Here is a 72,089-nt window from a genome sequence, read left to right as displayed (position 1 = left end):
CTCCGGGCATACACCAAAAATACAGTGCCGTAATCCGAAATGGTTAAATGTGATACATCAGATTGAATCAATTACTTATTTATTTAGAGATAAAGTCTCCTTAACTTTATTAAGGTATTTTTACATACAATAAAATGCACACATTTTAAGGGCATAGTTTGAGGGGCTTTGACAAATACATTGTGTAACTACCACCCCAATCAATTACTATTACCCTAGAAAGTTTCCCTAGGCCTATTAGTAGCCAGTTTCCCCTCCTCTCTCCCACAGGCAACTACCCATCTAATTTCTATCACCATTGGTTAGTTTTGCCTGTTATAGGACTTTCTATAAATGGAATTAGGCAACGTATTCTTTTGTGTCTGGCTTCCTTTGCTCAAAAGCTATGGATATTTTATGATGGAAAGCTGGCAAAATAGCAAAGATGACTGAATTTAATGGTGTTCTTTTGATGAATAGTATATATGTGTAAAAAAGAACTATATTATTCATAAAGATTATATATTTCATAAAATTTGTTCTTGCTTCATTTCAGCAAAGTCACTAATTACATGGTTATACTCAAGATTTTTCAAATAATTTTGTTTGATTGACAATAAGGTCCAAAATTAAATAAACTTTGTTGAATCACTGTATATTGTAGACTTTCTTTTTTACTTAATAATTTCAATTTGGAAAAACTTTCCAGTAGTAACTGGAATTGCCAATAAAATTCTAAAGGCAATATTTTAGATTTTAAAATGTATCATGAATTTTATATATTATGGTCAAATATTGTTATGGGAACACATAATACATTATATATTTCATAATAATTATATTTATGCATCAAAATAAATTTATAAAAATTAAAATATGTAATAAATTATAAAACTGAGAGCTTTTCCCCTAAGGTCAAGAACAAGAGAAGGATGTCCGCTCTTACCACTTCTATTCAACATAGTACTGGAAGTCCTAGCCACAGCAATTAGAAAACAAAAAGAAATAAAAGGCATTCAAATTGGTAAGGAAGAAATAAAACTTTGACTATTTGCAGATGACATAATACTATATTTATAAAACCCTAAAGACTCCACCAAAAAACAGCTAGAACTAATAAATAAATTCAGTAAAGTTGCAGGATATAAAATCAACATATAGAAATCTGTTGCATTTCTATATACTAATAATAAAGCAGCAGAAAGAGAAAATAAGAAAACAATCCCATTTACAATTTCACCAAAACTAATAAAATACCTAGGAATAAAGTTAACCAAAGAGGTGAAAGACCTGTACTCTTAAAACTATAAAACATTGATGAAAGAAATTCAAGAGACATGAAGAAATGGAAAGACATTCCATGCTCATGGGTTGGAAGAACAAATATTGTTAAAATGTCTACACTACCTAAAGCAATCTACAGATGTAATGTAATCCCTAACAAAACACCAACAGTATTTTTCACAGAGCTTGAATAAGCAACCCTAAAATTTGTATGGAACTACAAATGACCCTGAATAGTCAAAGCAATCATGAAAAAGAAAAAAAGCCAGAGACAGTTCTGGACTTTAAGTTACATTCAAAGCTGTAGTAATCAAAACAATATGGTACTGGCACCAAAAAAGACACATAGAATCAATAGAACAGAATAGAAAACCAGAAATAAACCCACAATGATATGGTCAATTGATCTTTGACAAAGCAGGAAAGATTTTCCAATGGGACAGCAGTCTCTTCAACAAATGGTATTGGGAAAACTGGGCAGCAACATGGGAAAAAAAAAGAAACTGGACCGCTTTCTTACACCATACACACAATAAATTCAAAATGGATTGAAGGCTTAAATGTGAGACCTGAAACCATAAAAATCCTTGAAGAGAGCACAGGAAATAATCTCTCTGACATCAGCAGTAGCAAAATTTTTCTAGATCTGTCTCCTGAAGCAAAGGAAATAAAAGCAAAAATAAACCATTGGGACTACATCAAAATAAATAGCTTTTGCATATCAAAGGAAACAATCAACAAAACTAAAAGGAAACCGACTGAATGGGAGGAGATATTTCCAAATGACATATTTGATAAAGGGTTAGTATCCAAAATATACAAAGAACTTATACAATTCAACAGCCAAAAAACAAATAATCTGATTTTAAAATGGGCAGAAAACATGCACAGACAATTCTCCAAAGAAGACATACAGGTGGCCAACAGACACATGAAGAGATGCTCAACATCACTCATCATCAAGAAAATGCAAATCAAAACCACAATGAGGTATCACCTCACACCTGTCAGAGTGGCTAGTATCAAAAACACAAAAAACAACAAGTGTTGGTAAGGATGTGCAGAAAAAGGAATCCTCATGCACTGTTGGTAGAAATACAAACTGGTGCAGCCACTGTGAAAAGTAGTATGGAGATTCCTCAAAAATTTAAAAATAGAACTACCCTTTAATCTTGTAATCACACTACTGGGCATTTACCTCTCCCCTCCCAAAAAAACCAATAATTCAAAGGGATACATTGGAACCCTATGTTTACAGCAGCATTACATACAATAGCCAAATAATGGAAGCAGCCCAAATGTCCACTGATAGATAAATGGGCAAAGAAGAGGTGGTGTATAAATTATATATACATATATATATATAGGAATATATATATAAAGGAATATACATATATATATGAATATTATTCAGTCATAAAAAGGAATGAAATCTTGTCATTTGCAACAACATGGATTGAGTTAGAGACCATAATGCTAAGTGAAATAAGGCAGTTAGAGAAAGATAAATACCATACAATTTCATTTACATGTGGAATTTAAGAAATTAAAAAAATGAGCGAAGGAAAAATAGAGAGAGAGAGAGAGAAAAACCAAGAAACAGACTCTCAACTATAGAGAACAAGCAGATGGTTCCCAGAGGGGAGGAGACTGGGGGGGGGGAATAGATAAATTTATAAAAATTAACATATGTAATAAATTATAACAAGAAATAACCCAAAATATTTTAATTTTATTATATAAATCATCAACAGTTATATTGTGATTTTCATTGTTCCTTAAAGAAATATTTAAGTCCATAAAGAATCAGTATCTTCCCTGATGAACATGGATGCAAAAATCTTCAACAAGATATTAGCCAACCGGATCCAACCATACATTAAAAAAATTATTCACCACAACCAAGTGGGATTTATACCTGGGATGCAGGGCTGGTTCAATATCTGCAAAACAATCAATGTGATTATTCACATCAATAAAAGAAAGGACAAGAACCACATGATCCTCTCAATAGACGCAGAGAAAACATTTGACAAAATACAGCATCCTTTCTTGATAAAAACCCTTAAGAAAGTAGGGATAGAAGGGTTATGTCTGGAGATCATAAAAGCCATATATGAACGAACCAACACTAATATCATCCTCAGTGGGGAAAAACTGAGAACTTTCCCCCTAAAGTCAGGAATAAGACAGGGATGTCCACTCTCACCACTGTTATTCAACATAGTATTGGAAGTCAGCCTCAGCAGAAAACACATAGGAATAAAAGGCATCCAAATCAGCCAGGAGGAGGTCAAACTTTCACTCTTCACAGACAACGTGATACTCTACATGGAAAACCCAAAAGATTCCACCAAAAATTTGCTAGAAGTGCCCCATGAATTCAGCAAAGTTGCAGGATATAAAAATCAATGCATAGAAATTGGTTGCATTCCTATATACCAATAACAAAGCAACAGAAAGAGAAATCAAGGAATCGATCTCATTTATAATTACACCAAAACACATAAAATACCTAGGAATAAATCTAAAAACTATAGAAAGCTTATGAAAGAAATTGAATACAATGTGTCTCCACTCGGAGTATATCAAAATAAAGAAAAAAAAAGAAACTGAAGAAGACACAAAAAAATGAAAAATATTCCAAGCTCCTGGATAGGAAGAACAAATATTGTTAAAATGTCAATACTACCCAAAGCAATCTACATATTCAATGCAATCCTTTTCAAAATACCACCAGCATTCTTCACAGTGCTAGAACAAACAATCCTAAAATTTGCATGGAACCAGAAAAGACCCTGAATAGCCAAAGCAATCTTGAAAAAGAAAACCAAAGCAGGAGTCATCACAATCCCGGACTTCAAGCTGTATTACAAAGTTGTAATCATGAAAACAGTATGGTACTGGCACAAAAACAGACACTCAGATCAATGGAACAGAATAGAGAACCCAGAGAGGGACCCACAGACGTATGGCCAACTAATCTTTGACAAAGCAGGAAAGAATAGCCAATGGAATAAAGACAGTCTCTTTAGCAAATCGTGCTGGGAAAACTGGACAGCAACATGCAGAAAAATTAACCTGGACCACTTTCTTACACCATACACAAAAATAAATTCAACGTGGATGAAAGACATAAATGTAAGACAGGAAGCCATCAAAATCCTCGAGGAGAAAGCAGGCAAAAACCTCTTTGACCTTGGCCACGGCAACTTCTTACTCAACACGTCTCCAGAGGCAAGGGAACAAAAGCAAAAATGAACTATTGAGACCTCATCAAAATAAAAAGCTTCTGCACAGCGAAGGAAACAATCAGCGAAACTAAAGGAAACCGACGGAATGGGAAAAGATATTTGCAAATGACCTATCAGATAAAGGGTTAGTATCCCTCTTATCAAACTCAACACCCAAACAAACAAACATACAAATAATCCAGTGAAGAAATGGGCAAAAGACATAAATAGACACTTCTCCAAAGAAGATATCCATATGGCCAACCGACATATGAAAACTCTCAACATCACTCATAATCAGGGAAATACAGATCAAAACCACAAGGAGATACCACCTCATACCTGTCAGAATGGCTAACATTAACAAGTCAGGCAACAACAGATGTTGGTGAGGATGTGGATAAAGAGGATCTCTTTTGCATCATTGGTGGGAATGCAAGCTGGTGCAGCCACTCTGGAAAACAGTATGGAGGTTCCTCAAAAAATTGAAAATAGAACTACTCTATGACCCAGCAATTGTACTACTAGGTATTTATCCAGGAGATAGAGGTGTGCTGTTTCAAAGAGGCACATGCACCCCAATGTTTACAGCAGCACTATCAACAATAGCCAAAGTATGGAAAAAGCCTAAATGTCCATCGACAGATGAATGGATAAAGAAGATATGGTACATATATAATAATGGAATATTACTTGGCAATCAAAAAGAATGAAATCTTGCCATTTGCAATTACGTGGATGGAACTAGAGGGTATTATGCTAAGTGAAATTAGTCAGAGAAAGACAAATATCATATGACTTCACTCATATGAGGACTTCAAGATGCAAAACAGATGAACATAAGGGAAGGGAAGCAAAAATAATATAAAAACAGGGAAGGGGACAAAACATAAGAGACTCTTAAATATGGAGAACAAACAGAGGGTTACTGGAGGTGTTGTGGGAGGGCGGATGGGCTAAATGGGTGAGGGGCATTAAGGAATCTACTCCTGAAACCGTTGTTGCACTATATGCTAACTAACTTGGATGTAAATTTTAAAAATTAGTTAGTTAATTAATTAATTAATTAAAAAAAATCAGTATCATGTTGGGGTGCCTGAGTGGCTCAGTCAGTTAAGGGTCCAACTCTTGATTTAGGCTCTGGTCATGACCTCAGGGTTGTGAGATTCAGTCCCATGTGGAGCTCTGCACTGGGTATAGAGCTTGCTTAAGATTCTCTCCCATGGGGTGCCTGGGTGGCTCAGTGGGTTGGACCTCCGACTTCAGCTCAGGTCATGATCTCGAGGTTCATGAGTTAGAGCCCCACATCAGGCTCTCTGCTGTCAGCACAGAGCCTGTTTCTGTCCCTCTCTCTCTCTCTGCCCCTCCCCTGCTCACTCTCTCTCTTTCTCTCAAAAATAATTAAAATATTTTTTAAAAAAAGATTCTCTCTCTCCCTCTGCTGCTCCCCACTCCTCTCTTTCTCTCTCTTTCTCAAAAAAAAAAAAAAAGAATCAGTATCATGCTCAAACATGTTATAACCAGACCCTATGTCCATATGTTTACATATAAACACATGTAAAAGTTGTATGAATTTTTTAATATTCAAAATATTTATTAACTGTCATGTGCAACTGTTACAAATACCAAGCTATTCTTGGGTTCCTCCTGGGCCACAAATTGGAACACAAAGAGAAACAAGCAAATGAACTCTGTTCCTCTGGGAAATGATGTCGCATTATGTACTCATGCTATTTGAGAGAAACAATTCCACAGGACCTGTTCATGTGTTTATCTCTTCTTCTACCCAAGAGCTCTGCCACTCGCAGGCTCCCCATACTCCAAAGCAGTGTCCAGCTCGGATCTGGGCAGCAGCACAAGCTGCAGAACCTCCGCCATGTAATGAGAATGGTCTACATTCATGATTGAGTGAGATGGTGGTTACACAGATGGGTACATTCACCTCTCCAAACTGTGCACTTAAATGGGTGCACTTTATTGTATGTATAACATGCAATTTTTTTGTATTTAGGATGTAAAGCAAGACATGTGAAGTGTTTTCCCGAGGCCTGACTGAGGTTAAGCACGAAAAGGAATGTTTGGTGTACAGGACATGCAGTGCCAGCGCTAAGCACGAGCTCTTGAGTGTCAAGTCAATCATGCATTCTTTACTAAACTCTGGGGGGTGGGCTGTGTGCATGCCAGGGAGGGAGGTGGTACTTAAGGCCTCTAAAATATGAGGCTCAAGGAAGAGACTCCTCTTGCACTGGTCCAGGGGAGGTATTGAATCCTTGATTCCTCCTTTTTCCTCACTCCCCACATACCCAATCATCAGCTGGTCCTGTGGATTCTGCCTCCAGAATGTATCTTAAATCTCTCCTCTCTCCCATCTCTGCTGCCCACATCCGGCCCATGCCACCATCATCTCTCTCTTGGGTTACAACAATCTTTTCTTTTTTAAGAAAAAAAGTTTATTTATTTACTTAGAGAGAGAGAGCAGGGGAGAGGCAGAGAGAGAGGGAGAGAGAGAATCCTAAGCAGGGTCTGTACTCATGCTGTCAGCACAGCACTCATGGTGATATCCAACATCACCAACCGTGAGATCATGACCTGAACAGAAATCAAGGGTTGGACGCTTAACCAACTGAGCCACCCAGGTGCCCCACACAACAATCTCTTCTTAACAGGCCTCTCTGCTTCCACTCTTGCCTTCCTTCTATCTGCTCCAGCAACCAGCAGAATATTAAACATAAATAGCATCAGAATTGCTATCTTGCTGAAAGCATTCAACTGCATTCCCTTTGCTCTTAAGATAAAAACCAGTAATTTTAGTGACATTTAAGGCTCTCCAGAACTGGTCCCTATGCAGCACTCTGGCTTCAAGCCGTCCTCCTGATTTATTCTCAATCAGCACTCTGTTTAGTGATTTGTGGGATTGCCCACAGATTTTTTTTTTTTTTTTTTTTTGGTCTCCCCCACCCACCCAAAGCAGGCTGGGACTGTTTTGTTCATCACACTGCTACCTGGCACAACAAAAGCATTTAACAAATACTGTTGGCCAAATAGATGAATGGACTTTTTAAAACTGGGGAGTGGCACAGACAAGTCTGGGTTTTTGAAACGTCTCTGAATGTAGTGTGGAAGGTTAGATAGACAGAAACAGGCTGGAGGGTGATAGCTGCCATCTGTGTACGGGCTTAAGATCTCACCGGACCAACTTCAACTTCCACTGTTAAGAGGTAATGACAAAAAAAAAAAAAAAAAGAAAAAGAAAAGGAAAGGAAAGTAAGATAAAAACAGAGAGGGAGGCAAACCATAAGAGACTCTTAAATACAGAGAACAAACAGGGTTGATGGAGGTGGGTTACACAGGTGATGGGCATTAAGGAGGGCACTTTTCAGGATGAGCACTGGGTGTCATATGTAAGAGATATTGAATCACTGGGTTCTCCTCCTGAAGCCAAGACTACACTGTATGTTAACTAACTTGAAAATAAAAGACAAAAAGAAAGAAAATGGGCAAAGATCTAATCAGTCTTTTCATAGATGAAGATGTATGGATGGCAAATAAACATATGAAAAGATGCTCAACATCCTTTGGCATTAAATAAATTAAAATTAAAACCACAATGAGACACAAGAAGAAGGAGAAGGAGAAGAAAAGAAGAAGAAGGAGAAGGAGAAGAAGAAGAAGAGGAGGAGGAGGAGGAAGAGGAAGAAGAAGAAGTTGGAGGAGGAGGAGGAAGAGGAGGAGGAGGGACTTAAAAGGCTGAGACAGGGAGGGAGAGGCCAAGAAGCAAAGGCATTCTGCTTTATACAATGGGGATCTATGTAAAATTTTAATAAGAAGTCTCCATTACTAAAAATGGATTTCAGAACCCATAGTATAACAGAAAGAACACACCAGGCTGGTAGTCAGGATCCCTGAATTCCAGTCCTGTTTCCTTCCCCATATGCTCTTTGGTAAGTCCCTTGCCTTTCCCAAACCTTATGAAGGGCAAGGATCTGAATGATTTCTGAGGTCAGTGCAGCACTAACAAGTAGAGTCTACACAAGCATGACAGAGCCCTTACAGGCCTGCTCTGGCTCGAGTCCTTGCTTCGTTTTACCTGTGACTCCTTAGAAGCTGAGAAGAGGATCAACAAACTAGAGATCAGGAAACTGAGAGGTCCCAGATCTGTATCATCGCATGCTTAGGGTCATGCTGGGCCCCTGGCCATTGCCAATCAGGAAAGGGAGGGAGCTGATGGGAACTGGCAAGGGCGCCATGGTTGGCTGTGACCCTGGAGCTAAAGGGGCCCAACAGTCAGAATAAGGATCCAAAGGGGTATGGCTCAATCTAGGGGCACAGTAGCCAACCAAAACATCAGGATTCAGACCACAGACAGTGCTATGGATCCTCAGGGAAAGGTTGCATCCAGCAGCCAGGAAGCGGCTCTTCTGTCTCCAGTTACATGGACTGGAATCAGGCAGGACCCTGGTCCAACAGGGACCTGGAGCAGATTTTAAAAACCCCAAATTGAGTTTTCTCCCAAAGACCAAGAAGTGTTCCCTGACCCCACCCAGGTAGAGTTAGTGTGGCTCTCTCTTTTGTGTTGCTCATTAAATGTTGTACTGCCATTGTCTGTGGACACTTCTGTCTCTACTTCTGTGCCAATCCATTTTGTATCACTGGTACTCACTGTGGAGTGGGGTAGGCAGTAGTTATTCATTGAATGGATGGATAAAGGGAAGGATGGATGAATGGACAGATGGAATAACACACTAACCCCATATGTGGAGGAAAGTCTCAGTAGGCAGATGGGTACTCAGGGAACTGCAGGAAACACCCAGCTTTCAGTTTATTGCTTTTGTTTATTCATTCAACAAACATTTTTGTTGAGCACCTATTATGTGCCACACTATGAGATGCGTGCTATAGGGTATATGAATCCTGGGTAAGGGCAAGGATTCTATAGCCTGACTACCCAGATTTGAATCCTATTGCTAGCACTTACTAGCAGCTTAATAGTAAGCAAGGTACTCACCCTGTGCCTCTGTCTCTTCATCTGTAAAATGAGGAAAATGATAGTACCTACTTTATAGGTTGTTAAAATATTAAATGCATTGATGATTTTAAAGCTTTTAGAGTTCCCTGCACATGTTTTTAGCTTTACTTTTGTATTCTCAGGTCATAGGCCAAATGGGGGAGGGAGGATGATCAACTGAACTCACAAGAATCTAGGCAGACTAGGTATTAGCAGAGGTACAGGCAAAGTTATTGAGGAAGAGGCTGGGGAGGCATTATGGAGCAGGCAGTCTTTGAGCTGAGGCTTGTGGGTTGAGTCTACGTTTGATTCAGCATGCTATGAGATGCACACGTTTTAGGGTGATAGTAGTCAAACATCCATTCTCATGTCCTGAAAATTTAGGGTCAATAGGGACCTGAAGGCCCCCTGGACTGTTTCCTTTAGTGGTCAAGACCCCTGATAACAGGTCCCAGTTCAAAGACATACAACTAGTTATTTATTAATAAATCACTCATTCATTCTACAAATATTCACTAAGAACTGTGTGCCAGGCATTAGGGTAGGTGGGGATCTAGGGATCAAAGTATGCATGACCTACCCCAAAGGAGTTCATATTCTCAAATAGTGATAGGCACAGAACAGGAATCCAGATCCCAGCCTTCCAGCCCAGGGCTCCTTCCAATTCCCATCAGAACCTTTCTCAGACTAGAACACTGAGTTCATCTTTTCCAAGAACAAACTCATGAGTTATTTTCCCCACACCATACATATTTATTTATAGACTGTAGGTTCCCTGGGACTGGGCTTTTAAAATCCAGCCTCTATTTTCCCCTCAGAGCCTGGAGCTATCTGAATGCTATGTTTATTTTTAAACAACAGCACTGCCATTGATGACTCACAAAGACTTTTATAATCTGCTCTGAAACCTACCATTGTATATATCTGTCCATGTTATACTGTCTCCCTTCCCAATTTATTAGCCTGAGCCTCATTCTGGCTACCTTCCACTTCCTCCTCCCCTACCCCTATGGATTATTCTCCAACTACACAAGGATTCGTTGATTTTTTTGGTCTGAGTGTCTATACTTCCTTAGTCCCACAACTTGCATGCTGAATCTGGCCCCAAACACTTTGAAAGGCTACTTTCTTATCTAGGACAGGGCCTGGGGCAGAGACAGATCACACCTTCCCTCTCTCATCATTCCCAGATATCTTGTATCCATTAGGTACCACAAGCCCAGCACTTGAAGCTGACAAGCTTCTCAAGGGTCCAGAAAAATGTTTAGGACCATTCTTCTCCCCCCACCCTTTTTTTATTTTATTTATTTTTTTTTTTTTTACAGAATCCAAAATATAAAAACTATGAAATGGAAAGCAATAAATATTTAACAAATGTCTACAAATGTAAATTTATATCATCTTTGTTAGCTTTTCAATTTAATTGTGACAGTGACTGCCACATATCCCATTCTTTCTTTAATAGATTGCCCAAAATTTAGCTAGGCAAAAGGTGACCCAGCAAAAGACTATATTTCCAAACCCTCTTAAAGCTAGATGTGGTCAGGTGAGTAAGTTCTGGACATGTAAGTACAAGTGATACTTACTACTTTTGGTTGTGCCAAAAGTAGTGATACTACTAGTAAGTACTTACTAGTAAGTACAAGTGATACTACTTTTGGTAGATGTGGGCTTATCTTCCTCTTCATAGTCATAGTACTTGAGACTCTTGTGAACCATACATTATGCTACTCATGGAAGATAGTTTGTCCATTTTAATTGCTGAGCAGCATTCCATTATATAAAAATACCACCGGGGCGCCTGGGTGGCGCAGTCGGTTAAGCATCCGACTTCAGCCAGGTCACGATCTCGCGGTCTGTGAGTTCGAGCCCCGCGTCAGGCTCTGGGCTGATGGCTCAGAGCCTGGAGCCTGTTTCCGATTCTGTGTCTCCCTCTCTCTCTGCCCCTCCCCCGTTCATGCTCTGTCTCTCTCTGTCCCAAAAATAAATAAACGTTGAAAAAAAAAATTAAAAAAAAAAAAACCACCAAATATCCATTCTCTTATTGATAGACACATGAACAACTTCTAGTTTGGGAGTATGATGAATAAAGTTGCAGTGAATGTAGTTATACAAATCTTTTTGTGGTATAAATGTTTTCATTTATAATGGGTAAATTCCTAGGAAAAAATTGGGTCATAGCATAGCTGTATATTTAGTTTCATAAGAAATGCCAGACTTTTACTAAAAGTGTTTATATCATTTTATACTGCCAACAACATTGTATGAAATTTCTGGTTGCTCTGCAACTATGTCAACACTTGATGTTTTCAGCGGTTTTCATTTTATCCATCCTAGTGAATGTGTAATATCATTTTGTTGTGGTTTTAACTTACATTTCCTGATGATTAGTAATGTCAAGCACAGGAAACAGTAAACAAAACAAAACAAAACAAAGAAATAATAAAGAGAACAAGCAGAAAGATAAAATGTCAGGCTTAACCTTTAATATATCAATAATTACATTAAATCTAAATGGGTTAAATATACCAATTAAAAGATAGAGATTGGTAGAGTACAGGGGTTAAAGCATGACCCAACTATATGCTGTCAATAAGAAATTCACTTTAAATATAATGATAAAGGCAGATTGAAAGTAAAAGGATGGAAAAAGATATATCATGCAAGATTAATCAAAGGAAAGCAGGAGTGACTACAATAATATCGGACAAAGTAAACTTCAGAGCAAAGAAAATTATCAGAGACAGAGCAGAACATTATAAAATGAAAAAAGGATCACTTTGCCAAGAAGACATAGCAATATTAAATGGATATACACCAAACAACAAAGCTACAAAATATGTGAGGCAAAAACTAATAGAACTTAAGTGAGAAATAGGTAAACACAATTATATTTGGAGATTTCAACACCCTTCTCTGAACAATTGGTAGAATAACTAGATAGAAAATCAGCAAGGATGTAGAACTCACCAACACCATCTACCAAAAGGTGTTAATTAAGATTTAAAGAATATTGCACCCAACAACAGCAGAATATACATTTTTTTTAAAATCTTTGTTTTTGAGAGAGAGACAGAGAGACAGAGTGTTAGCGGGGGAGGGGACAGAAAGAGGGAGACACAGAATCTGAAGAAGGCTCCAGGCTCTGAGCTGTCAGTACAGAGCCTGATGCAGGGGCTTGAACTCAGGAGCTGTGAGATCATGACCTGAGCTGAAGTCAGACACTCAACCAACTGAGCCACTCAGATGCCCCACAGAATATACATTTTTTAAGCTGCCCACAGAATGTATACCAAGATAGACCACATGCTAGGCCATTAAGAAACTTTTTTTTTTTAGGGGCACCTGGGTGGCTCAGCCGGTTGAGCATCTGGCTTCAGCTCAGGTCATGATCTCGCAGTTCATGGGTTCAAGCCCCACATCAGGCTCTGTGCTGACAGCTCAGAGCCTAGAGCCTGCTTCGGAATCTGTGTCTCCCTCTCTCTCTGCTCCTACCCGCTTGTGCTCTGTCTCTCTCTCTCTCCTTCAAAAATAAATAAAAACATTAAAAAAAATTTTTTTTTAAAGAAACTTTTTTAAGAATTCGAATCAAATAGTGTGTTCTCTGTCCCAGTGGACTCAAACTAGAAATCAGTAACAGAAAGATAACAGGAATACAGTATACTTAGAAATAATACATAACTCACAAAGGAAGTCTCAAAGGAAATAAGAAAGGATACATTAAACTGAATGAAAAAGATCATACAATATATCAAATTTTGTGGGATATAGCTAAAGTCACACTGAGAAGGAAAAATTTGTACACTACATCCATACACTGGAAAAGAGGAAAAATCTAATATCAATTCTCTGAGCTCCCACATGGAAATTATTTGGAAAAGAAAAACAAAATAAATCCAGAGCAAGCGGAAAGAGGGAAATAATAAAGAGCAGAAATCAATGAAATTAGAAACACAAAAACAATGGAAACAATGAAACAAAGAGCCAATTCTTTGGAAAAATAATAAAATTGACAAATTTCTAAAAAGACAAACAAAGAAGAGAGAGAGAACACAAATTACCAGTATCAGGAATGACAAAACAGACATCATTACAGACAACATAAGCATTAATAGGATAATAAGTGAGTACCACAAACAATTCTACATACATAATTTGAAAACTTAGATGAAATAGACCAATTCCTTAAAAAACATAAACTACTATAATTCACCCATATGAAATAGATAATTAAAAAAATTTTTTTTAAACTTTATTTATTTTTTTGAGACAGAGAGAGACAGAGCATGAACGGGGGAGGGTCAGAGAGAGGGAGACACAGAATCCAAAACAGTCTCCAGGCTCTGAGCTCTCAGCACAGAGCCCGAAGCGGGGCTTGGACTCACAGACCGTGAGATCATGACCTGAACTGAAGTCGGACGCTCAACCAACTGAGCCACCCAGGCGCCCCTGAAATAGATAATTTTAACAGACCAATAATTATTAATAAAATTGAATTTGTAATTTTAAAACTTCCCAAATCTCCAGACCCAGATGGTTTCACAGAGATTCTACCAAATGTTTAAAAAAAGAATGAAGACAATCTACACAATCCCTTCCAGAAAACAGAAAAGGAAAAATACTTCACAATTTATTTTATGAATCTAGTATTACCCTATACAAAACCAAAGAAGCACAAAAAGGGAAAACTTGAAACCAATATCTGTCATAAACTTAGATGCAAAAATCCTCAGCAAAATATTAGCAAACCAAATAGAATGATGTATAAAAAAAATTATTCACCATAACCAAGTGGGATTTATTCCAGCTATGCAAAGCTAGTCAACATCCAAAATTCAATCAATGATATCTACCACATTAACAGGTTAAAGAAGAAAAAAGCCACAAGATAATGTATCATTGCAAAAAAAAAAAAAAAGGCTTTAAACAGGATTCAACACCCTTCATGATAAAAAATAAAATAAAAATAAAAAAAATAAACCTCTTAGGAAAACATGAATAGAGGGAAACTTCCTCAACTTAATAAAGACCATCTACAACAAGCCTACAACTAACCGTTTATTTAACAGTGAAAGATAAATGCTTTTCCCCCAAACTGGAAAAAGGCAAGGAGGTCTGTTCTTACTACTCTTATTCAAAGGCAAAACAAATCAATTAAATGCATACCCATCAGAAAGGAAGAATATAGAACTGTCTATTTGCAGATGACAAAATTATCTACTTATCTACATAGAAAATCCTAAAGAATCTACCTACAATTCCTAGGGTTAATAAGTGAGTTCAGCAAGGTATCTTGCAGGATGCAAAATAAACATACAAAACTCAATTGCATTTCTATATATTTGCAATGAACACATGGACACAGAAATTAAAAATACAATACCATTTAGAATTACTCAAAAGAGAAATATTTAGGTATAAATCTAACAAAACATATACAGATTTGTATGCTGAAAAGTACAAAATGCTGATGAAAGAAGTCAAAGAAGATCTAAATAAATGGTGAGACATACCACATTCATAGACTGGAAGACCCAATATAGCAAATATGGCAATTCTTCCTGAATTGATATACACGTTCAATGCAATTCCATCAAGATTTTTCAGATATATACAAGGTTATTCTAAAGTTTAAAAAAATTTTTTTTAACGTTTATTTATGTTTTTTGGGACAGAGAGAGACAGAGCATGAACGGGGGAGGGGCAGAGAGAGAGGGAGACACAGAATCAGAAACAGGCTCCAGGCTCTGAGCCATCAGCCCAGAGCCCAACGCCGGGCTCGAACTCACAGACCGCGAGATCGTGACCTGGCTGAAGTCGGACGCTTAACCGACTGCGCCACCCAGGCGCCCCGGTTATTCTAAAGTTTATAGGGAAATGCAAAAAAACTAAAACAATTTAGAATAACTAAAACAATTTTGGAAAAAAGAAGAATAAAGTGGGAGGAATGAGAATATTTGATTTTAAAACTTATTATATAGTTACAGCAATCAATAATATATGGTATTGGTGTGGGGAAAGACACATAGTTCAATTAGTGTGGGGATCAATCATAGAATCCTGACATCAGCCCATACAAATGTGCCCAACTCTTTTTTGTGGGTTTTGTTTTGTTTTGTTTTGTTTTGGGTTTTTTTGCAATCTCTACACCCAACGTGGGGCTCAAATTCATGACCCCAAGATCAAGAGTTGCATGCTCTTCCAACTGAGCCAGCCAGGCGCCTCTGTGGGTTTTTTTTAACATAAAACAGTCTTTAGTATAATGACTGAAATAAACAAAACATGATTAAAATAATTTTTAAATTATTTATTTTTTAAATTCCAGTATAGTTAACATAGAGTGTTATAGTAGTTTCAGATGTACAATATAGTGATTCAACAATTCTATGCAATACTTGGTGCTCTTAGTCCCCTTGACCTTATTTCACACATCCTCCACCCCCAGCCCCACCTCCCTTCTGGTAACTATCAGTTTGTTCTCTATAGTTACAAGCCTGCTTTTTGGTTTGTCTGTTTTTTTCCTCATTCATTTCTTCACTCATTCACTCCACATATGAGTGAAACCATATGGTATCTGTCTTTCTCTGACTTATTTCACTTAGCATTATACCCTCTAGATCCATCCATGTTGTTGCAAATGACAAGAGTTCATTCTTATTTTTATGACTGAGTAATATTCCATTGTATATATAGATAGACCACATATTCTTTGTCCATTCATCAATCAATGGACATCTGGGTTGCTTACATATCTTGGTTATTGTAAATTATGCTGTGATGAACATAGGGGAGCATATATCTTTTCAAATTAGTATTTTCATTTTCTTTGGGTAAATACCAAGTAGTGGAATTACTGGACCATATGGCAATTTTATTAATTTTTTGATGAAACTCCATACTATTTTCCACAGTGGCTGCACCTGTTTGCATTCCCACCAACAGTGCATGAGGGTTCCTTTTTCTTCACATCCTCACCAACACTTGTTGTTTCTTGTTTTTGATTTTAGACATTCTGACAGGTGTGAGGTGATACCTCATTGTTGTTTTGATTTGCATTTCCCTGCTGATGAGTGATATTGAGCATGTTTTCATGTGTGTGATGGCCATCTGGATGTCTCCTTTGGAAAAACTTCTGTTCATGTCTTCTGCCCACATTTAATTGGATTATTTGTGGTTTTTTTGGTGTTGAGTTGTATTAGTTCTTTATATATTTTGGATATTTACCCCTTATTAGATATATAATTTGCAATTATCTTCTCCCATTCAGTGGGTTGTCTTTTTGTTTTGTTGGTGGTTTCCTTCACTTTGCAGAAACTTTTTATTTTGGTGTGGTCCCAATAGTTTATTTTCACTTTGGTTTCCCTTTCCAAAGGAGACATGTCTAGAAAAATGTTTCTACAGCTGATATCAAAGAGATTACTGTGTATTTTTTCTTCTAGGAATTTTATGGTTTCAGGTCTCACATTTATGTCTTAAATATATTTTATTTTTGTGTATAGTGTAAGAAAGTGGTCCAGTTTCATTCTTTTGCATGTAAATGTCCGGTTTTCCCAACACCATCTGTTGAAGAGATTATCTTTTTCCCATTGCATATTCTTGCCTCCTTTGTCATAGATTAATTGACTATATAACCAAGGGTTTACTTCTGGGTTTCCAATTCTGTTCTCTTGATCCATGTGTCTAATTTTTTGTTTTTTGCCATTACCATACTGTTTTTGACTACTACAGCTTTGTAGTATATCTTGAAATCTGGGATTGTGGTACCTCCAGTTTTTTTTTTCTTTTTCAAGATTGTTTTGGCTATTTTGGCTTTTGTGGTTTCAAACAAATTTTAGTATTATTTGTTCTAGTTCTGTGAAAAATGTTATTGGTATTTGATAGGGATTTATGCCAACTGGTTTTTGACAAAGATGTAAGCGCAATAAATGTTGGAAACAGCCCTTTGAACAAATGGTGCTGGAGCCTTGAATATCCATAGGCAAAACAAAATTTAAAAATAATGACCAAAGTTTCAAAACTTAGGAAAAACACAGGAGAAGGTGATCAGGATCTAGAGGTAGGCAAAGATTAGACCAAAACCACAATCCATGAAGTGAAAAGTAGATAAATTGGACCTCATCACAATTACAACCATCTGCTCTTCAAAAGACCTTATTAAGAGGATGAAATATAAGCCATAGAGTGGGAGAAGCTATTTACAAACCATTTACAAATCAAAAAGGACTAGTATTTAGAATATATAAAGAATTCTAAAAACTGAACAGTAAAAAAACACAATTAGGAAATAGGCAAAATACATGAACAGACATTTCATTGAATAGGATATTCAAGTTGAAAATAAACACATGTAAAGATGTTCATCATTAGCCATTAAGGAAATACAAATTAAAGTCACAAAAAAATACCACTACACACCCATCAGAATGTTTAAAATAAAAATAGTGACAATGTCAAATGCTGGCAAGGATACAGAGAAATTAGATCACTCACAGATATATTACTGGTGGGAATGTAAAATGGAACAACTAGTCTGGAAAGAAGTTTGGCAGTTTTTTGAAAAACTAAACATGCAAGTACATATGACAGCAATTTTACTCCTAGCCATTTATTCCAGATAAATGAAAACTTATACACACACACACACACACACACACACACACACACACACCTGTACACAAATGTTTGTAGCAGTTTTATTCAGAATATCTGAAAACTGGAAATAACCTAGCCATTCTTCAACAGGGGAATGGATAAACAAATTGTGGTACATCCCTACCATGATATAATACTCATCAATAAAAAGAAACGACCGGGGCGCCTGGGTGGCGCAGTCGGTTGGGCGTCCGACTTCAGCCAGGTCACGATCTCGCGGTCTGTGAGTTCGAGCCCCGCGTCGGGCTCTGGGCTGATGGCTCAGAGCCTGGAGCCTGTTTCCCATTCTGTGTCTCCCTCTCAATCTGCCCCTCCCCCATTCATGCTCTGTCTCTCTCTGTCCCAAAAATAAATAAACGTTGAAAAAAAAAATTTTTTTAAAAAGAAACGACCTATTGTTACATGCAACAACAATCAGAAAATTATGCTGAGAAAAAAAAAGAGGAAATTCCAAAAATTTATACATTGTATCATTCCATTTATATAACACAGATTTGTGTTTCACAGGAGTTAAATAGTGCAGATAAAAAAGCAGATCATGAGGGATCCTTGTGGTGATGGAAATATTCTATATCCTGACTGTCCAATGTCAATAACCTAATTATGACATTGGCAAGGCATTACCATTGGGTAAAGGGTCCACAAGATCTCTCTGTATTACTCCTCACAACTGCATGTGAGTCTACAATTTTCTTAAAATAAAAAATTAAATATATATAAAAATATTACCTTTGTGGTTTCTCTCTTGTCTGAACCCCAATTGATGCAATTCATCACACTGGGGAATTTCTCTTCTCTTCCTAGTTCACTCCAGTTTGCTGGGAGTTTTAGTCAGGGTATATGTTGATTTTTGCCAACTGCTTTTTTTGCATCTACTGAAAACAATTATATAGTTTTTCTCTTTTATGGTGAATTATACTGATTTTATAACGTTAAACCAACCTTGCATTCCTGGGACACATTACTTTATCATGATGTAATAATCCCTTTATACATTGCTGGATTCAATTTGCTAATATTTGCTTGGGATTTTAATGTCCATATTAGGAAATGTCTTTCAGATACCTAAGAGAGCAATGTTATTAGTTTCTAAAATTAAAAAGATACCTGGGAAAAAATAGTAAAATATTGAAATTTCACAAGGCTGGAGGGTGGTAAACAATAATTTGTTACATTATTGTCTACACTTTCCTGCTTTCTTATTTTTGTTTTTTTTTTTTTTTCTGTTGAACAGTCCTTGGCTGCAGCTTGTAAGATAGATTCAGATGATAGATTGAGGACATAAAAACTGGGTTCTTTATGCTATTAGGAATGCAGGGATGGGATAGCCTTATGAATCCTGTTTATCTAGCAATGGGCCTAACAGCACATAGTTGCTACTCAGTAAAAGTTTATTGAAGGAGTCCAAGTTTATTTAAATGGCAATCCAATACAGGGGCATCTTGGGTGGCTTAATTGGTTCAGCATCCGACTTCACTCAGGTCATGATCTCACAGTTCTTTTTTTTTTTTTTTTTATGTTTATTTATTTTTGAGAGAGAGAGAAAGACAGAGTATGAGCAGGGGAGGGGCAGAGAGAGAGGGATACACGGAACCCGAAACAGGCTCCAGGCTCTGAGCTGTCAGCACAGAGCCTGATGCAGGGCTTGAACTCACGAACTATAAGATCATGGACTGAGCTGCAATCGGACACTTAACCGACTGAGCCACCCAGGCTCTCCATGATCTCACAGTTCTTTAGTCCGAGTGCCGCGTCGGGCTCTGAGCTGACAGCTCAGAGCCTGGAGCCTGCTTCGGATTCTGTGTCTCCCTCTCTCTCTCTGCCCCTCACCCGCTCATGCTCTCTCTCTCAAAAATAAACATTTTAAAAAAATAATAAATAAAATAAATAACAATCCAGTACAACATAATGGATGCTGTGGTCCAGACCCACTCTCAGGATCTAGCCAGTCATTTCCCCAGCTTCTGGAAGTAGGCTGCTTATGGTTCATAATTCTTCTCTGGGAATTGCCTTCCACAGAAGGAATGAAACTTGCCAAAAGTTACAGGTAGCCTCTATCACTGGTCAATGATAGGATATAAACTACTGGCCCCTGTTCTTTAATTTGGAACAACTCTTAAAGGTCATCCTAGGCTCAGAGTATTCTTTGAGGTTGGCTGAGGCCTCTAAAGCGACTGTTTCAGTTTTTCTCCCTCTGCTATCCTGCTTCCATCACTCTCTCGCAGGCGGGGTCTTGACAGTAATCCCCACCTCCTCCCCGCCATAAAATTTCTGCACGTTCACCTGCTTTTCAGAGTCTCTTCATCGGGCATCTCCACCCAGGACACACACTAGCCTATTTTATATTTTTTTCCTAGCACTTATCAATGTGTGAAATAACCTTGTTTATTCGATGCTTTAATACTTGCTTATTTAAGACTGTAAATCAGGCAACTCCACCCAGGACAGACTTTTTTCCCCATACACTGTGCACCACTGTATCAGGCGCCTAGAGCAGGGCCTACAGAACACAAGCAGACCCTAAGTACTGGTTGTTGAAATAAATGAATGGAAGAAACACACCTGATGCTGGGTCTTGGGCTCACAATCTCTCTAGAGCTAGGGGAGCGGCAGCCGGGGAGGGGCCCCGAGTCCCCGCCCCTCCTGGCACGCCCCCCCTTCCCCGCCCGCCGGCCTAGACAGGGGGCGGGACCTCGCAGAAGGCGCTGCTGACGCGATGTTGCAGCCCGTGGTACGGCTGGTGCGGCTAAATCGGCTGCCCTACGCCGAGCTGCTGGCCCTGCAGGAGCGCTGGTTGCGACGGCTGCAGGCCGAACCAGGCAGTGAGGCCCTGTCGGCGGCTGAGGCGGGCGCGCTCCTGCTCTGCGAGCCCGCGGGGCCCGTATACACATCTGGGCTGCGCGGCGGCCTGACGCCGGAGGAAACTGCGCGGCTGCGGGCCTTGGGCGCCGAGGTACGCGCGACAGGCCGCGGTGGCCTGGCCACTTTCCATGGGCCGGGCCAGCTGCTCTGCCACTTGGTGCTAGATCTGCGACGCCTGGGCCTGCGCCTGCGCACCCACGTGGCTGCGCTGGAGTCGTGCGCGGTGCGCGTGTGCGAGCTCCAGGGCTTGCATGGAGCCCGCGCGCGGCCCCCACCCTACACCGGCGTCTGGCTGGGGGAGCGCAAAGTCTGCGCGATCGGTTAGTGCTATGGGCTGGGGCGGGGCTGGGGGCGGGGCTTGGCAGAACTGGACCAATGGAGGTGAGGGCAAGCGCGGGCTGGGAGGAAGTGGATCTGGCGCGGGCTTTAATAAATCAAAATTGCCCGCTGCGTTTGTTTTTAAGCCTTCCCACGGATCTCATTTTCGCAGCACTCAGGAGGGCCTTCAATGGTCATTTCCAATATTCATCTTTTTGAGAAGTGAATTGCCATGTTACTTCCAATGAATCACAATGTCGGGACAATAATGAAGCTTAGTAGTTTTCAAACTTTTTTTTTAAACAACTTACTCTGTTAAAAGACATTTTCTGGAATTTCCATAATTGCAGCAGCTGTGGAGCCACACACTCCTCTCCAGCTTTGTCCCCCCTCCCCCGATCTGTGCACAACCCCTTGAATGCTCAAAAACAAAGCTGGAAAACCAGTGATCCAGTCCAGTTCCTTCATTGTACCGAGGGGGATCTTGAAGCCCAGGGAGGAAAGGTATCTACTCTGAGACCCTTTGACTTGTCTTGCAGGAGTCCGCTGTGGAAGGCACATCACGTCCCACGGCCTGGCTCTGAACTGTTGTACAGACCTCGTGTGGTTTGAGCACATCGTCCCCTGCGGGCTGGTTGGGACAGGCGTCACCTCTCTGAGTGAGGAACTCCAACGGCACGTCAGTGTGGATGAAGTAATACCACCTTTCCTTGAGGCCTTTAGGGAGACCTACAAATGCACATTTATCTCAGAGGACAGCCCCAACTAAAGGATGTTCATGTTATCACAGCTGGGAGGTTGTGCTTGAAAAGCACCAAGCCTGACTTGGAGTCACTGAAACCCAGATTCTAGACCTGGCCCTGTCATTCACTCACCATGAGACTATGAACAAATTATGAGCCCTTAGCCTTGTTTCCATATGTGTCCTGGTTTATTTATATCTTCTCATCTACCTCAGATATAGTAGATTTGAAAACATTCTGAAAAGCAACACATGCTATATAAATGTAAGACATTAGCACTGGTATTGACAACATTTTCTCAACTTAGAGAAACTCAGACGTAATCAGTTCTCAAATATTTATTGCTTCCTAAATACTGTATTTAATTGGACAATTCTGAGATCCAGTTCCTTTGACTTTATAGGAATCATACCTCTGGATAGCCCAGGTGAAGGTAATGTGGTGGGGTGCTTTTTCATTCTCAAGAGATCTAGGTGCTTTCTGCAATGGAATGAAAAAAGGGAAGGGATCTTCAAAGAACAAAATGAGATTTTGCCTTCCTGGGTTGGATTCTCCAAGCCCCATAGCTATTTTTAGTTAGGTAACCTGAGCTAGACCAGAGCCAGGGAAAAGACCAGAGGAATATCTTACATTATACAAATGTCAAAGGTAGAAGTAAGTTTTCCTTAAGTGAGATCCCTAAATTTATAAAGCTGTGTAATTATTCACTGCTATGCAACAAATCACCCCAAAATGTAATGGCTTAAAACAATAAACATTGTCTCATATATATTCTGTGGGTCAGGAATTTGGGAGAAGCTTAGCTGGGTGGTTCTGGGTGGAGATCTCTTATGAGGTATAGTCAAGATGTCAGCTGGGGCAGCCATCATCTGAAGGCTTGACTGGGATTGGAGGATCACTTTCAAAGATGGTTCACTCTGATTCATTGGTACTGGTTGTTGACAGGGGGCCTGGGTTCTTCACCATGTGAGCTGCCCCATAGAGCTACTTTTTCTCCTGGAGCAAGTGATGCCTGAAAGAGACAAGGTGGAAGCCAAAATGTCTTATGACCCAGCCTTGGAAGTTACAGAGTCATTTCTACAGTCTCCTAATACGGGAACCCTACTCAGTGTGGAAGGGACTGCACAGGGTGATGGGAAGTAAAGATCTTTAGGACTACCTTAGAGACTGGCTACCACAGGCAGTTAGGGTGGAAAGATCCTTGAATGAGAAGACAGGTGATCCAGGTTGCTTTTTGAGCAAATCGTTTACCCTCTCTGCACTTCAGTTTGCCCTACACAAGCACTATTCAATAGAAATACAACGTGAGCCACATTGTAATTTTATGTTTTCTAGTAGCCACATTAAAAAGGAAAAATAAACAGGTGACATTAATAATACTTTAATTAACCTAATAGACCCCAGATATTGTCAGTATAAAAATGTTTTACATTCCTTTTATCCATACTATATCCAGATATTCAGTGTGTATTTTCTGCTTTATAGCACATCTCATTTTGGAGTCATCACACTTCGGCTCTTCAGTAGTCACATGTGGCTAGAGGCTACCACACGGTAAAGTTCAGCTTTAGGTAATATGGTATCTAAAGTCCTTTTTTGAGCTTCCAGTATCCTGTGGCCCTACTGCCTTGGAGAAGAAAGAGGAGTTCTCCCACTTCTGGAGCACATAGTTTATATCAGTTATTGAAGCTGGAAGAGAATTTGGAGGTATGTTCCTGTCTCCTCATTGTACAGAGATGAAACCAAGACTTTGGAAAAAACTTGCTCAAGACCACACAGTGAGTTAATCACAAAGCTAGGACTGGGTCCCAAATATAAGCCCATTTCTCATGCTCTTTTCCTGCTCTGCATACTGACTTAGAGCTCAGGGTAATATGCTTTCCGTCATGGACACTTGGTCAGTATTCGTGGATTGCTAGTTTGTCCACCTGTCATTAACCTATATTCTTTCTAGGCCTTTTATTTCCCTCCATGGAGCCAACAGTACTGTTGTAGGAATGTGGGAGGTGAGTAGTAGTTGATAATTACTTTGTAGTATTACTGCAAAGAAGGAAAACAATTATTCCCGGGAAAAGTGGAGTTAGGTTCTCATGGTTGGAAGGCTGTGCATAGTGTTGCTCCCCATCTAGTACTCGACTCCCCTCTCTAGCAACCCTAGCAACTGACCATAAAGCCTGATCTTGGCTGAGACTGGTAAAGAAACATTCACTCCATTTATTTTTGGTACCAGGTACTGTGTTAGCCCTCTTAAGTACATTCTCTCATTTAGCAACTGGATCACTGGGAATCGTTCTGCATGGTGTAGTGACTGAGTTACCTGGCCTTCCTGAGCCTCTGTTTCATTAGGCTCAAGGCTTGGCACAGAATAGGCAGCGGGAAATGTATGGTAATTATTAATGTTCACCAAATATTTCAGGCAGGGGGCACCTGGGTGACTCAGTTGAGCGTCCGACTTCAGCTCAGGTCATGATCTCACAGCTTGTGAGTTCGAGCCCTGCATTGGGCTCTGTGCTGACAGCTCAGAGCCTGGAGCCTGCTTCAGATTCTGTGTCTCCCTCTCTGTCTCCCCCTAACCCACTCGCATTCTGTCTCTGTCTCTCTCAAAAATAAAATAAACATTAAAAAATGTTTTTAAAAAACATTTCAGGCAGGATGGTACTTTGTGGCTCCCTTGTGGTTGGGTGGGGCCAAGTAACTTGTTCTGATCAATGAGTTATGAATGGAGGGGACATGCCACTTCTGAGCTGGAGCATTGAATTGCTGGTGTCAGACCCTTGGGGTTTCTCTTTCCCTCTGGAACGGTGACCAACAACATTCAGGATAGCGGCTGCTTCCGGAGGGACTGCAATGAGCAGAGGCCCCTGCTGCTGCTGGACAGGTGGTATGGTTAAGCCACTGAAATGCAGGCGTTGTTCATTACCACAGCATAATCTAGCCTATTCTGACTGATACAATACGTATATAGTAATTAGGAGTCTTGTATTTGCAAATGTAGAAACCCCACTCAAGTTCACTTATGCAAAAATAGATAGATAGATAAATGAATGAACGAATAAATAAATAAATAAATAAATAAATAAATAAATAAATAAATAAAGAGTGACAATGGAGGCATTATTGGAAAAGGTACTGGGGAGGGCCTCATAAAATGCAAGGGTAGGTCTGCCACTGGGCTCAAGAACAGAACTGGAGCACGTAGCCCTTTAGGAGCCCAGACAGTCTTTTCTCTCCTATTCCCTGCCAGGCTTTTTGGTGTCTGCTTCCTTCTATCTGGCTTCAGTCCAGCTTTCTCTGTTTCCCAGGCTGCATGGTGGAAGACGGCTGCTGCTGCTGCTGTCATCCATTAATATTGGAGTAGTCAAGGAAAACCCCCAGGTTTCTGGCTTGAGCAACAAGGTGGATGCTAGAGGTATTGCTGGGATGGGAAACACTGGGTGGGGACTGAGTTTAGAGAGGAAGATAACTCGTTCAGTTTTAGGTAAATCAAGTTTGAAACACTTTTGGGAGATGCAAGTGGAGAGGACCAAGAGGCAGTGGATTTGTGGATCTGGAGCATGGTGTGATGAGTTATGTTTTAGGTCTGGAGACAGAAGAGGAGGGCAGAAGACTGACAAATGTGAGGCATGGGCGAGGAGGGGCAGGCAAGGAGGCACAAAGGCAGCAGGCAGAGAAATAGTTGGGGGCCCAGAATGAAACAACAGGCAATCTCATTCACTCCTCTGGCAGCAGAGCAGTCTAGGTAGGATGATTTTTTATTTTTAATTTTTATTTTTTTTTAATTTTTGTTAATGTTTTATTTATTTTTGAGACAGGGAGAGACAGAGCATGAACAGGGGAGGGTCAGAGAGAGGGAGACACAGAATCTGAAACAGGCTCCAGGCTCTGAGCTGTCAGCACAGAGCCCGACGCGGGGCTCAAACTCATGGACCTCGAGATCATGACCTGAGCCGAAGTCGGCCGCTTAACCAAGTGAGCCACCCAGGCGCCCCTAGGTAGGATTATTTTAAGGGTGAGAAAACCAAGGCTCAGCAAGGCTAAGTGACTTGTTTGAGGCTATGCAGTTAGTAAGAAGCAGAGTCAGTCCCCGGCTCCCAGGCTGGGTCTCTCCACTCTTCCACAGTAGCCTCTGAAGGGTGAGCATGCCAGGCATCCTGGAAGAGCCAAGCCTTCAAGAACAGGTGGGCTGTGGGTCAGCAGAGCCAAGAGGATGCAGAGCAAAAGGTCAGAGTAGGATTGAGGCCAGGCCTGTGGGATCAGGCCAAGCCACTGCTGTGGGTTCCTGGCTCTTCTTCCTGCCTGGACAGAGCCCACCTCCGGTTTCCCACAGGGGCCCTTCCTCCAGGAAGGAAGCTGAGCGTATGAAGAAGGATATTTAGCACCTCCAGAAGGCCTCTTCTTGTTTGTGCAGAATCTTTTCCCCATAAAGAGATTGTTCAGGGTCTGGTAAGTGAGTGTTAAACATAAGGTTGTGACCAGCTGCTGTGTCTGGTTCAACATCTTGTTCCTCCAGTGATGCTGGCAAGAAACCAAATCAAACCAGCTCTTGGCACTGTGACCCAGTACACCTTACTTCTTGGGGAAAGCCTCTCTCTCAAAGCCCTATGGAAATCAGATCTTTGCAATCTCAGTCTGATTTTCCTTTTTGCCAAATTACAATTTGCCATACATGTAACCCTACCGTATTGTAACACCTATAAAACTGAAAAAGAAAACAATACTTGCACTCCCACCTGACAACACATCCCGTCCATTTGCGTGTCTCTAGTACTTTATCATGAACAGACATTTTATGTACTTGTATTTTATGTACTTGTAATTATGTACTTGTAATTATGTGGGTACAATTATGTACCAAATGTAACCAAGCATTACATACATTTTCCCACATTGCTACATAATCTTTATAGTTATATTTTTGAATGTCTTAATTTTGTTTTCATTTTGCTTAAAACTTAGAATTTAATGTTTTTTAAAATATAGGTAATGCATGCACATGGGACAAAATTTAAAAGGTACAAAATGGTAGCACTGAAATGTAAGTCTTGCTCTTATTCTTTTCCCCTGTAAACTCAGTTTCTTTCCTGGAGGCTCAAATGGTGGTAAATTCTTTTTTATATACTTCAGAGATATTTTATGCAATCTGTAAGTGTGCATGCTTATATATGTACATTCTTTTTCATATAGTAACATACTATAGACACAGTATTGCACTTTGCAGACTGTTTCAGATCAATATATAAAGAGGAACCTCATTTTTAAAAGTGACTACAGAGTATTCCATTCAGTGGATTTCCTATGACTTATTTAGCTAGGATCCTATTGAGGACGTTTAGGTTATTGCTAATCTTTTGCTTTTACAAACAAGGCTGCAGTGAAAATCCTTATAAAAGTGTGTGTGTGTGTGTGTGTGTGTGTGTGTGTGTGTGTGCACGCGCGCCTGTCTGTCCTTCTGTCTGTGTGTGTTACATCACACATGGTGAGTACATGGGTTGCATTTTTAGAAGTGATTTTCTGAATCAAAGGATATGTGTGTTTTTATTTTAATAGATATTGTCATATTGCCTTCCATAAAAGTTATACCAATTTATACTCCAATAATGTACAAGGGAGATGCCTGAATTTTAAATGTTCCAGCATTTTAGGGGCACCTGAGTGGCTCAGTCAGTTAAGCCTCCGACTCTTGACAGCAGCTCAGGTTGTGTTATCGCCGTGGTGAGATGAAGTCCTGCATCAGGCTCTGTGCTATCAAATTCTCTTTCTCTCTCTCTCTTTGCCCCTCCCCCACTTGCACTGTCTCTCTCTCAAAATAAATAAATAAATTGAAGGTTAAATGTTCTAGCATCTTAGGTTTTTTCTCCTTTTTGAAATTTTTTTGGTATAAAATCTTTTTAGCATACAACAACGAACCCCCACATACCCATCATGCCCCTAAAGCAGTCATCAACTCATGGCCAGTCTTAGTTTGTCTAAACTAGTACCTACTTCCTGCTTTCTCCCTGGATTATTGTGAAGCAAATCATAGATACCATATTATTTCACCCATAAATATTTCAGTATGTATTCCCCAAAGATAAGGACTCAAAAAAAAAAAAAAAAAAAAACCAAACACAAAAAACAAACAAACAAAAAAACAACCCACAATAGCATTATTACACAGGAAAAATACTTCAGTATCAACAAATATTCGATTAATACTCAGATTTCCCCAATTGTTTGCTTTTTTTTTTTTACACTTGGTTTGTTCAAATCAGGATTCAAACAAGGTCTGCACACTGCATTTGTCATGTCTCATAAGCGTCTCTTTAGTCTCTTTTCACCTATAGATTACTCCCACAACTTAAAAAAAATCTTTTTCTCCTGTGTTTCCTGAAGATTGAAAGGTGAAACCAGACATTTGATCTGATTCAGGTATGGTTTCTTTTGGGCAAGTTGGCTTCATGGGTGGTGGAGTGTTCTTAAGGCACACAGTATGTTTTTCCTTTTTTTGTGATGATCATTCCCTAGATCCATTAATTTGTTAGGAGTTTATAAAATGTAATACTCTGATTCTGTCCACTTACTAGCTGGAGTATGGTTATAGAACTCAACAAGATCAGTGGCATTAGTGTTGTTACTGGCATTTTATTAGTTTTTTAGTTCTTTTCATATTCACTAACAGTCTGTATTGAATACAAAATTATATATAAAAGATTTACTTTTTTTTAACGTTTTATTTATTTTTGAGACAGGGAGAGATACAGCATGAACAGGGGAGGGTCAGAGAGAGGGAGACACAGAATCTGAAATAGGCTCCAGGCTCTGAGCTGTCAGCACAGAGCCCGACGCGGGGCTCGAGCTCACGGACCGCGAGATCATGACCTGAGCTGAAGTCGGCCGCTTAACCAAGTGAGCCACCCAGGTGCCCCTAAAAGATTTACTTTTATGGTTGCATTAGTTTTTACCGAGTTTAAATCTGAACATATTTAGATTGCCAACACTGACTGCCTCAATAATTTTGGGGGGATCCATACATTATTCAAATTCAAGAGACACAGGTATAAGACTAAAGTGTTAATGTTTTTTGCAGTTTACCTAAATTGTGAGGTTTTCTAATCCAGAGACTGTTTGTTCGTGTTTGTACCTGAGTACCTGGCATGTAAAAGGAAGCAGGTTTAATGTCTATGTTACTGTGAAGAATTTCCTACAGCCTCCACATTTGGTTCTTTTGTTGATGGATATGGATATCAGGTCTGTGAAGCAGTCACAGTGGCCATGCTCACAGCTTCCAGCTCTTTCAGATATGGAGCAGGCAGCTTCCATTCCTGAGTAATTCTGATTGTGAGAAAGTTAGTCGTCACTCTAAACTGAAACTTACCTCTGACAGTGTCATAATTCTACCCCCTGCAAGGCCTCCTCTGAGAGTCCTTTCCTGGCCTCATTCTACATCCCCCTCAAAAGGCAGTAACCACAGCGTGTTATAGTTACTTGTTTCCATGTCTGACTGTGAGCTCTCCAGGCAGGGACTGTAGTTGCATCCTCTGTGGCCTCCTGGGGACCTGCCCAGGGCCTCATGCAGAAGAGGTGCCCAGAAATGGCCTGTTGAGTCAGCAAATGAATTCCATCCTGGGAATGGTCTCTTCTTCATGTTTTCTTTCCTGATTCTTCTGTTCTTCACAGAACATGGCTTCCAGACTCCACACCCCTGCCCTTATCTCATTAGGCTTTAATTGGCTAATGTGCCTTTAATCTGTGTTGCTTGGAATTGAAGATAACATGGCTGGTATGGTCTGGCCAGTGTGAGGTCTGTCAGCCTGTGCTGGGCCTTGAGGAGGATGGATCCGACTTGGTTCCTGTCTTCAGGGAGCTCATAGCTTTGTGGAGGAGACACACCTGTAAAAACAATTCACAATAAACTGTCACAAGTACCATGAGAGAAGTTTGCACAGGGTACTGTGGAAACATAAAAGAAGTGACAGATTTTATAAGGGAGGAGGGGGGCAGAAAAGGCTCAAGGTGACATTGAATTAGAATTCTAGGTTCTAAGTAAGAAAAAACCCAGCTCAAACTAGCTCAAATGAAGAGTATTTTAGAACTCAAAACTAAACAAGTCTGGGGCTAGCTTCAGGCACAGATTGATCCAGGAGGAGGTAGCATGTAAGGGGGGAGTTAGCCAGCCCCCGGAGGAAGGTGCTCCAGGCAGAGAGACTAGCACAGCAAAGGCCTAGAGAGGATAGAGAGCAGGTGGGTATTTGAGGAAATGCAGGTTGTCTTCCTGCCTCTTTCTAGGGTGAACAGCCTGCGTTCACAGCCTCCCCCATATTCCTTCATTCTCCTACTCCCTCCCTCTGCCCCCTGCGTGTAGAGCAGGATAAAGAGGAATGGGGCAGGCTCCCACCCATCAGACTGCTGCCACTGCCTGTACTCTCTCCCACTCGCCCTTCTAGGTGCTCACCACCCTTCTCCACTACCACAGGCCTCCTTGCTCTGGAGCTCCCATCTGCATTAGAGCAAAGGGAGACAGTGGTAGATGACTATAAGGAAGGGAAGGAGTAGGGGCAGAGAAGGATATTTATTTCCTCAGCTCTCTCCCTGCTGGGTCAGCATGGGTTGGGTACAGCCTCTACCAAAAGCCACAGCTCCAGCCTGCTGCCCTCTGCGGTTTCCTGTAACCCCTTCCTCCCCTGCTCTCTGAGCCTAGCCACTGTGTCTCTCTCTCCACCCTGGCTAGCCAGGGGGGTGGCACCATTGCTTGCTGGTTTCCTGAACCTTCCTCATACTCTCTTCAAATTACCCAGTTTCAGGGAGCCGTCTGTTTCCTACCAGAATGCTGACACCCAGCTCTCACCTGCAGCCAGAGGTGGGCTGGGGGCATGCTGGGCCCTGTGAAGTACTGGGTTCCTGTGAGGGGATAGCATTACTCAGGTCAACTCCATTCCACCACAGACGCCTCTCTCCAGCCTGACCCACAGGGATCCAAGGCTGTGCTAAGCATTTTACACGCTTTATGTCAACTTCACAGCAAATAACAAACCCACAAGGTTGAATTACTGACTGTTTTACAAAGAGGAAAGCTTTGCCCAAGTTCACAGTTAGTTAGAGGCAGTCCATAGTTTGAAGTCAAATCTGGACTCCAAAGGCCTGCACTCCTATGACCCCCACTCCACTTTCCTCATAGGTCAAGGGAAAGAACCAAATGAGACAGTTGGTGCTTTTGAGATGCTGAAAAGCCAACACACCTGGTTGGCCTGAGAACTGTGCTATGTCGCATCCCTCCCAAGAAGGCCAGGCTGAGTTTTTGATGGAGCACTGTAAGGTCAGAGCTGGCAGGGGACCCAGAGATCAGACAACCTCATCCCCTCCTATGCCCAGGAGGGAACAACCCCAAAAAGGACAAGTGGTTCCTCTTAGGTCCCACATTCCTGCAGGAATCAGAATTCGAATCCAGACTGTCTGCAGACATCCCGTAAACATATCAGCAAGAAGGATGCAGCATTCCCCTCAGAGAAGAGTTCAGAAGAGAGAAAAACAGTGGAGATTAGGATGGGGGGGTGGGGAGGAGCTGGTTTCTGGACTATAGGATTTCAGATTTGGGGAATGCAAGGCATGTCAGAGCCCATCTAGAAAATTTCCCCGATAGCAACTCTGAAAAGGAAACCCTGCTTGCACACCTCTCCAGTGATGGGAAGCGTATTCTGGCCAGAGGCAGCCTGTTTGTTGTTCCCAGTGAGCGGAGATCTGGGTCCTGTGACTCCCCCGTCCCTAAGCACAGTTCTGGGTCTTCTCTCTGGGATCCATAGAACATGTTCGCTCCCTCTGCCCCAGATGTGTGAGCTGTGCTCACAGCACACTTAATCCCCTCTTCTCACTTTTGCATGGCTGTGAATCTCTGGGTGTCCTCCTCCCTCCTCCCTGTCTGCTCACTTAAATGTCCATTTACCCTACTTCCCCTAATAACACCCATATCTTCCTTAGGAATTGTACTCCCACCGACTTTATGTTTATGTGTTATTTTTTATTAAGGTGTAATTGGCATAGAACATCATGGTTTCAGGTGTACAAATAATGCTTTGCTCTTTATATGCATTGCAACTTGATCACCACTCTAAGTCTAGTTAACACCTTACAGTGTTCCAAACTTTTTTTTTCCAGTGATGAGAAATTTTAAGAACTACTCTCAGCAACTTTCAAATATGCAACACAGTATTAGTGACTATAGTCACCGTGCTGTACATTGTGTCCCTGTGACTTGTTTACTTGATAACTGGAATTTGCACCTTCTGAACACCTTCACCCATTTCTCCCACCCAAGTTTATGTGGTTTGAGTAAAGGTGACACCCTGCCAGCCTCTTTCCCTGGCTTTCTGTGACTGGTGCAGAGATGGGCACTGGGCCTCTTTTAGGACAATACGAGTCAGACCCAGACTTCTGCCAGGAGGGTTGTGGGGGAAAGGAGCTCTTCCTACTGGCTTTGCAGACAGAACAGAGTGTATACATGGAACTGCAGACAGCCATCCTGTCACCACAAAGTGGGATCCTGCCTGAGAAGGGAGCAATAGTGAGAGAAGCAGAGACAAAAGATTCAAATAGCTTCATGAAGACATCATCTGAGCTCCTGGATCTAGCCATGCCTGAAGTCAGTCCTCTGATTGTTGTAATTACATGAGCCAATAAATACCATTTTCTACTTAAGTCCGTTTGAGCTGCATTTTCTGTCTGTTGCAATTATGACTCCTGACTGAGACACTCACTTCCTCTGTACATCTCAGTCCTAACTTATCCTACTTTCTTCTGCCTTCTTTTATTGTTTAAATCATAAGATTTAAACGTCCATATTCATACCACTATGAACAACATGCCCTCATTAATAGTTATTCTTTATGTAACACTTGCTATGTGCCAGGTACCAGCTAAAGCACTTTAGAAATAATATCTTACTGCAATTCACAGATGTAACTACTTTTATCCCCATTCTACAGATAAGGAAACTAAGACTCAGAGAGGTTAAACTCTCACAGCCAATAATTGTCAGGGCTAGGATTCAAACCCAGCTCTGTTGGACCCCAGAGGCAGTGTTCTGGACCAGTTTCTTCCCAGGACATAGCATGTGTGAGGGTGAGGTGGGGAGAAGATGCTACAGAGATCTTTAGTTTCCTGACACCACACCATCCCACCCTTGCTGTACCTCTTCCAGTGCTCTTTTCACTGCTCTGTGCTGCTTGCAGAGGCAGGAGAAAAGTGATGCTCGGAACAAGGAGACAAAGTGTTCTGAGGGTCAAACTGACAGGCCAAGAGGAGACAACTCACAGAAGTATGGGCTGCTGATGGGTAATGGCATAAAATAACTTGATGTGACCATTAAGCTTCCTCTGTGTTTCATGCTGTATTTTCCCTGGTAACCCAGGCTTTTAGCACTGTTGACAGATACAATCTGTGCTCACCCTACCTCTGAACCCTTCTCCCCCAACCTACTAGACAGACATTGAGTTATATCCTGTGTATTCTATGGTGAAAAAGACACACCTGGTTCTGAAGGGGCACATGCACTCGAATGTTTATAACAGAGCTATCAACAATAGCCAAAGTATGGAAAGAGCCCAGATGTCCATCGATGGATGAATGGATAAAGAAGAGTGATATATACTACAATGGAGTATTACTCAGCAATCAAAAGGAATGAAATTTTGCCATTTGCAACTACGTGGATAGAACTAGAGGGTATTATGCTAAGTGAAAATAGTCAGAGAAAGACAAATATCATATGGCTTTACTCACATGTGGAATTTAAGATAGAAAACAGATGAACATAAGGGAAGGGAAGCAAAAATAATATAAAAACAAGGAGGGGGACAAAACATAAGAGACTCATAAATATGGAGAACAAACTGAGGGTTACTGGAGGGGTTGTGGGAGGGGGGATGGGCTAAATGGGTAAGGGGCATTAAGGAGGACACTTGTTGGGATGAGTACTGGGTATTATACATAGGGGATGAACCACTGGATTCTACTCCTAAAATCATTATAGCACTCCATGCTAACTAACCTGGATGTAAATTAAAAAATTTTTTAAAAAGAAAGAAAGAAAGAAAAAGACACACCTGGACTGTATTCTTGTAGTGCCTACAGTCTGATGGGGAAGGCAGACCCCATGTCAGTACACAGCTAAATAGGAGACTAGGTTGAGTTCTCTGAAGAAAACAAACAGGAAACTGGATTGATAATCGTTCCATTTACTGAGAGAATGAAGACTGAGGGGAGCCAGGGAAGGAAGTCAAGGGTTCCAACCCCAATATGTCATCCAGAGATGTCAAGTAGGTAGTCAGATATAGGAGTCTAGTGCTCAGAGGAGAAGTCTAGTCTAGAGGTTTAAAAAGCATCCTATTGGGGCGCCTGGGTGGCGCAGTCGGTTAAGCGTCCGACTTCAGCCAGGTCACGATCTCGCGGTCCGTGAGTTCGAGCCCCGCGTCAGGCTCTGGGCTGATGGCTCAGAGCCTGGAGCTTGTTTCCGATTCTGTGTCTCCCTCTCTCTCTGCCCCTCCCCCGTTCATGCTCTGTCTCTCTCTGTCCCAAAAATAAATAAACGTTGAAAAAAAAAAAAAAGCATCCTATTATCCTTCCAGGATTTCTCAGGTTCTATCTCTTCTTGGAAGTTTTCCCTGATAACGTAATTCCTAGTGATCTCCCCTTCATGACATTGATTCACCAATTCATTGATTCAACAAATTCTCAGTAAGATCTACTCTGTGTAGACTCAGTGTTGGCTACTGCCCTCAAGGAGTCTATGTTCTAAGTGTGGAGTCAACATATAAAGTGGACAATTATAAGACAGACTGGTAAGTCCTGTGTTCAAGGGAAGTGCAAGGGGCTGCAGGAGAACGGGCCTGTGTATCAGCCAGGTCCTGCAGGAAGCAAATGGCCATCTCAGGTCAGTAATTTGAGGAGGCTCTATTCAAAGAGGTGGGCAGGGAGTAGGGAAACCACAAGGATCATGAAGTACCCTGGGGCTTGAAACATTTGGGCATCATTACCTCCCCAGGCCTGCAGGGGAGAGGGAAGAGGGTGGTTACAGGAACGCGGAAACAAGTAGAGCTCTGAGATAGGGCTGACAGAAGCTGGGAGCTTCAGCTGAGGAATGCAGCAAGAGAAACAACAGCAAAAGATTTTTTTTTAAGTTAAATATATCAGATGATGTTAAATGTTACTGAAAAACCAGGCAGAGAAGGGGGTTAGGGAGGACAGCGGTAAGGAGGGACTAGGATTTTATATGGGATGGTCAGGGAAGACCTCAGCCAGAAGGTGGCACTTGAGCAAAGACTTAAAGGAGGTGTTATCTCCAGGTGAGTCTTTCCCTGACCCCTTCAATCATCCCACCCCACTCCCCTGCCCAACCTGTCCTCAGGTCAGGGCCTTGTCTCCAATTTCTTTGGATTTGAGAGTCCCCTGAAGGCTGTTTTCAGACTATGGTCTCCCTGAGACAGAAACTCTGTTCCATCCTGTCTTTTCTCATCTAATAACAATAGGAGCTGCCACCTAGTAAGCACATGCATCACGCTGGACCCAGCTCTGGGCCCGTTACACACATTGGGTCATCTAAGCTTCATTGCAAACCTGCAAGGCACAGAAAAAGAAAATGAGGCATCTCAGTCCCCTTTCCAAGAACCCCTTAGGCACCTGGCTTCTCTAACACGGTTCCTGCTCCATTCTCACTCCAGAGCAGGGGAAGTGGAGGACAGACCTTAAATTTCTGAAGGACCAAAAAAGGGAACGAAAACTAGGCATACACTTTATGTCTCCAGTGGGCACAAGGACCAAAGGGTAGAAGTAACTAGGAGGCAGTTTTTGTCAAAACGTGAAAACATCCTAACAATCAGAACTTTGACTGCCTCAGAAGCAATGAGCTCCTTGTCACTAATGGTGTGCCAGAGAAGCTGGACAATCTCATGTCAAAAATGAAATGTAGGTAGGGCACCTGGGTGCCTCAGTCCATTAAGCAGCTGACTTCAGCTCAGGTCGTGATCTCACAGTCCATGGGTTCCAGCCCCACGTTGGGCTCTGTGCTGACAGCTCAGAGCCTGGAGCCTGCTTCAGATTCTGTGTCTCCCTCTCTCTCCACCCTTCACCCATTCGCGCTCAGTCTCTCTCTGTCTCTCAAAATAATAAATAAACATTAAAAAAATTTTAATAAAATATAGGGGATTCTTAGGTGAAGGATTTGACCAGATAACTCCAAGGGTCCTTCCAAGTTAGGTTCTATCACTAAATGATTCTAGAACTCTAAGATGGTGTGATTTTAAGTCTATGATTCTAGAATTTTATTAAAACGAGATAATCCTTATCTTCAAAGAACTTGCAATCTAGTAGATGAGATGGGCAAATAGTTACTTTTGATAAGCGTAATAAAAAGTCCTATAGAGTAAATGCAAGGCCCTGGCAGAATGGGGAAGGAACCAGGACTGTTTCCTTGAGGCTGATCTTAACAATCACTCACATCAAAATCATTGGGAATCTTTTTTTTTTTTTTTTTTTTTTTTTTTTAATGTTTATTTCTGAGCTCCATTCCAGATCTCCTGGATTGGAACTTCTGGTGTGGCATCCAAGTCTACTTTATAAGAATGAGCTCCTAGGTGATTCTTAGGCAGACTGAAATTTGGTACTGCATGCCCAGAGTCAGGATGACTTTTCTGAGAGGTGATAATCGGACTGAGGAAAAGAAGTAGCTGGGTCAAAATATGTAACCACAGAAATAAAATGGCAGTACTGTGTTTTGATAAAGAATAGCAGTTTTGTACAGCATTCCCTCCATGTGGTAGATCTTTTCAAAATGATAGCACTTCTTAAATACAACCTGAGATTCTGTGATAAGGGCCTCAGATATCCTGGAACAGAGCTTTGTTTACAAGGGAGCAAGAGCTGGCCTCAGTTTATTATTAATTAGTCCAAGGTGGGAGGCTGTTAAAGAGGGCTCTGATAAGGACTCCCACAGAGTCCCTGAGAAGCTATTCTCTGCCACTGTCCACTCTGCTGCCCATAGCCTCCTGGTCCTCATTTTCCAGCTGCCCCTGGCTGCTTATCTTTTCTGGAGCCTGCAGTGTCATCAGCAAGAAAGTAATAGTGTGAGGGAGGGCCTGGTGGCCACAAGTGCAGGGTGTTCTGGGACATGAGGTACAGCTGGAAACAGTTGTGTGGGCATGTGGGGAGCTGTCGACACGTGGAAGGAGGAGCATAAGCTGGGGTGAAGGAGAGAAAGTGGCATAGTAGATTCTAAATCTGAGCTCCGCTGCTGGCTTCTCTGTGAGCCTGGGCAAGTTCCTTCCCCAAGCTGGCCTCTGCATTCCTGCCTGGAAGAGACGGTTTGTGTGAGATGATTTCTCCAGTGACCAATGGCTTTAATATTTTGGATGCTACAATCTCATCTGACCCCAACCACCACCGTATGGTGAAGAATGCATGCCAGGAACCGTACCCATTTTACAGCGAGGAAGCTATGGCCCAGCGCGGGGCAGTGACTTGTCCACCACCACACAGCCACTTAGGAGCAAAGCCTTATTCCCCCAGCACCCAATGTTCAGCCTCACCTTTTGATCAGTCTCAGGCTGGACAAACTGAAGCAAAGTGAGAGGCATTTGGTCTCCCGTCCAGGAAGCAGGCGCTGCAAGAGACGGAAGGATCGGAGCCCTCGGCTGTGTAAGGCCAAGCAGCTGGGCGGGGGCGCCCTAAGTCAGCCAGAGTAGAAGTGGGTGTGCTGGGGCCGGGCGGGGCTGGGGGAGGAGGCGCCCTGGGGAAGGTTAAAGGGAGCAGAGCGCGGGTCGGGGCGCAGAGCCGAGGGGGCGCGCAGTGTGCTAACTGGCCACCCGAGCGCCAAGGGGTGCTGTGCGGAGGCACTGGGGAGCACAGAGTGCGGTGTCCTACCGACGGACGGGCGCCCCTCAGAGGCTTGCCGAGAGGCAGGTAAGGCGCACTAGCAGGGTCGGGAAAGCTGGGTTGCAGCTGAGGGTAGAAGTGAGGAGTCTTCCCGCTTCCCGGGAGAACGCCGACCCGAGGTGCGGAACGGCTCACGTACGGAGCTGATCCTCCCCAGAACCGAGCTGCAGGGATCCCGGGGCCCCACGTGGCGCGGAGCTGGGCTCCTGGCGCACCCAGCCTGAAAACCATGGGGGCTTGCACCGGCACTCACAGGCCCCCGGACCGCGGCTCGAAAGCTCTTTCCACGTCCACAAATGTGCGTGCGAACACCGGCTGGTCCGCAGCGAGAGCACACGCAGAAACACCCTTCGGGGACCCTGCGTGGTCTTTTTGCTCTGCCGGAGCTGACTTGCCCATTTGCTACTGCATTGTGTCCTGCGCCTGGGGACTTTCAAAGGCACACCTTCTGTTGCTAATAACAGAGGTCTAGGTTGGGAGTCGGGAGACTGGAGTTCCAGTTTACAGGTTGTGTAAACCTGTGCAAGTCCCCTACCGGCTGTATGCCTTGTGCTGTCTTTTTTTTTTTTTTTTTAACTTGTTTTATTTTTTATTTTTTTAAACTTACATCCAAATTAGTTAGCATATAGTGCAACAATGATTTCAGGAGTAGATTCCTTAGTGCCCCTTACCCATTTAGCCCATCCCCCTTCCCACAACCCCTGCAGTAACCCTGTTTGTTCTCCGTATTTATGAGTCTCTTCTGTTTTGTCCCCCTCCCTGTTTTTATATTAGTTTTGTTTCCCTTCCCTTATGTTCATCTCTTTTGTCTTAAAGTCCTCATATGAGTGAAGTCATATGATTTTTGTCTTTCTCTGACTAATTTCACTGAGCATAATACCCTCCAGTTCTATCCACGTACTTGCAAATGGCACGATTTCATTCTTTTTGATTGCCGAGTAATACTCCATTGTATATGTATAGCACATCTTTATCCATTCATCCATCGATGGACATTTGGGCTCTTTCCATACTTTGGCTATTGTTGATAGTGCTGCTATAAACATGGGGGTGCATGTGTCCCTTTGAAACAGCACACCTGTATCCCTTGGATAAATGTCTAGTAGTGCAATTGCTGGGTCGTAGGGTAGTTCTATTTTTAGTTTTTTGAGGAACCTCCATACTGTTTTCCATGGTGGCTGCACCAGCTTGCATTCCCATGCCTTGTGCTTTCTTTTCCTGGGTCACTACCTGTAGAATGGGCCTCTCCGTCTTGTTGCCCCACACTCCGTGTGACATGAGGGGAAAGAGGTCTGGACCTGGGTGGGATTCTCTTACCTAGAAAGTAGATGAGTTCTGACAGACCCTTGTATGAAGGCCCATGAAGAGTATCTCCTCCTTTCCCTCCTCCCCATCTTCATCAATTTGCATATGGGGAAACTGAGGCAGCAGGGAGATAGCTTGCCTAGGAACATACCAGGACCAGAGAGAAGCAAAACCCAAGCCCCCATTACTTCTAATCCAGGGCTGTCTCCACTTCACCTACAAACGTGCATTGTAAAAGTGTAAGGTCCTCATTTTGTAATGCCATCTATCAACTTTGGTGGTTCCAAATGGAGTAGACCCCTGCCTGAGGCATGGAAACTGCTTTCATATTTTCTTGATTCCTCAAGATGATAACCAACAACGTTCTTCATCCCTCACTCACTTCATACATCTCAAAACACATTTCTATCCATACACTGAATGAGCAGGTGCTCAAATACCTACTGAGAGGGAATTAAGGCAAAACCCCCATCTTACTGATGGGGAACATGAGGCCCAGAGTGGAGCCGTGACTTCACTGAGACACACAGCTAGACACAGCCAAATAGGGGCAGGTCTCTTGATTCCAATTCCTGTGTGTTCTCCATTAACTATAGGACTACCAAATGGTACCCCTCAATGGAAAGGGACTACAGGGCTGATCAGAGTATGAGAAACAAGGAAGGCTTCTGAAGGAGGAAAGTGTGTCAAGAATCAAGAAGAGTAAGAAGAACCTGTTGGCTTCTTCAGAAGATAGAGAACTAAGGCAGCGGGCGTGGGGCAACACTTGGTAATCTGGAGGTGGGGGTAGAAAAACAGAAAAGAAAACCAGGTGACCCGACTGCCCCATAATTGTCTCTTATGTTTCTATAATACTTGGCAATTTCTAAAACACCTTCCTCTGTTGTCTCCTCCAGTTCCCATGTGAGGTAAACAGGGCAGGGATAATTATCCCCATCTCATACATGAGTTTCAGAGGAAATAAATGCAGTGCTCAAGGTCACATACCCAAGCATACAGCCAAGATTGGAACCATGAAACGCACACATGAAAGGCAAAATCACAGGCTGGGTGACTGGAAATTGGACTGTGTGTGTGCAGTGGTTGGGTGTGTGTGGCCACACCCTGAGTAGGTACACAGGGAAGAGGGTGGCAAAGCCACTGCTAGTGTTTTGGGGCCAAGAATGTTTGCCCTTTGGATTGAATGGGATTCAGGTGCAGGGAACATCTGGGCTTTCAAAGAAGTCTTAGAATTCCTTCTCCTCTGAGTCACTTCCCCACCTGACTGAGACACCTTCTTTTCTTTGAGCCACCCCTTCCCCAGACCAAATCAAATATGTTTTGGCCTGCTCTTGCTTTTTAAGTACTGTAAGCTGTTTTCGTGAATGTCTATGTGTGTACTGGGTAGGGGATGGTCTAATAAGAAATGGCATTGATTCATTTTTTTTAATCAATTTTTAAAATGTTTAGTTATTTGTTTTGAGAGATAAAGGGAGAGAGAACACAAGCAGGGGAGGGACAGAGAGAAAGGGAAAGAGAAAATCCCAAGCAGGCTCCACACTGTCAGTGCAGAGCCTGATGCAGGGCTCGAACCCACAAACCATGAGATCATGACCTGAGCCGAAATCAAGAGTCAGATGCTTAACCAACTGAGCCACCCAGGTGCCCCTGATTCATTTATTCTTGAGTGCCTACTATGTGCTTGGGCCCAGGGCATAAAGAAGTATGTGAGGCACAGGTCCCTGCCCTCACACCTCACAGCACATAGTTTAGCATACATATCTACATATATTGATACCTATACACACATACACTTTCAGTACAGCATAGTGCTCTAATAGGGTTTTATGCAAAGCACTTTAGGAACAGACAAGAGGGAAAGACTAATTGGCTAGGGAGTGGGGAAGGGGGTCTCTCAGGAGGGGGTCTATAGAGGTGACATTAGAGCTGGGCCTTTAAGGATGAGTAGGAGTTCACCAGGAAGATAAAAAGAGGAAGGAAACTCCTCTGCCTAAGAAAACAGCATAAGGAAAGGAAAGAGGTGTGCAAATGTGAGGAATGTTGGGAGAATGGTCTGTAACTCAGTACCAGTTGGCACAGGGAACTGGGGAGAGGCAGGGTCATATCCAAAGAAGCTTCAATGACAATCTGAGAAGGTTAGACTTTCCTACAGGCAACGGGGAACTGATACTAGAAAGGTCCGTGATGCGATACCAATTTGTGATCCCAGTTCATGGGGCTGTGAGGCCTTGTGCAAGTGGTTTCCTCAGGGAAGGCGTGCTCTGTTTTCCTGTTTGGATGGGGATTGTACTAACAACATAATTATTAAGATCCCTTTCAGCTCAGATTCTATCTCTGTCTCCTTCCAACTTTTTGTTAAGGTCCATACCTTGAACTCCTCCTCCCACTCCACTGGCTCCCCAGTCCATGTGGTGATAAGATTACAGAGGGACCAATGGCAAAATTGTGTGGTCCCAGGGATTGCCTTTGGATCTCCATCTGCTTTGTGTGACTTTTTCCCCCTCACCTCTCTTTACCACATTTCTAAACACTTAAGATGTTCACTCTGAAAGAGTAGCTAAAACAGAGCAGTGGGAAAAACCAAAAGAACCAATGGCGGAGTTTCATTTTTCCCCAGAGAAACCTGAAAGAAAACCTAAGATGCCCAGTTCATCCTTCAGATAACAGCTTTACAGCTCCACCCCCAGGTTAGACACCTTTGAGTTCTAACTCACAGGGATGGGGAGTTGGGGGGATGAGGTACCTGGCTGGCTCAGTTGGAGCATGTGACTCGAGTTCAAGCCCCATTTTGGGCATAGAGCTTACTTAAAAAACAAAAAACAAAACAAAACAAAACAAAAACATTTAGGAAGAATCTGTTAAGGTGCAGGAAATAGAAATAGCAATAGAGTGTGGAAGAAGAGAGTGAGCCTGGCGTTTTGGGGGATCAGGAGTGGGTCTAGAGCAGAAAGGACCATAGGAGATGAGATTATAAAAGAAGGTTAACTCCTCGTCCAAAACATGCCAACATCCCCCCCCCCCCCCCCATCCCTACTAGATCCTCGATTGGTGAGAATCTGCAGTACAGGAAAAAGTATGGAGTTAGAGGATACGATGCTACAGGACACGAGAAGACTGTGTTCCATATGATGCACAACTCAGATGCCAGGGAATGTTGCCATTGGTAGTGGAAAGAGCACCTTAACAGCACATGCCCCCAAAGACCTCGGTCCTCATCAGAGCTCTGCCTGTCACTAGTCGTGTCATTTTGGGCAAGTCACCCTCCCTCTCAGAGCTTCCATTTCCCCATCTACAAAATGGAGTCGTTGGCCTAGAATCTAGATTCTAAGTAATCTTTACAATCTCTTTCAGCATGGTCAGTTCCTATTAACTGGTCTATCTTCTGTTTCAAGTTAAGAACTCTCCGGAGCAGAGCTCTATCTGCCCCATTATGAACTTTATAATCAGTGACTATCTTGACAAAGGAAGCCAAGGAGCTCAGAAAGAGGAACAAAATTCTCATTGTTGCCAACTACCAATCCTTGGACCTAGAGGCAGTTCACAGAGAACCAACCCATTCTTTATCAGCTTTCTGTCTCTCCTGACCCAGCAATGCCCTTGCACCCAGGCCCTCATTCCTATCCCAACCCAGTACCTAAAGATAATGTAAGAGTGACTTCTTTGCTTCCCCTGTCAGCACCACAAACTTCCAGGTCTATCCAGAGGCCCCAGAAGGAGGATCTGAGGGATCAATGATTTCATGAACTTTTACTGCCCTCACTGAACCCTGCATTGGAGCCCACCCCATCCCCCACACTGTCCGTCCACCCTCATTTTCTGCACAGAGTCTCCCTCCTTCCCTGGCTAGATCACCTGGACAGATGAACTGTTAAGAAAAAAAGCCAAAGTCAACTGATTTGACTCTCAGTTTATCTAGGCAGGAATATTCAGTGTAACTTAGTCCTTGTCTCAGGTACATCTTTAATCTGTGAGAAAAAAGTCTGCAGCCTTCCTTATCTTGTGATTCAGGGGCTCTAAAAAGACCCCAAAATACCTCTCCCACCAACCTGTCCAATCTCCCATAATCTCACAGTGTGGTTTTGTGATTTGTACCTTTGTGGGATGTTAGAGCTTACTGCAACCTTGCCAGATTACATAGTTAAAGTGCCTTCATTTTATAGATGCAGACAGAAGCTGAGGCCCAGAAAAGGGAAGTCACATGCCCAAAGTCACACAAGTAACAACTGAACCAAGACAGCTCCTTGGGTTTCCATTTCCTTAACTGTAAAATGAGGGAGGTTAACTAAAGGTTAGACTAAATGGCCTCTGAAGGTCCCGCCAGCCTCTGCTCTGCAAAAATAAAACCGTCACCACCCCTGTGCGGCACCTGGTACCAGACGCTGCAATTTTCTTCTTTAATTTTCACAATGAGTTTTGCTACAGATAGTGCTGATGCTGTGACCATGTATTACCCAGTCTCTCCAAATAGGTTCATTGGAAACATCATTTGTGTCTATGTAAAATATCAACCCACTGCCAGCTGCCACCCTGCCACACACATCATTCCCTTGGGGCTCAGGCTCTTTGAACCTTTTAGAGACTTCTGTTAAGATACCTGTACCCTTAGGAAAGGGAATATTTTAGTCTGCACTATTGGCAGCTCCCTGAGCAGGAGTCCACCTGTTAAACTGAGGTTTTATCACAAAGTCACCCAGTAGAGACATCGCGGGCCTGGGGTTGGGGGACAGCAATCAGATGTCCCTTAGCCACTGCACAGTTCCTGTAACTGCAACCCTAGGCTGGTCTGACCCAGCTGCTGCATAAAGGGGAGGGGAAGTGGGGGGGGGTGGTGCACAGCAAAGCTATTGCACAACCCTTGGGGCCCCAGCCTTAGGAGATCCACCCTGGTTCTGAAGATTTTTCTGTGTGTCTGATTTCTTCCTTCCCTGCCTCCTCCCCTGTTTTCCAGCACTGGGCCTTTCCTTCTCAGCTCTCAGTGTCAACACTGGGACCCCAGATGTGTCCAGAGACACCCTGAAGAAGCTGAGGGGCAGGGGAGCCTTAGGGCACCCACAGGGAGATTTCTGAAGCTGATTCAGAGCCAGAGAATTTGCCTACTATTTGGTGAGTCTTCCAGATATAGGTTCCCCTTCCTCTGCCCTGTCAGTTAAAACTACTTTGCAAAGGATTTCTAAGAAAACTGGTAACAGTGACTGCTCCGGGAAAGAGTCCTGGACCACTGGGAATAGGGAGACTTCGTCTTCACTGTATGTACTGTGTATACATACTTACTAGATTGAAACATTTTTTTCACCATAATAAAAGTGTATGCTCAAGCAAGCCTGGAGGGAGGCAGGACAGGGATAATAGTCTTTTGTTGTTGTTTTTAATCATGGTTTAAAAAATACATGAAATTTACCATTTTAACTATTTTTAAGTATACAGCTCAGTATCATTAACTGTATTCACATCGTTGTGCAACAGGTCTCTAGAACTTTTTCATCTTGCAAAATTGAAACTCAACCCATTGAATAACTCCCGATGATAATCATTTTGACAGATGAGAAAACTAGAGCCAGAACATGGCAAGAAGCCCATTTCTTTCCAAGTGGGATCCTCGCGCCTGTGTGGCTCAGTCGGTTAAGTGTCCAACTTCAGCTCAGGTCACGATCTCGTGGTCCGTGAGTTCGAGCCCTGCGTCGGGCTCTGGGCTGACAGCTCGGAGCCTGGAGGCTGCTTCCGATTCTGTGTCTCCCTCTCTCTCTGCCCCTCCCCCATTCATGCTTTGTCTCTCTCTGTCTCAAAAATAAATAAACGTTAAAAAAAAATTCAAAGTGGGATTCTCCAGGCACTCCATCTATCTGTTATCTGCCTGTAAAACTGTCCAAGGCCCCTTCTTCCCTAAGCCATTCCCCACATACCTCTCACAAATCACATCTGTGAGATCTTAACTCCTGCCCCCACCTTGTCATCCCCATGGTCCCAGCTCAGGACTCAGTGTCTTCTGCCTGAACTATTTCAGGACCCTTGTCATTAGGCTCCCTGCCTCAATTCTTGCCTCCTCCAGTCCATATGGCAGCCCGACTGTCCTTTCAAAGCATAGATCTCACCACTGTATTCCCTTTTAAAATACTGTTCCATGGCTCTTCCCCAACTACAGGATAAAGTTCCAGCTCTGCAGCCTGGCACTCAAGGCTCTCCATGATCTACTTCAGAGAAGTCTCTCTCTATCCCATGGTCTACATTGTTTTTTGTTTTTTTTTTTTTAATTTAAATTTTAATGTTTGTTTTTGAGAGAAAGAGACAGAAAACGAGCAGGGGAGGGGCAGAGAGAGAGGGAGACACAGAATCCAAAGCAGGCTCCAGGCTCTGAGCTGTCAGCACAGAGCTCAACGCGGGGCTTGAGCTCATAAACCATGAGACTGTGACCTGAGCTGAAGTCAGCTGCTTAACCGACCGAGCCACCCAGGTGCCCCTTTTCTAAACATCCTTGTTGTCATGCTTGTTTACCTCTTTGCTTTTCTTGCCTTCTCTACTTCCTAAAAGCCCTTCAAGGTCCAATTCAAATGCCTCCGTCACTGAATACCCTCTGAGTCTTGATCAGAATTTGTCCCTTCTTTCTCTAAGCCCCAGTAGCCCTTGGCTTGTTGCCTTCATAATACATCAGCAGGCAATGTCCCTAAGTTCAGGGACTGGGTTTGAGCCTCCCCAAGCTCCCAGCATGAGGCCTGCCTAACAGTGGGCCTCCATACATGATGACTGGCTGAATGATGAGTTGAGCCATTAATTTCATTGTGCTGCTCCTGCTTTCCATTGGTCCATACAAGGGAAGAAGAAGGCACAAATTTCTTACCTGACAATTGAGGTAGTAGATGAGAATCTCTGCCTTCTGGATCTTAACTCCACGAGCCCTTGTTCTCTTTCCCTCCTCCGTCCAGACAAGGTAGTTCAAGTACTACTTACCAGGGAGCCCCAAAGGCCTTGCACGAAATGTAGGCCAGTCCTGGGTGATTGCTGTATTATTTAAATTCTTCCCCCTAACTTCTTCATTCATAGAGTTGTTCATGAATATTGATCATGGTCATAACAGTCATCTTTTGTTTGGAAGAGACCATATGTAGTATTCAAGTTAGTTTCAGTTAGGTTGACAGATCTACCTAGATAAAGGAGGGCTTTGGAACCAGTTAGTGAACTCTGAGTGATTGGCCTGTGGAAAAGTCCCTAAAATAGCCATTTTTACTGGAGACTATTGAAGGAAGAACAGCCAGCCAGTTACTAGGTAGACCCCTGGGGAAACACAACACCCAGCCAGTCTCAGGGTAATCCCCTAGACTTGAGGGAGAGATACAGTCCTGCTGACCAGGAGCATGTGGTCTGCTAATACCCTTATCAATAACAAGAGAATAGCCACACAGTGCCTTACATGTAAGTGCTGGTCAAAAGGGAGGGTTGCAACAATAAAGCTTGTGGAATATGGTTAAAGGATAGAGAGGACTCAATGAAGTCTTCCTGAAAGAAGTGAGTGTGGATGGAGCCTTGCTTAAAGAGAATGACATGATTTTTCAGAGATTAGGATACAAGGTTGTCTTTGGATGTTTTTCTATATTATGGACTGAGGATCTCTAGGAAGAAGGGGAAGGGACATTTATTATACACCAGGTACACAGTGACTTTGTGTCAGAAGGCAGGAGAGTTGAGGTGCCTGTCTCTTCCCTCTCTGGGGTAGGAAAACTCCAAACCAGACTGAGTGTTCCTTTCACACCCCTACCCTCAGGTTCAACCCTGTCCTTTTCCCTGGTGTCCGCAGTGGTTATCAGCCTCTCCCTGTTTCCCCCACCGCCTCTTTTCCAACAGAATTTCCCCTAAATAGCTAGCAATACCTAGAGCATTTGGGACATAATGTGCTTAAAAGATCAAATGACCCAGACTCTGGCCTCCAGGTAGGGTGAAATTTAAGCCATCCCCAAACTTCTTGTAAATGCTGTCCATGGAATATAAAAAAAACTGTGCTGAAGGAGGGCTCTGGGTAATGTCTTCTGATGGTGCCACACAGTCCTGCCGAGAGCTGGCCCAGGAGCCAAAGGAGCTGTAAGCCGGCCATCACAGAGAGGGACTCTGTCTTGGCTCTACTTCCAATATTCTCTGTGATCATGGACAGGCCACTTAATTCTCCCTGGGCCTCAGCTTCCCTTTGTATAAAAATGGAAGGAATTAGAGTAAATAATCCCTAAAGCCCTTGTAGCCTAAAGCTCGGTGATTTATAGAATCAAAAAAAAAAAAAAAAAAAAAAAGAAAGATTAATATGGGTTACAATGGTTGAGGAAGGCTTTATTCCACAAGTATTTATTGAGGACCTACTGGGTGCTGTCTTAAGTGCTTGCATATAGCAGTTAGTAAAACAGACATAGTCCCTGCCTTCATTGACCTGGCAGTCTAGTGGAGAAGACAGACAAGTAAACAAATAGGTAGAATAAACTGTGATGTTGGGATTTTCGCTGGGGTTTGAGGGAGTCGGGATGGAATTCAAGCTGCAGATGACAGAAGCTATCCCCTTTCTCTTTTCTGTCACCAACAGAGCGTCCTCCAGTTCTTTGCCCACTGCAATCCCTATTGCTATGGAGACCACCAATGGGACTGAGACTTGGTACAAAAGCCTGCACGCTGTGCTGAAGGCTCTAAATGCCACTATTCACAGCAACCTGCTCTGCCGGCCAGGGCCAGACAACCTGACAGAGAAGCGGCAGGCCAGCCTACCTGGCCGTGATGACAACTCCTACATGTACATTCTCTTTGTCATGTTTCTATTTGCTGTCACTGTGGGCAGCCTCATCCTGGGATATACCCGCTCCCGCAAAGTGGACAAGCGCAGTGACCCTTATCACGTGTACATCAAGAACCGTGTGTCTATGATCTGATGCTAGGGGGCCAGGAATGGCAGAATATCAAGACACCAGAACTCAGTGCTGGACCACATCAGGCCTCAGTGTCCCCATCTATAAGATCAACAAGAGAAAGGGCTAGAAGAAGTCATCATTAGGGTGGGAGGAGAGGGGCTGGGAGACCTGGGCCTTGCGGATAAAGATTTTTTTTTTCCAGCAAAAGCAGACTTTTGGGAGCCCCATGAACAAATATATAGAAGTAGCAAAAGATAGTAACCACTACTGGTCCAGTGGCTGGAGTACTGGGAGCTAGGAGCTGGAGGCTGGAGGAAGGAGAAAAGGAAGTTGTAGCAGAAGCAAATGAAACGGGAGGATGCACGGAGGACATGTTTTTTGATGCGCTATCTTCAACGACCATGAAAAGCAGCAGTGATTACCATATCACAGATAAGAAATGAGTAACGTTACTTATTTATATTTGTTCACATTTTATCTTTTTCCAGACATTTAACATTTGTGAGTTTACCCCCTGTGAAGGAAGCAAATTAAGTACCATTCTGCCCATCTGGGCCAGAGTAGTGCCATAGCTGGAACATAGGAGCTCTGGTTTCCTTGCCTAGTGCTTTTTAAACACGGGACAGGATCCAGGCCTGAAACTTACACAATTCTGGGGGTCCCCTTAAGAAAAAGAATTCAAAATAATTTTGCTTTTGCAAATATTACAAAAACGTATTGCCATGTCAATACATTACTAGGACCCCTCCCAAGACCCTAAGGAGCCATGCAAGTGCAGGGCCCTGAATGTTAAGGCTCTTTAGTTCCATGATTCGTGCACTTCTCCAGCCAGGTCACAGTGCCCTTCCGAGCCACATCTCCAGTCACTACCTCTAACACAGCCTCTTCTGATTTGATTAAACTCTGGGAAGAATTTTCTGACACCAAACTGAAATCTGCTTCTAAAAGGTTATTATCACACCTAGAAGATTACCATATTAAAAGAAGGAGAGCATGCAAGGCAGGTACCTGGTTCAGTGGAAGGATTCTGGTACATGAACTGAGTGGTCATGCCTTTCTCTGATCCTTTTCCCACTTCCTCACAATGAAACAGTTCAACTTGAAAGTCTCTAAGAGCTCTACTAGTTCTGACATTCTGGTCTTCACATACATTAGATTAAAACCATAAAATTGTGTTTGTAGGTCAAAAGCAGCTGAATATCAGTAGTTTTCATATGGTTCAGCCTAATATGTGCAATGTGACGAGTGAATACCTTACAAGCTACAAATCCCCAGCTGGAACCTCGCACTGTTCTGTTTGATTTCTGTTTAAGGGATGTACAAAGGGTCTCCAGAAAGCCCTATTGAAACATACATATTTGTATATAGCAAAAACCCTGAAAGAATATTTTGATAGTAATTATCTCTGAAAAATAAGGATTGTGATTTTCCCTTTTTTACTTAAAAAATTATGTAATATTTGATTTATCTGACCATAAGTATGCTACTTGTATAATCGGGGGAGGGGGGGAGGGGGAAGCTACTTCCACCTTGAAAAAATAAAAATAAATGCTTGTGTGTTTCTTGAATGGAAGATACAGAACACATTCATTCCCATGAGCAGTCAGTTGTGTTAACTCCCTGCAAATCTGTGCTGAGCCCCATATGTGCTCAAGCCTTTCTTTAGTTTTTCTTTTTTTTTTTTTTTTAATGTTTATTTATTTATTTTGAGAGAGTGAGCATGAGCAGGGGAGGGGCAGAGAGAGGGAGAGAAAATCCCAAGCAGGCTCCATGCTGTCAGTGCAGAGCCCGACGTGGGACTCAGTCCCACACCCTGAGATCACACCTGAGCTGAAATCAAGAGTCAGATGCTTAACTGACTAAGCCACCCAGGCATAGCTTTCCTTAGTTCTTCTTGAAGGAGAAGGTAGAGACCTATTTAAGAAGATTTGACATATGGGAAGAAAACGATTCAGAAGTCTACAGTTGAATGAGACTTTAGAGACCACCCAGTCCAAAGTCCCAAATAGGAAATAGAATCAAGAATAGGAATGAAATGGTCAGGCTAGAAGGGTTTTAAGAAATGAGATTGGGTAGATTTTGAGGAGTCAGACAAAGGTAGAATTTGAACTGGGTTTTGAAAAGATAGGACTGATCTAAGTGGGCACAGCAAAAGAAGAAAACAAACCAAGGGAAGCTTGAGGGTAGAAATGTGGTGAAACCACACGCCTAAAGAGAGTGGTTGGCTGAGAAATTGGGCAGGAAGCAGACCCAGTGTGGCAACTCTGGGACTTCAGTGTCCCTAACCATGGTAGTGGCTCTCCTTCACAGAGTCCTTATGCTTACAGGATTAAATAATAGAATAATATGAATTCTTTTGCTTGCAAGTTGCAGAAACCCAGTGTATATTAGCATTAACAGGAAAGAGGATTTGTTGAAGGGAGCATGGAGCAGTCAGTCACAAGTTCAAAGAAGAGTTACTCCTGAGTAGCACCAGGGCAACTCCTGAGCACCAGGGCAACTCCTGAGCCTAGAACTACTTATTTGCCTGAATTCACAAAGTAAGGGCTCTATATACCTCATTACTACCCTCCCCACCCTCCAGCTCTACCCCACCCCAAATGTTTGTGAGTTAAGTGGCAATACCCTCTCAGCACATAGGATTTTTTATCGGCACCGGTTCTGCCCTCTGCTGTCCAGATCCCAGAACGTCACCTTGAGCCCTCAAAGCAAAACTTCAACAATCCCTCATTCGCCAGACATTTATTGAGGGCCCACTATGTGCCAAGCACTCATCTAGGCACTCTTGGAATACATAAGTAAAAAAGATCAAAGAAACCTCTGCTCTAACACTTAAGAGCATTTATTATATGTCAGGTAGTGGTCTAAGCATTGTATATACATTAACTCATTCAGCTTGTAATAACCCATATAACAACACTTATTAGTAGGTGTTCCTTATAATTACTTCAGTAGAGCCCACTAGTTCTTCATCTAACTGCTGTACCACATTCAATCCAACTTTGGCACCATGGTACATCCAACCCAGGGTGTGGATCTGAATTGTCCCTTGAAATGAATGGGAAAGTGATCTGGGGAAATGGTAGCAGGGCACTGACACTGATAGGTTGAGGTTGGGTTCCCTAGAAACAGACTTTGAGGCAGGCATTTATTGATGGGGCACTTTTCAGGAAAATCCTTCAAGGGAAAGAGGGAAGTAGATAGGAAAGGGAAAGAACCAAAATGTGTTCTCATGTCCCTGGTCTAATCCTCAGGGAACTGTTCTACATGGCAGGGGCACAAACCACACAGCAGAATTACACCCCCTTGAGGCAAGGGGGATGGCTCTTTATGCCCCCATATACTCAGTCACTGGTTGTGGACCACTCTGGTTGGGAGGGGGGACAAGAGGAAGGTTGTAAGGAGGATCTCATCAATGGAGGGCAATTCTCTGGAGACAGGTGATGGCTGCTAGAGGGGGTACTTAATCTCGGAGGGGCACTTGACAAGAGCTTAGTAACATGACCACCACTGGCTCCAAGGCAAGTAGGCAAATGAGGTTCCTGCCTGGGCAGCGATGTCCTAACCAAATCTCTATTACTGTGGAAGGGAAGAATGGATTTTGGTGGACAGCTAGTGGTCTTCACCCTACCCTCCTCACTCTTTCCCCCAGGACTGGCCATGAAAGAAAAATGTACAGCCTTGTCAAGAAGAAAGAAGTGCTGTTACTCTGATTTGGTCATGTTTTTTGGGGGGTGCAGGGGTTGGAACCTTGTGGGTATAACTAAGCCTGTCCTGGCAGTGTGACTTTTACTCATTTTTTCCCCTGGTATTGGTGACCCTTGTCTCATCTCTCTTTGTAATGGCAATATCCAAGATGTTGGTTTAAGCATAAGGGAAATAGACAAAGCAAGGCTTTCAGCCAGCCTTGTGTAGGAAAAAGAATCTTGTTTCAGGTGCCACTAAGAAACCAAGAATATGATCTGCCTAGATGAAATCAGAGGACCCATCTGTGGCAGTGGTTAAACACTGACAGAGAAGGAGCTCCTGGGGAGCAGGAGAGTCAGAAATTAGTGACCAGGAAAAAGTGAAGAAAAACTAGTTTTGATGTGCAGCCAGTCTCTGCTAAGCACTGTGCTGAGAATTTGCATGTTACCTATTTCACCTTCCCAAAATCTCTTAACTTTTTTAAATCCTCATTTAATAGATGAGGAAACAGAAGCTCAGAGGTGAAATAGCTTCTTTAACATTCACTTAATGCGTGAGGCTGTCTAGATTTTAACACTGACTTGCCTGCATTCAAAGCCCATGTTGTCTCTGATGTGGGAAACAATGGCAGAAGAAAAAAAAAATTAAACTTCCTGACAACTTAACAGCCCATTGACAAGTCCTTGGGACAGGCAGAGTGACCTTCCTCTAGGATCTCAGCTGCCTCGATGATGACACTTTGCTAAGGGCAAAGGCAATCTTAACATTATTCCAAGCTCCAGGATCCTGTAAGTCTACTTAAACATATAAAAATTGCTTTGGAGGGGCACCTGGATGGCTCAGTCGGTTAAGCGTCCGGCTTCAGCTCAGGTCATGAACTCATGGTTTTTGAGTTCGAGCCCCTCATCGGACTCTGTGCTGACAGCTCAGAGCCTGGAGCCTGCTTTGGATTCTGTGTCTGCCTCTCTCTCTGCCCCTCCCCCGCTCATGCTCTGTCTCTCTCTCTCTCTCTCTCTCTGTCTCAAAAATAAACATTAAAAAAAATTTTTTAATTAAAAATAAATAAATAAATAAAAATTGCTTTGGAAACTTCCTTTATCTCTACCCCGCAAGATATATGTTGGCAATCATACTCCAAGCTTACAGCCCCCTGATATACATGTGAAGGGTCTCATGACTGAGTTTTTACTAAACAATAGCAAATGATCTCTTCTTAACAGCAGCTAGCCCTTCAAGGTCCTGGAAACCTTGTTTCCAAAATTCCTTAGAGGCTTACTCTATCCCTAAAACCCTCTCCCAACTTGAAAGTATATAATCAGTCACCCATCACAATCCAGTGCAGCTCTTTCTGCCCAGGGATCCCGTCCCCATGCTTTAATAAAACCACCTTTTTGCACCAAAGATGTCTCAAGAATTCTTTCTTGGCCATTGGCTCTAACTCCAACACCTCAAACTACATCATCCCCACCATAGCTGGCTCCTTTGAGAGTCACATATCCTTTCTTGAATGTAAACCCTTCTAATCTCCCAGCAGACTGTGGCCTCTCGGTTCCCCTTCAGGGATCAAGTAGAGCAATCACAATCTCATCCCTGCCCAGCTTCTTCCATCCTCAATCAAGATGCCTCAAAGAGAAGAGAGGACATTGTCATGATTCTATGGGAATAATAAGCCAACTGGGACGGCTCTCGGGTGAGGGTCCCTGAGTCCCTACAACATTGACTCCAAACACTGGGGACAAGGGGAACAGAGACACCAGCCACAGAATCTGCTAGGAGATAATCTCAAGAAAGCATCTAATGTGAATCATTGCTGCATCTCCCATAGTCAGAGACAGGATGGGATTATTTAAGTACATCTGAAAAGAGCTCTGTGGGACAACTGCAGGCTGACAGTTCTGCTTTTGGTTTATTATGTATTCATTCATTCAACAAATATTTGTTAGGTACTTAGCTGTAGGTAAAGTGTTTGGTACTAAGAGAACAGCAACAAATAAGGTAGGCATGGTCCCTGCCTTCATGGGGGCAAAGATTAGCTCACCACTTCAGGTTTTCTACCTATAAAAGCATTCTATTTCTATGAAGTTTTACTTTGAACCCATCTCTGCCCCTCCCTAACATAGACTGAGGCTACTTTCACCCATTTTACTGCCCGGTTTATGATACTCTGATCATTTTTACCACGTTGTACTCTTTTGGCACGTCTTTTTCCCTCCAAGAAACAATGCAAAGGTGCAGACAGGGACCATGTCTAATGTATCTCTATGCCCCATCAACTAGGATAAAGCCTGGCACAAAGTAGATGCTTAATAAATATTAGAATGGATTAACATTATTATGAGTATTGTGCTACATAACCTCTCACATGTATATGTACTACCAATCTTTCAAACTATTTCTCTCTCCATTATCTCATTTGGTTTAGAGAATTTTGTTCAGTGGTTTCAATTGAAAGTGAATATGAGAGCACTTTGTAAAATTTAAATGGTGAAGCAGGGCATCTGGGTGACTCAGTCAGCTGAGTGTCTGACTCTTGATTTGGGCTCAGGGTATGGTCTCACGGTTCGTGGGTTCGAGCCCTGCATCAGGCTCTGACAGTGCAGAGCCTGCTTGGGATTCTCTCTCTGCCCCTCCCCCAAACCCTCTTGCACGAGCACGTGGGCACGCTCTCTCAAAAATAAATAAACATTAAAAAAAAAAATTTAGCGGTGAAGCATTGTTGTTGAGCTCTCTTGCTAGCCCTTAGGCTGGGATAATTTAGGTGACGTACTTAACATCATGTAGCAGGAGTGTATGCTAGAATCTGTCTCCTGATTTTCATTTCTGGACTTTTCCTTCCTGCATCAAGGGGAAACTGACAAAAAGAGAGGAACAAAGTACTCAGGAAGCCCATGAATGTGAATGCAAACTCCCACGAGTGGATTCAGGGTTCTGTGCCCAGATCTTTCACATCACCCAGCTGCTGGGAATGTGAGCTGCTCCCGGCTCCCAGCCGCATCTCTGTGTGTTGTCCTGGACCACAGATAACTATTTCACCACCCCTCCTGGAGGTGACTCACAACCAATGACAGACTGATGCAGGGATATATAAAGTTCTGGTTCCGTGGCATCAGTTTGGGACAATTCAGTTGCCACCTCAACTCCAGACCTCCTCGTTAGGATCAGATGAGGCTTCAGTTGCAACCACTGTGTGAGTTAGCTTCTCCCTCTGTCTACTCCTGTGTCCTCACTTACTGAGGTACCTGCCCCCCCCAAACCTGCATGCCACTCTCTATCTCAGTCTGGTTCTAAGGGAATCTTTCCCTGGAGATAGAAATGACAGAGGAATGAGAGGACAGAATATACATGGGGGCAGTTAGTGGTTCTAACAAAACCAAAAAGAAGATGAGACAGTGATCAGTTCTTTGAATAAGAACTAGAGAACTTGAGAAAACAGCGTTATGGTCATTGAATAAGAACTAGCCACTAGAGGGCCCAGCACTACAGGTCTAGAGCTCTGCTGCTAAGTTAGAAGCAAAATTCTCATTTTGCCCTTCACTTGGCAGATGCCCAGCATTACTATGTGCACTATGTGCACTAAGTGGCCGAACAGTTCTTGTCCTTTTACCTCGTCCATGAACATCAGTGCCCTAGCCTGTTCTAATACCGTTACCAAGCCCTCTGTTCCATTACATATAAACATACTCCTCCTATAAATCAAGGCTTCGAAAGCCTGTGTTTTTTCCACCCACTCTTCATTGTTCTCAAGGGGTTCAGAAGATCTGAAATGTAGAATTCCAAATGGTTGGTTTGGAAAATTCTCACCCACAAATTGGGAGAATCAGCAACATATTCTCTCTAGTATTGTCCTTTCCCTACCTCCTCTGCTTCCCCAGTTTGGAGTAAAGATAAGACCTGCAAGCTTAGATGTGAAATATAGTGGCCAAGGGAAAAACAGGTTACAGGAGACTTCACAGAAGACGAAAAAGTTTGAGGTGCCTGGGCGGCTCAGGAGGTTAAGCGTCCGACTCTTGATTTCAACTCAGGTCATGACATCACGATTCATGAGATGGAGCTCTGCATTGGGCTCTGCGCTGACAACATGGAGCCTACTTGGGATTCTCTCTCTCCCTTTCTCTCTGCCCCTCCCCTGCTTGTGCACGCACACTCTCTCTCTCCCAAAATAAATAGATAAAAAAATTTTTAAAAAAGAAAAAAGAAAAAGAGGGGCACCTGGGTGGCTCAGTTGGTTAAGAATCCCACTTCAGCTCAGGTCATGATCTCGTGGTTCGTGGGTTCAAGCTCCGTGTTGGGCTCTGTGTTGACAGCACAGAGCCTGGAGCCTGCTTCAGATTTTGTGTCTCCCTCTTTCTCTGCCCCTTCCCTGCTCATGCTCTGTCTGTCTCTGTCTCTCAAAAATAAACATTAAAAAAATGGTTTTTAACTTAAAAAAAAAAAAGAAAAAGCTTGAGAATATGGTGTAATTGAATGAATTAAATCAATTAATTTTTTTTTTCTGCTTAGTAAAAAGACACAGAACATTTTCATCTATACCCTTTTTGGAAGGACAGTTAGTCCTTTGTAGGTTGGGAGGCTTTCTTTACCTCAGGGGAAAAACATTTAGAGGTCCTTTTCCAACATATATATTCTTGAAGGGACAAAGCTGGATTATTTGGGAGGGTGACTCAAAGCCAAGAGGATGAAGGGGTGGTGGGGACCTGCACTTGGCTCTCTCCCAATATTTTTGGCAGTGGTAACTATAAGGATGCCATGGCTTTGGGAGTCATACAGGAACTCTTGGCGGCCAAGTTTAGATTAGAAAGAGTAGATGCCTTGACCAATTGGGCCAGATACATCAGACTACAACACACCTCCCTGAACAGTGAGCTACAACTATGATGGGCTAAAGACACTTCCCCAGGTTTTCTAGGTTGGGGAAGCCCTGAGATTTTGGCATCCCCATAAAAGCTCTGAAATTTTATGTCCCACTAACCTGGTAGGTGAGAGTGAAGCTAAATTTAATTAGATTTGAATTAGAGAAATTAAAATTTGACTTGATTTGATTTAGAAAAAAGTAACGAAATCTAATGTTCTTGCACTCGTTATTGAATAAATCAAATGAGTTCCAATAGTTGGTCCTCTGATATCACAATAGCAAATCTAGTGTGGTCAGGTTTAGTAAAAGGATAGTAATAATCCTTTGAGAGATTACTATGTGTTAAGCAATGCATTATTTCATTTAATCCTCACAATGACCTATGAGGTAGACTGAGACAGAGGAGCACAGTGGGTCACCCTAGGTCACATGGCTAGTAAATGGCAGAACCAGGTTTGTTGGATTCCATGTCTGTCTGACTTCTACAGCCACTCATTCCCTGCCATCTAGCCATGTTTTCACTGACATCTAATCCATCACTCCCTAATTCATTTAGCCAGATAGCCACTTAGACAACAAATGATATTAATGCAGTGCTTCTGTTACTGGAACAGTGAGATAGATCTACCAGTAGTTCGAAGAACAAAAGAATCTTAGAATTATAGAATGTTTGCACTCGCAGCTGGTCTAGTGGGAAGAGCAAGAGCTTTAGAGCCCTGTGGGCTAGCTTGGAATCCTGGCTATTCACTCCCTACGTGACCTTGAGTAATTTATTTGACCTCTTTCATTCTCAGCTTCCGTATTTGTATATCACAAATAATAGTACGCATATATTTTCACTAGACTGATGTGAGGATGAGAAATAATATTAGAGACAACCTTTCTCTTTCTCTCTCTAGATACACAAACACACACGCACAGGAGCAGCTACATAATGTATGGGGCCCAGTGCAAAATGAAAATGCAGAGCTCCTTGTTTAAATATTACTAAGAATCAAGATGAGTCAAGAGTCAAGATGGTGACAGCAGATGGTAACCATTGATTAAGTCAAGCATGGGGCCCTTCTAAAGTCAGGACCCTGATGGCATGTCAGTGCATGACACAGAGTAAGTGTGCAATAAATGGTAGTCCTTTTTTCTCTCTAGATCATTGATTTCAAACCTCTCCTTTTGCAGATGAAGAAACTGAAGTCCAAAAATGATGAAAAATGCAAATTAGTGGCAAAGATGTGACCACAACCCAGACCTCCTCTGTTCCCAGTCAGTAGTCTTTACCTCAGCATTTCCTAAGTGTGGTCTGTGTGGTAATAGATATTCCGTGAATAAAAGTTTCCATTTGTAAGCAAGTTTGAAAAACATTGGACTAAGGCTAAACAGATATCTTTTGCAGAGCTCTTCAGAGACTTTTCTATGAGCAACATGAATCTTCAAGACAAGGATATAATATGGAACATTCCCTCAAAGTATCAATACGGAATCCTTTCTCAAGAGCATATTGGAACTCTTTTGGAAATGCTGTTCAACCAGTGCTGCAGAGCAGTGGAAGTTTCCATGGATTTTGATCTGTGGGGTGTGGTTGTTCTTAGTCTAAATTAGGAACAAATATATTCCTTCCATTAGGCCTTTCTGTCGGCATCTCTGCCCTGGCTGATTTGTAAGCCTGAGGTTATAAAAATACTGAAAACCAGACTCCAGGAAGAGCATACTTGTTTAGAGTCACCCAGCTGCATTCGAAGGGACATCACATCCACTCTACCCTTCCTCCAGGAGCAGGAATATACAGACAAAACATACGCATGACCCCCAAATTCTTTCCATTATAAGTAATTTGCTCACAGCCACCACATTTTAAAAGTAACAGCTAAAGGCCCATGTGATGGTACCCAAGAAGCCGGGAAATCATGCTTCTTGTCTTAGCCCCTCCACTTATTATTAGCCATTTGACCTACATGGTTAATTCATCTTCTCATCTTATTTTTGTTGAAAACCTTCTTGCATCAAATTAATTTCTCCCTTCTTTGAACTACCACACATTTGTATTTTGTCTGTGACACTCCTTCCTTCTCCCCAGGCCTTTGAGAATCTCTATGAAACACAGTTTGAGAATCAGCACACTAGATGATCTCTATAGTTCCTTTCAGCTCTAATACTCTGTTATTCACATTTTTATATAGTTTTGCAAGCTCTTGCCTCTACCTCTTAAAAAAAGGACACTAGCTCCTTGAGAAATGTTCCTCTTAATTCCTGGGAGACCCAGAGAGTGATTCTCACATGCTGTGTTGTTGGGATGCCAGGTGACACTGACCCTTCTGGGGTCCCCAGTGCCCAGAACCTATTATACGGATTGTGCAGTGGAGAGAACACCTTTCTCCCCGTATCATGTTATACTTTGTCACATGGGCTTCCAATAGGTATTATTTATGCCCTTTGACTCAGACTTTTATTAAAGCATCTCTTCTATATTTTGCTGATTCGTCCTCACCCCCATTCCCCTCCACAAATTACTAAGCATGTGCCAATGGTAGGGGTAAGGCTGCATCGAGGCTAGGAAACCAATCTGTGATAAACCTAATGTTGAACTTAGACTCCTCTTTGATTCTGAAGATTCTGTGACTGGATCCACATTGCCTATAATCCTCACTTTCCTTGGGATAAGTTCCCTCCCAGGAGACACCTAAAGCCCTGATGAAAAATAGACCTTTGGTGAGTTGGCCCAACTAGGTTGGAAGTGCTTTTTTGGGACCTCCAGGAAGCAGATGGCAAGACAGAGTAAGCAGTCCAAGAGGGGTGCCTGGGTGGCTCAGTCGGTTAAGCGTCCAACTCTTGACTTCCACTCAGGTCAGGATCTCACGGTTCATGAGATCAAGCCCCTCATCAAGCTGTGCACTGGCAGTGCGGAGCCTGCTTGGGATTCTCTCTCCCCCCCCCCCTCTCTCTCTGTCCTCTCCTTGCTCTCTCTCCCTCTCTCTCTCAAAATAAATAAACTTTAAAAATTTAAAAAATAAATAAAATTAAAAAGTGCAATAGAGTTACTGGGAGAAACACTTTGTAAAAGATAAAGGGGAAAGGAAAGAGGAAAGCCTCAGACTGCAATGCAGTTCTGACACCGGTGAATGGAGGAGGAAGGAAGGAAGATTGGCCGAGAGCATAATAATAATAATAATAAATAATGCAGCTCTGAGAAAGCTGCAGGGCAGACTGCCCATTAGAGGAACCCCACATTGGGCAGGAAAGGCTTGGCTCTAGCACATCTGCAGTGCCCTGTCACTGACAGGGAGAAGGACAGGGAAAGCAGGACTGGTGTATCAACACTGGTAGATTCCAAAGATGCTACAGCTAGAGGCTGTCAGCTAACTATACTCCTCCCAGGAGGCTCTCTGTATGGGAAATCTGAGCAGTGCACTCCCTATGCCTGCCACACTGGACATGCACACACCTGTGTGAATTCAAAAATGGGCATAGTTTAAGCTCAAACTGAGGCCTATTTTACATATTTATGACAAATATTTATTGGACCTATACAAGATATTGCACTCAACACTGTAATACCCCTGCCCTCTCCAGTGGAATGACTGAATCTGGGAAGATTTCAAATAATTGGGTGGGTTTTTATTACCTTTATTGTCAACAATAGGCATGTATTAATAGCCTATAGTATATATTAATACTGTGTCAAGCGTAGTGCAAAAGAGAACAATCCTTACAGAGCTCAAGGTAGGTTAGCAATCAAATATCCCTCACCCCTGGGGAGCTCAGAGGAGACTTTTGAAGACTTTCCTCGTGCTAATGACTGGATGCTCCAAGGACAAAGGATCCTTTTAGTAGAACTGGCCTTGGAGGTTACCAGAGAGACCTTGAAACTGATCTGGCAGCCTACCAGGTGGCACAAGGGCATGCTCCACCCTCAGGACCCTGCCAGCCAAGATTCAGGATTTGCTGAAAGGCAGGCCCAACACCTGTTGTGGCTCCTGGATTAGAGTCAAAATTTGAGAGACACAAGGTAGGGAAGAGGAAAGAACTGGGAAAGAGGAAATTATAGCTAGAAAGATAAGACGGGGGGGGGGGGGGGCTTTTCACAACCACGCCAAAACTCATCCCAAACTAATCACCTGGCAAAACAGATAGTGTCGGGGTGGGAAGAGTACTGGGCCTGACATCTAAGCTCAGTTTCTAACTCCCTGGCTGACCTTTGTCATTCAATGCCCCTCTGGGCCTGTGCTCCTTAGCTGTAATCTGCAGAACTAGGCCAGGCATTCTTTAATGTTCTTCCATTTGAACAGTCTAAGATTCCAACAGCTTCCCTAAATTAATCTTGGAAGAGTCTGCAGAAAGGCAGGAAAGAGAAGGGGTACAGAGTGAAAAGAATTTCCAGCGAAGCCAAGAATAATATGATATGATATGATATGATATGATATGATATGATATGATATGATATATGATATGATATGATATAATATAATAATTATTATAACAACACAACATAACAAGCATTATGATAGGCAGTAGAGTGTAGGAAAGAGGACCAGTAACATCTCTAAAGTGGAGCTAAATTCATGATCGAGACATCCAGGGCATCGAAATGTGACTCTGTTCTATCTTTATATAGAGGTGCAGATGATCTGGGAAGGAAAATAGTTCTCCAGTCAGCTGGCTCTAAAAGATCTAATATTCCCGTACATTTCAACAATACACAAACCCCCAATGTTGCCAAAGCCAAGGAGATGGAACTGTCCCTGTCCTTTACTGAACCTTCAGTTTTCTCTTATAAAAACAAGCCATGCTACTCCCCTTTAAGTCTGCATTTGCTGTTTATTTTTACCTAGATAAGAATGCTGGGAGAGGAAAGCATAGTGTGGGATTTCTTTCAGGTCCAGTATTTTAGGATTCTAAGAGCAACAGGGTTCCAGGTGCCCTTCTCATTTATTTCTCCTACTGAGCTAAGTACCACAGTTTAAAATAAAAAACAAAAAATTGCAGGCAAGGGAATGGCATAATTAGCAGCCAATCAGGAGAAGGCTCCATAATCCGCAGGCCTTCAGATATAGTACCTTCCAGACTAGCTTCTCCCGGAGAGGATCGGGTTTTCCCTTGGGGTTTCTTCCTTTTTGAATTAAGCACCACTGAGGGCTACAGTCCAGAAACACAAACTCTTAACCTAGTCTCCAGCAAGATAAACAGGTCTAGGGAGATTGTATGACCTGCAGGGAGAGAGTGCTCTAGGTTCCCTAAGAGACCAGGCTAAAGTGAAGGGAAAGGGTATATTGTCCACGAGGATACAAGAGCAGCCACAGGAGGGCCATGCAGCCTAAATAAATAATGGCCTGTTTGGCAGCAGACCCAATTCTAGGACATGCTGGGGCCTACAGGTAGGGAGTCTGCTAACTCACTTTTGCCCTTTAGATCTCAGCTTAAACATTATTTCTTCTGGGAAGCAGGGTGCCACACACAGTTGTGCAGGTTGCAAACTGCACATACTTAGGGTATGCCAATTACAGCATAGCTATTACAGATTTATATATTTTTATTACAATTTTATGGCAGTTGGCAGCTAAGTATTTTGAGGAAAGGGCACCTTTTTTTTCTGAGTCCCAAACAGGTAACCATATAAGCTGTCAGTGACCCTTCTGTGGAGCTTTCACTAACTCAGATCGGGTTTAATGCCACTCTTACCTGCTTCAGAAGGACCCTGTACTCTCTCTATGTTCACATTTACCATACTTTATTATAATTACCTGTTTACTGGTCTATATTCACACTGTTTTATCAGCTTCCTGAGAGAAGAGACTATGTCTTGTTCAACACTGTACCCTGGATCTAAGAATGGTGCTTGGCTCTAGCACAGGCTCAATGGTATTTGTTTGTCTTATATTTATTTATTCTGGGGAGAGTGCAAACAAGGGAGGGGCAAAGAGAGGGGGAAGAGGATCTGAAGCGGGCTCTGTGCTGACAGGTTGACAGCAGTAAGCCCAATGTGGGGCTTGAACTCATGACCTGTAAGATCATGACCTGAGCTGAAGGTGGACACTCAACTGACTGAGCCACCCAGGTGCCTCTTAGTGGTATTTATTGAACTAATGAGCAACATATTCTGAGCCAGTCCAGTGCTCTTGCCCCAGTGGACAGAAAGTGTGGCATAACAGAAACCGTACTAGCCACATCCTGGATTCAAGACCTTGCTCTACCTCTTACAAACTATGTGACTTTCAGCAGGTCACTGCACCCCGGTAGCCTTAATGCAAAACAGGGATAACCCTACCCTCTCCACCATGGAGGATTACTGTGAGAAGCAATTTGAAATTACCACCTGGTAAATTGTAAAAATACTAAGCAGGAGAAGTAAGGGGCTGTTTCAGGAAAGCTGGATCTATGAGGGGCTCAGGACCAGGAGTAGCCTTATCTCTGAACACAGTAAGGAGTCACCTTCAACAGAAAACAAGAGTTTCTGGGTCAAGCAATACTTTTTTGGTTGCTGGGGACAGAAACCCAAAAATGTCAAAAGGCAAATTTATTCCCTCATACAAGGGGAAAGTTGTAACTGGGTTTTCAGGACAAATGGAAACAGGCACAATAATGCCACAAAGTGCTCTGCATTCTCATTCTCCTCCCGCTTCTGCCCATCCTACCCTCCTACTCTCCCAGCCCTTTGCCTTTCTTTCTTGTCAGCCTTAGGGGTACAGCAAAGGACATGGCTACCACTAGCTCCTGACTCCATCTCACAGCTTTGACATCTGAGAAGGACACTTTCTGAGAAGGATAAACCCCTCCTCTTCATCCCAATTTGCAAAATCTCCCTTTGCCCTGGCTTGAGTGACACATTGCCTCTGTGCCAAGGGTGAGGGATACTATGATTTCCACACCTATGGGAATCACATGATTAGAGTGGGGGAATCAGTGTTCAAGCAGAAGGGAGGCTACCGTTCCAAGAAGAGAAGGTGGGTGCCAGCCAGACAAAACAATAGATGTCCACTGCAGTTTTCTAAAGATCATTCCCATCCTGAGACCTGAAATGTGACCATTTGTGATCACTTAGCTTTGGTTTGGGTTCTGCTCCTCTAGGCTTATTTTTTCATATACCTTCTCCAAGTTCCTTACAACAGAAGGAGACCAGAAGGGTGACAAGAGCAGGGAGACAGGCAACTAAGTGAAAAGTTAGAGTCCACTCTCCTCACAAACATTCAATAAATAATCAGAGGAGCAAGCTTAGTTCCCTTTATAGAACTGATCCTACAGTTCACCTGCTCAACATCAGATCCTAAAATCCTCTGTGCTTTGGTCAGGTTGGGGCTCAAATGACAATGTTACTGAAATGGAATACTATTCAGCCACACAGACCACTTTCACTTTCTATTCTGTAGCATTCCTTTCTTGTTTCTTTTCAAATACAGTTGACCCTTGAACAACACAGGAGTTAGGGGCACTGACATTCTCTACACAAAGATCTGAGTATAACTTTGACTCCCCCCAAATCTCTAACTACTAAAAGCCTACTGTTGACCAGAAGCCTTACTGATAACATAAACAATTAATTAACACATTTTTTGTACATTATATGTATTATATACTCTATTCTTACAATAAGCTACAGAAAAAAATATATATATATTTTTTTAATGTTTATTTTTGAGACAGAGGGAGACAGAGCACGAGTGGGGGAGGGGCAGAGAGAGAGGGAGACACAGAATCTGAAACAGGCTCCAGGCTCTGAGCTGTCAGCACAGAGCCCGATGTGGGGCTTGAACCCACGAACTGTGAGATCATGACCTGAGCTGAAGTCAGACGCTTAACCGGCTGAGCCACCCAGGCGCCCCCAAAAATATATATTATTAAGAAAATTGGAAGGAAGAAAAATTACATTTGCAGTACTGTACTGTATTTACTGAAAAAAATCTGCACATAAGTTGTACCCTTGCTGTTCAAACCTGTGCTGTTCAAGTCAACTGTAGTCTAACACACACAGGCTGGAGATGGAGAAATCATCTCAGAGAGGGGATATTTCTTACCAAACACCATATACCAAGGCAGTTAATGGCCAAACCAAGATCAGACTCCATGTCATCTGACACTTGCTTTTCACATAAAATATTTATTTATTTAATTAATTAATTTGAAAGAGAGAGAGAGCATATACAAGAAAGAGGGGCAGAGGGAGAGACAGAGAATCCCAAGCAGCCTCCACACTCAGCACAGAACCCAACACAGGGCTTGATCTCACGACTGCAAGATGATGACCTGAGCCAAAATCAAGAGTCAGAGGCATTCAACCAAATGAGCCACCCAGGAGCCTTTGTTTTTCCCAATATACCACCTTTTGTTTTTCTGAACATTTATGACCTGAAATATGAGCTATCCCTTAATCTCACCCTTTTTCCATTCTTTTGTCTCTCTGGGTCACCTATTCAATGCTTTCTCTAGGTCAGTTTTACTATATTACTATTCAGTCACCTCTAGGTCCCAGTCAACTGCTGTTGTCTTATCCTTAACTGTCGGGAAGGAAATTCCAATAGCAGAGGGAACCCTTCACCCCCCTAATTATGCAGTATTCTCTACACTATTCCTCAATGTGAACCCACCATTTAAACAAACTAGTCTTGCCTTGTGGCAAATTTTCAGGCATCATCTTGGCAAACTCTTAGTTATCTCTCAGATATCCATTTAGATCACTTTGTTTCAGGAAGCGAAATATATCTTATTTGGTCTGTCTCCTCAGTCTGGATCAGAAGTACCTCCTATAAGCACCCATTGTATCCCAAACTTCCCTCAACAAAACATTCATCTCCCTGGACAGTAACTTCCTGCCTACTTTGTCTCTAATTCCCCACTCCATTGTAATTCTATGAGAACAGAAACCATTCTAGTTTCCCTATACTATTATTTTCCCCAGGACCCATCGAAGGGCCTAGCACATGAAAATGCTGCATAAATATTTACTGAATGAATGACTAGAACTCTGACTCCATGGTTCCTAATTATTTGCATAGTAGTGATCAAATGACAAAAAGATGTTAATACTTCATAATTGAACACATTATGTGTATGTCAAGGACTTATGTTAAAAGAACCCTTTGTACCAGCTATCACTATAATAAAAATTTTCTGTTTATAACATGGAAATGAAAAAAAAAATCAGCAGTCCATGCACAAAACTTCCCAAGATTCTTAAAATGTTTGCTATTGCTACAGGCAAACATCATCACCAGAGTCAAAAACCACCTTTTTGACATTACCCTCACCTCAAGAGTAGTCAGGACTTCTGCCTCTGGTGTCTTCCTTAGTCTACTTGGTGTCCACAAATGGAGTGCTTGCTATGAGTCAGTCCCTGTTCTAACTTTTTACATGTATCATCTCATTTAATTCTTATAACAACCCTAGGAAGAAGGTTCTATTTTCATTACCTTTTAACAATGGGAATTTCAAGACACAGGAAGGTTCTGTGACTTGCCCAAAGCTATAAAGTGGTCTAAGATTCAAACCCAGCTTTTGTTCTTAATCACTATGCTATAAGATTTTCTTTGTACTGTTTACCCCCTTGACAACAACCTAATTTACACTGGCCTGTTCCTGTTATCCAAACACACCTTGGACTTTCCAACTCCATGCATCTAGAATATCCTTCTATTAAGAATTCAAGATAGATTATCTTATCAAATACTCCTATGTTATCAATAGCAAAGTCGTAGTATGTGTCATAGAAAGATTACCAGCATTGAAACAAGGAGGACCTAAAGCCAAAGCCTGGCTGTCTCAGTCATCTGTGGGTATATAATAAATCACTTCATAATAGCAATTTACTACTTCTCACAGTTATGTGAGTCAGCTGGGCAGTTCCTCTGCTGGGTGCACCTGAGCTCACTCATGGGCCTGCGTTCAGCAGGAGTGTCTGTGGGGTTAGAAGGCTTGTCATGATCTCACTTACATGTCTGGGTTTGCTTGGGCACCTTCCACATGGCCTCTCGCACTCCAGATGTATGGTGGTCTTGGTGACAGGAGCTGAAAACAATTTGTGGCCGTATTTAATTTACCTCACTTCCTAGTTGGTTGACCTTGGGCAATTTACTTTTTCTCTCCTGAGATCAATTTCCTTATCTGTGAAACTGTGAAAGTTAACCCCAGGTGTCTCAGGTTCTCCTAAGTATTAAGTGAAATAATACATGTCAAGTACCTAACAAACTCCTTGCCATATAACAACTATTTATTCAATGTTAGTTTCCCTTGCTCTAAATCATTAGTTATTTGACATTTCTAGGGCATGGAGTGAACCCATGCCTTCCTCCCATTCCCCATAATCTCTTTCCAGTCTGCTTAAATCCTATAGTTCAATCAAAATTAAATGCTACTCAAACTTTCTTTAGAAAAATTTACAAAATCAGTAGCCTTCAATAACTGTCTATATTAGTAAATTCCGAAGTTCTGTGCATAAATTAACGGTTCTCAGCCTTTTTTTCATATCCCCATAGAAACAATAAAGTTACATGTGAAATGATTTATTGTTATGCACAATGTATCCTTTCTGGCTAGCTGGATATAATTCTACCCTTTTTTCCCCAACTTAAGCATACCGAAATGTGATGTCTTTATTGTCCTTATAATCTGCTCTAATTTATTTTATAAAGGCAAATAATTTATAAAATTTGCTTCATTATTAGAAACAAATTACTTGCAATGGTTCACTGGTCTAAATCACTCATTTGACCCTAAGCACATGACCCTTTGTTTTTAAATCTTTTAAAGGATACATCCTGTTTTCCTGACTAGATTTAAAACACTAATAAAACCAAAGACTTTGATTTATATACATTCACACATATAAATAGATGCATTTATACTTAATTTATCTTGTAGTTCTATCATAGTGCATTAAACATAATAGAAGGGCAATGCATATTTGTCATATACTCGCTGTTGAGGTTTGTGTCAACAATGAGCAGGAAGAGGCTTAGAACAGTGGGAAAAAAAACTGGATGTACAAGCACAGGTTCCAAAGTTTATGTGCCAGCTCTCGGGCTCTGGACCAAGTAGTTACTCCCTTATCCCTTGAACTTCTCTGGTATAATGGCAGAAAACACTGGATGAAGAGAGTGAGGGCCCTTGGGTACTCAAAACTCATTATCTTAGGCCAGTGAGTCCTAAGTGTGTGTGGAGGTTACTTTTTATCAAACTGAACAGGCCTGATCCTTCTCTTCTCTTACTAGATATACCCTAGAATGGGAAGGCAAGAGAGAAAGATAAATTTGGACTACATTCTCTTGGTGAGAACTGCAACAGCACCAGACTTTGAGTTTATTCAGTGTAGTTAAATCTTAATAGCTTTGTGCAGTTGCAGGGAGACAGAGCCTTTCTCTATATCTCCACAATTATTCTGATTACCGAGAGCTATTTTTATTAAATTGAACCAAGTTACTGTTTTCACAAAGTAGATTTCTCATCTCCAGGGGACTGGAGAGGGAAATATAGACATTCATAGGGATTATAAGCTCTCTACAGTCTATTTGAAAAACCCACCTTGCCAATTTCCTAACCGTGTAATCATTTCCTTCAATGCTTTTCTTCCTTATCACCATCAACTCATAAAAGTCCTTACAATGATATGAGTTTGCAGAATGCCTGGAAGATAGCAAAACGTTTGCTGCTTAACTAATCTCCAAGTGCATAAAGGACTGCTCTCTCCGTGATAATTCACACTAACAGTTTGTTATGGTTATATTTATATCTACCACAGTAGGAGACACCAGAAGGTGCTTAATAAGTGCTTTTGGATTGTCTAGAATGACCTGTACATCTTGGTTCTTTTCCGAAGCAGTGGAGAAAACCTGAGAATTTAATCCAACTGTGGCTCTTAGGCGCCCAGAGGGAAGTCTCTTATGAAAAAGAAAGAGGATTAAACCTTAGGGAAGTTGTTAGCAATTTAGCATTTCTGAGTCAGGTGGGAGCATCTAATTTGCTCAGTAAAGAGAGCAACTTCAGCTCCAGGGCGTGGCAACAACAAAGCTATACTAATACATAGCCCTCACATTTATTTAGCCCTTTATTGGTTACAAGATGTTTTCGTATCTCTCGTCTCACTTGAGCCCCCGGCAACCTTATCAGGCAGATGTTATTTATCTTAATTTTACAGAAGCAGATGCTAGGGCATAGGTGGCTTATATGACATGCCCAAAGTCACACAGCTAGGAAATGGCACAGCTAGAACAGGTACCAAGATATTCCTAGTTGAATTAATCAGGGCCTTTTCAAGACAGGAAAGAAACTTGACATAAAACAGTTTAAGAAGGAAATAAACTTTTGGCTTATAATAGTTAGGAAGGCATAGACGATATTTCGATGATCTCCCCCCAAGATCTGTTCCCTTTTCTCTCGGTATCTCCCCTATTTGTTTTCATTATCCATGCTCCCCCTCCATCCCTACTGTGGCACCCATGTGCTTTGGGGGAAACTGACCTACTCTTGATTGGAAGAGAAAAATTTATGCTCAGGTTTACACTCAGCACAATCCCACTTCCTGGCCATAGTTACTGGTTCAAGGATGGGCCTGTGATATTGTGTGGACCAATGAGAAGCAAGGAGAGGTTTGTTGAGAGTTTTCAGAAAAAGAATTTCCTGAATTTTCTGAGAAAGTATTTGGAAGCAATTGCCTCCCACCAGATGTGAGGGGAATGGATATAAGCCTTTTTACAACTATGTAGATATTCAGACCCTAGAATATGGATGGCACTGTGGATGGCAAACAAGGTCTATGGTACATTGTTAAACTACTCGATCAACTGATTCCAGGGGCACCTGGGTGGCTCAGCTGCTTGAGTGTCTGACTTCAGCTCAGGTCATGATCTCACTGCTCGCGAGTTGGAGCCCTGCATCAGGCTCTGCGCTGACAGCTCACAGCCTGGAGCCTGCTTCACATTCTCTGTCCTCCTTTCTCTCTGCCCCTTTCACACTCATGCTCTGTCTCTGTCTCCCTCAAAAATAAATAGTAAAACATTAAAAAAAAAAAACAACACTAATTCTGAAGCACAACCTATCTCTGGACTTTGCAGTTTCATAAGCCATGAGCTACCTTAGTATACTTCATGGCAAGTAACAGAAAACTCAACTCAAATTGGTCTAGACACGAATGGGCTTCCTGATACTTGCCTGTTTGCCACGCAGTACATTAATGTAACTGAAGGAATGGAAGGAGGGGTTTGAGAAATGAGGGCTTTGGGGACTGGAATTGATATTTCCATGGCACCAGGACTTTTCCTCTTCATCTTGCATTCTCCTTCTCTCTCATTCTCCTCTACTGCAGACATGCCTCTTCCACTCTGTGGCAAGTAAATCTGTCACCTCAGCATATGAGTGTGTGTGCTGACAGGAAAGAGAGGCCTTTCAGATTGAATACTCTGAGCAGAGTCTATTGAAGAGATTATACACAAAGATATGGATAGAAATACCACAAAGGATAACGTAGGGCCCCAGAGTTAGAAATTGCTTGATGAGGAGATGTCACTTCTGCAAAACCTATAGGGATGAGGGGAGGTAGCAGTTTCTGGAATCAGAAACAAGAGGTGCCTGGGTGGCTTAGTCCGTTAAGCATCCGACTCTCGGTTTCAGCTCAGGTCATGATCCTATGTTTCGTGAGTTTAAGCCCCGCATTGGGCTTCAAGCTGACAGTGAGGAGCTTGCTTGGGATTCTCTCTCCCGCTCTCTCTGCCCCTCCCCCATGCCCTCTCTCTGTCTTTCTCAAAATGAATAAACTTTTTAAAAAAATTTAAAAAAAAAAGAAATCAAAAGGGCTTGTGGAGAGAATCACCTGACATCAATTATATCAAAGGATAAATCAGATTGCATTCCAATTTCAATCTCCTCCTTCTTTCAGTTACCTGCTGGTGTTCCCCATTGGCCAACCAGACTAGAAGCAGAAGAAAAGAAGCCTGTGGAGGCACTCCATATAGGTCAGCCTCCTGAGGCACAGTGGGCTGTAGAAGGGTGGAAGGCAGACTTAGAGGGGCATATGGAAGACATCTGGTACAACAAAGTTAGCAACCTCTACAGAATGACAGCATTTTTTAAAATTAAGTAATCTCTATGCCGAATGTGGGGCTCAAATTCATGATCCCAAGTCCCATGCCCTACTAACTAAGCCAACCAGGTGTCCTCAGAGCAGTTATTTACGTTATCTAAATGTCAATACCAGTGAAAGGAGTCTGGCCCTACTTGGGAGAGTGGCTAACTTCTTGAATTAATTGTGTAAACATATAAATAATTCCTTACCCCCAACAAACACTCTGTGGAAGAGTGTATCAGGGAGAGGTTTATTATAAAACATAAATATCACCATGAATGAGCAGAATATTCAGGTCTTACATGGTTTTCCACTGACCTTTTTAATTGATGCAAGTTAAATACAAGCCTAGGACTAACATAAGCATCTTGGATCAGTATAGCAGTGTTATGGTGGGCAATCACATTATTATTGTTATTGTTATTATTATTATTATTAGGTTATGGCAGTATTTTTATTACTGCTAAAGCAAAGTATTATTATAATTGTTATTACTAACTGTAGCTTAATGGTTAGAAGAAGGACTTTTGGTCATAACAGTAAAAACTAAAAACAACTTAAATTTTCTTACGTTCTCACAATGGAATATTAACCAGGAATGAAAATAGTGCCAACAAAATTTTGGTAACACAGAAAATCCCACAAGATAATATAGACATTAAAATCTTTTTATAAAAATAAAAAGTAAATAAAACAATATAAGTGATAAAACACCTCCTCCCCAAAAGCAAACATAAAAACAAAATTTGAGAGGGTGGGTGTCTTTGAGGGGGAGGCAAGGGGATGGGATAGGGATGGAGAACTTAGGAAATGTAAGTTATCTGTTTTTAATTTAGGTGGTAGGTTCATGATCTTCATTTTATTAGTACAGAAAAATAAATGAATACAACTAAGGTTCTTCGCTGGACCAATGATGACAGTGTATCTATCATAAACTGATGATTATATTTAATCCAATACTCTCTACTTAGGAAAAACAATGTTCTTCACCAAGAATAATGTTCATAACATTATTAAAATTTTTCATTTGTAAAAGCAAAAAACTGAAAATAATGCAAATGTCTAACCCCAAAACACCAACTGAAGTTGGTGAATGATTAAACAAAATTGGCACATCCAATTTTGGAATACTAGTCAGCAATGAAAAGAAACAAACTCATATTAAGCACAATAATCTGGAGCACCTGGGTGGCTCAGTCAGTTAAGTGTCCGACTCTTGATTTCGGCTCAGGTCATGATCTATCTCAGGATTCATGGGCTTGAGCCCCATGTGGGACTTTGAGCTGACAGCACAGAGGCTGCTCGAGATTCTCTCTCTCTGCCCCTCCCCTCCTCGTGTGCATGTGCTCTCTCTCTCTCAAAAT

At 42.3% G+C, this 72,089-nt stretch overlaps 2 protein-coding genes across 6 annotated transcripts; both read left to right on the top strand.

The window, feature by feature from the left end:
• Nucleotides 1–20,844: 20,844 nt before the first annotated feature.
• Nucleotides 20,845–22,847, top strand: LIPT2 (lipoyl(octanoyl) transferase 2). The gene is made up of 2 exons (XM_040489332.1): nucleotides 20,845–21,335; nucleotides 21,873–22,847. Exons 1-2 carry the CDS (start codon nucleotides 20,870–20,872, stop codon nucleotides 22,100–22,102), a joined length of 696 nt encoding a protein of 231 aa, XP_040345266.1. The 5' UTR covers nucleotides 20,845–20,869; the 3' UTR covers nucleotides 22,103–22,847.
• Nucleotides 22,848–24,679: 1,832 nt separating this feature from the next.
• Nucleotides 24,680–49,724, top strand: KCNE3 (potassium voltage-gated channel subfamily E regulatory subunit 3). 5 transcript variants are annotated; one of them, XM_040489328.1, is made up of 4 exons: nucleotides 37,858–38,000; nucleotides 41,896–41,965; nucleotides 44,227–44,381; nucleotides 47,833–49,724. In XM_040489328.1, the coding sequence occupies exon 4, from the start codon at nucleotides 47,873–47,875 to the stop codon at nucleotides 48,170–48,172; it is 300 nt and encodes a 99-aa protein (XP_040345262.1). In that variant the 5' UTR covers nucleotides 37,858–38,000; nucleotides 41,896–41,965; nucleotides 44,227–44,381; nucleotides 47,833–47,872; the 3' UTR covers nucleotides 48,173–49,724. The 5 variants fall into 5 exon arrangements, 4 of the variants coding, with proteins under 4 accessions (XP_040345263.1, XP_040345264.1, XP_040345262.1 ...); XM_040489329.1 differs by lacking the exons at nucleotides 37,858–38,000; nucleotides 41,896–41,965 and adding an exon at nucleotides 24,680–25,485; XR_005794663.1 differs by lacking the exons at nucleotides 41,896–41,965; nucleotides 47,833–49,724 and adding an exon at nucleotides 45,418–45,572 and having other exon boundaries at nucleotides 37,856–38,000.
• The last annotated feature ends 22,365 nt before the right edge of the window (nucleotides 49,725–72,089 follow it).

The sequence above is a fragment of the Herpailurus yagouaroundi genome, unplaced genomic scaffold (genome assembly GCF_014898765.1).
Source record: "Herpailurus yagouaroundi ecotype Mexico unplaced genomic scaffold, PumYag 180, whole genome shotgun sequence".
NCBI lineage: Eukaryota > Metazoa > Chordata > Mammalia > Carnivora > Felidae > Herpailurus > Herpailurus yagouaroundi.
This window is presented reverse-complemented; position numbering and strand designations above follow the sequence as displayed.

Coding starts and splice junctions, on each gene's coding strand:
- LIPT2 (XM_040489332.1), top strand. CDS start 20,870: ATGTTGCAGCCCGTGGTACGGCTGGTGCGGCTAAATCGGCTGCCCTAC. Junction 21,336..21,872: donor GCGCAAAGTCTGCGCGATCG/GTTAGTGCTATG, acceptor CTTGTCTTGCAG/GAGTCCGCTGTGGAAGGCAC.
- KCNE3 (XM_040489329.1), top strand. CDS start 47,873: ATGGAGACCACCAATGGGACTGAGACTTGGTACAAAAGCCTGCACGCT.